General features: G+C 36.0%; 1 protein-coding gene and 2 long non-coding RNA genes across 3 annotated transcripts; 1 reads left to right on the forward strand and 2 right to left on the reverse strand.

The window, feature by feature from the left end:
• Positions 1-13250: 13250 nt before the first annotated feature.
• On the reverse strand, positions 13251-16271 carry LOC112416810 (uncharacterized). Its single transcript, XR_003007317.2, has 2 exons — positions 16124-16271; positions 13251-13522 (listed from the first exon to the last, which is right to left on the reverse strand). It is a non-coding gene; the product is annotated as an uncharacterized lncRNA (long non-coding RNA).
• Positions 16272-22074: 5803 nt separating this feature from the next.
• On the forward strand, positions 22075-28679 carry LOC25498021 (monodehydroascorbate reductase 4, peroxisomal). Its single transcript, NM_001422410.1, has 7 exons — positions 22075-22398; positions 24120-24171; positions 24699-24779; positions 25919-26037; positions 26407-26626; positions 26750-26868; positions 27747-28679. The coding sequence occupies exons 1-7, from the start codon at positions 22279-22281 to the stop codon at positions 28485-28487; spliced, it is 1452 nt and encodes a 483-aa protein (NP_001409339.1). The 5' UTR covers positions 22075-22278; the 3' UTR covers positions 28488-28679.
• On the reverse strand, positions 22424-22821 carry LOC120576917 (uncharacterized). The gene is made up of 2 exons (XR_005643015.1): positions 22747-22821; positions 22424-22552 (listed from the first exon to the last, which is right to left on the reverse strand). It is a non-coding gene; the product is annotated as an uncharacterized lncRNA (long non-coding RNA).
• Positions 28680-72089: the final 43410 nt, after the last annotated feature.

Below are 72089 nucleotides of genomic sequence, written 5' to 3' on the forward strand. Positions count from 1 at the left end.
AAATAGGCTTGGTTGTTAGAGGAACCAAAATCTAATAGTAATCAAGTCAGCGAAATAGGCTTGGTTGCTAGAGGAACATAAGAGAAACTGTCTTAAGAAATTAGGTCTAACATAACATTATAAGCTTATAGTTTTGGTTTGAGAAGGACTTGTTATTTAGATGAAACCAACGATCCCAAGGCTCTTTTTATTATATTAATTTTCAACCGTTTGAAAACCCCAACTTACAATTCTTTTCTCCTCTAATCATTTCCAAAGGTTAATTAAATTGAACTACTCCCTGTCGGAACGATACTCTTTTCATACTACTTCGGTAAGACCGTGCACTTGCGGTTTTATCCCATCAATTGGTCACCTTACAACGGCTATATGAGCCCAAAGACTCTATAAATAGAGATCAAAGGCTCAGCATTACTTGCACCATTGCAAAGCATACAAGAAAACAACTTGATTTTGTTTGAAGCTCTTGCAAACTGAAATTGATCAATCTCTAAGGCTTTCATTTACTTAGTGCAAATCAATACTCTCTGTTATCTTAAAGATAACTTTTTCTTCTTCCTCCTTTGTTTGATTAACAAACATTCAACCTCCATACAAATTGTAACAAAGTCTCATCTAGCTTTAGGGGTACTAAAGTGTTAGTTTGAGCAAAGGTTGTAAAAGTCTAAGTGGGTAACTTAGCAACAAGGTGCAAGCCTGCTGAGGCTTAGAGAATACAGAATTGTAATTGTTCAAGTGAACAAAGATTGTAAGGTGCAGGATTTGAGAGGTTATCTCAAGCATCATAGTGCAAACTCTCACAAGATTGTGAGGAGTGGACTAGCCCACGTTGGGTGAACCACTATAATTCTCTGTGTGTTCTTTCCTTCTTCTCTATACTCTTTAATTACAGTATACACAACACACACTTACACATTTACTTTATTAAACTGTTTTTGTGTATGAACTTCAGAACGTTCTGAAGTCAGAAAGTTAACTTAACTATTCCAAGTAAACTACTTGAGAATCACTTTTAAGTTTCAGGATAATTTTTAAAGGGTCACAATTCAAATCCCCCCTTCCTTGTGACTATTTTATCTACTTCATTCACAACATACACTTTCATCCTTTCTCTCTGTTCTCTGCGAAGCAAGTTCATTCTCTTCAATCAAAACCTAGAACCCGAAATCTGCATACTCATCAATGGCGTCCTCAAGTTCAGTTCAAGAAACGTCAACAAGCTTGCAATAAGTTCCAGCTTTTGAAATCAAAGGGAGAACTATGTCCCTAGAAGAATGAGATCTAAAGATTCAAACTAAGAATCTGGTGGACTTCACTTCTTTAACATTTCATGGTTGCGACCTCAGAAGATATTACGAAGCACAAGGTCTAATGGAATACTTCAAGATGTTGAATGGCCCAACATATCAAACACTTGTGAGACACTTCTGGGTAAGAGAACATGTGTATGACAAAAATACTACTAAGCTGGAGGAAACAGAGAAAATTCTGATTGATCCTACTTTGGAAGGAAAATCAAGAGAAGAAATGGGTTTAGAACCTTTTGTATGCACTGAAGTTCAGAAGACTCTATTGCCTGTGTTATCAAAAGAGCTTCTAAAGGAAGTTACAAAGGAGGACTAGGTAACAGCAAGACCAGCTATTGGAATGAAGTGGTCAATCAATCCATGTTCAACAGAAACAAGAAGGGGGTCTATGCTGACTTGAGCATGGAGAAGAAGATTCTCCTGAAGATTCAAAATGAGAATCTTCTACCAAAAGGTGGTGGTAGTGATCAACCATCTCAGGAGCACAGAATCTTCCTTCATTTCTTCATCACGAAGGAAAGAGCAAATGTGCCTAGAGACATTTTCAGGCACATGATTCAACAGCTTAGGAAAATCCAAGAGAAGAAGAGATGTTGGGTTCCCTATGGAAGGCTGATTTCAGAAATTCTTCATCAGGGAGGAATTCTGAAAAGCTCTTAGCAACATCAATTTCTTCACCGATGAACCGCTAGGCACAGAAACTGGCAAAGTCATCAATGGGAAGACTCCCAGGCATATGAATCTCATTCCAAAGGATGCTTATAAGAAGCTGATCACAGACTTGAAAGAGTCTTTTGCAGTGTCAAACTTGATGGAAGACTTTCTGTAACGCCTTATTTTATTATTTATTTATTTTAATTGAGTTTAGATGTCTTTTTATAATTTAGTCGATTTATTTTGAGGAGTGATATTTTGTTATGTTATATGTTGGTATATATTAGTATAATATATATTGTTATTTGATGTTGAAATATTATGTTATTTTGTGTGGAAATATATATGTTATGTGATGTAGAAATATATTTGTTATTTGGTGTAGAAATATATTTGTTATTTGGTGTAGAAATATATATTGTTATTTGGTGTAGAAATATATATGTTATCTGGTGTATAAGAGAAGAGAAGAGTCAGAGGAGAGAAAGCGGTAGAGTCCTTCGTCGATCAATCTAAGGTAAGGGTGGAACTAATTTTCTCTAATTCTGAAATTGAATTTAACAAGTTGTAGGTCGTAGTTTTGGGAATTTGGGAATTAGGTTTAGAAGTTGTAATCGGTTGATTTAAGAGTAGAAATCTGTTGAATTGATGTAGAAACAGTGTCCATACCGTAGATTATTCATTGAACAATGATTAGAATCAGTTTTAAGGTTAGAGTTGTAGAATTAGGTGAGTTTTTGTGAAAACTGCATTCTGCCCGTAGAGCTGACATTCGTCGCTCGCCATAGCGAGTAACTGTTCTCGCCTCGCGAGTAAACCCAGTTGTCGCTCGCCATTGCGAGTAAATCGCTCGCCATAGTGAGTTACCCACTGAGAAAATATTCTTTTGTGAATTAACGTTTTGGGTCAAGTTTTAGATGGTTTTGAGTGCCTTAACATGTTTTTTGGATTAAGATTGGGCATAGGGAAGTTAAAAATGGGATTTTTGAGTGAAAAATGTCAAACTTCCGAGAGCCATCAGTTTTACCTCGCCACGGCGAGTACCTTGCTCGCCATAGCGAATAGCCTTTTTGTTGTACTCACCATAGTGAGTAGAGTGGCTCGCCTCGCGAGTTACTCAGTGGCAGTCAACCTTTTTTAGTGTTCTTGCGATCTTTTTCGCACGTGACGTTCTGAGTTGATCCTTGGGGTAGGAATGGAAGTTGTTCATAATTATATTGTTGTGTAGTGAGTCTGAATTAATATGAATATCGTTGTTGAATAATTTGAGATACATATATTATGTGAATATTGTATGGTATATAAATATTGTTGTTCATATCATTCAAGTTGTTGTTGTTAATGTTGTTATGATGCAAGTTGTTATTGTTGCCGTCATTGCCGTTGTTGATTGTGTTTATAATTGTATTGTCTTTCAGTGAGTCTGAATTAATATGAATATTGTTGCTGAATAATTTGAGATACATATATTATGTGAATATTGTATGATATAGAAATATTGTTGTTCATATCATTCAAGTTGTTGCTGTTAATGTTGTTATGATGCAAGTTGTTATTGTTGTTGTCATTGCTGTTGTTGATTGTTAATATTGTTAAGTTGCAAGTTATTGTCAAAGTCGCTAAGTTGTAAGTTGTTGTTCTAAGTTGTTGAAGTTGTCTAAGTTGTTGGTTGCTGAGTCCATGCATACTCATTAAAGTTGAGGGCTTGATGCCCTGTGAGCCTATTTGCTCTATACGTTGGGGGCTTGATGCCCTGATTGGTACCACATGCATGATTAAGTTGTTGTAGTTGCATTGTCGAGATGATGTCGTTGTTGTTGCATTGTCGAGTGGATGTCGTTGTTGTCACATTGTCGTTGTTGTTAAGTTGTCATTTATCAATGAGTTGTTAATGAAGAAATATGTGAAGTATTAATATTATTAATCGTTGTTGTTTATGTTGTTATATGATGATGTTTATTATTGATGAATTATTGTATGAATGTATATGATGTGATGAATATGATGTTGTTCATTATTGATGGATTATTGTATGAATATATATGATGTGATGAATATGGTGTTATATGATGTTGTTTATGATTGATGAATATGATGATTATATGATGTTGTTCATTATTGATGAATTATTATATGAATGTATATGATGTGATGAATATGATATTATATGAATGTATATGTTGATGAATATGATGTTATATGAAGTTGAATTCTTATATGAATGTACATGTTGATAACTATGATGTTATGTGATGTTATTAATGATTAATGTATTACTATATGAATATATAAAGTTGATAAGAATGATATTATGATGCAAAGTCGTTGTTGTTGTCGTTGTCGGTGTTGTCATCGTGTTGTCAAGTTGTCGAAATAATTAATGAGATGTTATTGAGAAATAATGTGAACCATTGTTAATGATGATTTGAAGTTAATTGATGATGTATAGTTGGAATTATGTGAAGCATTAACATTGTTTTATTGATTGTTGTTTATGTTGATAAGTTCTCTTACTTAAATTACTGTTTATTAGTAATGCTAATGATGAACAGATGTTGCCATGTATTGTTAAATTCTTTTAAGAATTATATGCTTATTATTATTGAATGTGAAATTTCACCCCTTCTGTTTGAATGTTGCCTCTACGTGGGTAACGTGCAGATAACCAGGATTAGCTATTGAAGTGAGTTGACTCTCTCACGCGTCGTCTTAGGGTCGCTCTGATACATAACGGGATGAGAATATTTGTGTTGTTTTCCATTTGTTACGTATTATTATGAATTATGTTGATGAACCACGTAGAATGGAATTTTAATAAGTTGTTTATGTTGAGACTGTAGTGCCATTACGTTGAATAACTAATGTTTTCCGCTGCAATGTATTTTGAATTGTTGACATGAGATGTTTGGAATCAATAGTAATTCTACTCTATTTATCTTTTAAAGTAGTGTGACATCCTGTTTAAGTTGATTACTCTGATTATTATGTAAAAATTTTCAAGTTGGGAAAACGGGGTGTTACACTTTCCTCCAATATGCAAGCAAGACCCCCTGGAAGTTCAAATAAACTTTATCAAGCAACACTTTGTAATGACTGGTACAAGGATAAGACTGGAAGATGTTCCCGAGACCATGTATGGTGGAGCCTTGCCAGTAGCAAAGAGCAGGAAATCAAAGAGGAAAGCACTTACAAAAGACGACTATCTAGATGATGCTTCTGAACAACCCTCCAAGAAAGCTAAGAATGCTAAGAAGGAGAAGACTTCTTCTGAAGTGAATGAAGTTGGTCCTGATGTACCAACCATTCAAAAGGAAGTTCAGGACCTTGATGCTGATAAGGTTCTGAACAAAAGAACAAGAATTGGCAAAGCTGTCAGCACCTCTCAAGTTCAACCTCCTCAATCTTCTATTCCAAAAAAGAAAAGGAAGACTGCTATCAGGAAGCTGAAGATAGCACAACATGCTTCTAAAGATAAAGAGCAGATTGTAGCTGCTACTGAATTGGTCACAAGAGAGCTCAAAAAGAAGAAAGCATCAGAAGAATCTACATTTCAGAAGGATGTTGAAATTGCTGCTAATCATTAAATGGCATTGGAGATTGTAAGGAAAATTGAAGTTCCTGCATCCAGCATAGCAAGGGAAGATGTTGGTGCAGATACTCAGAAGGTTATCAGGGCTGCTGAAGGTGTACAAGAATTGGTGACTTCAGAAGCTGGAAGTTTGCTGATGATGACTGGTGAGAAGTCTATTGATGATGTTCAGAAGGATGATGCTGGTGGTTCAGAAGATGCTGCTCCTGAAGTTGCTAGAGGTAATCCTGATTCTCCACACAATGATAATGTTATTATAGTAGAATCTAGTTCAACCTCTATCTCTAATTCATCATCCTCAACCTCTTCAGATTTAGATGATGTACTCATAGGCAGAATATATTCAACCATTCATACAGGTCTTTCACCATCTACCAGAATCCACACAAAGCTTGCTACTGAGGAATTTGTCTATGTGTATCCTCGGATTCTAGAGAGCACATGTGAGATGTTTGAGATGAGGAACAAAGTCTGTGAAAGACTACCTGCAAACCATCCCTTTCAACCACCAATAATAGAACCTCTTAGGTATGTTCCTGCTGATGTAGAATTGGTAAATGAGAATGTAGGTCCTGAATCTTCAATTCCAAATGAACCCTTATCATCTCATCAAATTACAACCAATCAAACTGCAGAAACCTCAATATTAGATAATCTGGCTAGTCACTACTCAAGTGAACTACCAGGTGTTGAGCCATATCTAGAAAGAGCCTCTGAAGTAGCTTCTGATTAAGTTACTTTAGAAAGCCCCCAACAACAAGCACCAAACTTACAGATGGCCTCATCAACCTACCTAGATATCCCTGTTCCTAAACACTTTGTTCCTGAACAAACTGTTCCTGAACAAGTTTCGGAGACCAATACTATTTATGCTGAATTTAACATGTCTCCTGAAACCATTGTAATTGATCAACCCTCATCTTCCTGCCAAGCCATTCAAGCTTGTGTTCCTGCCAAAACAAATGTTCCTTCTCCACCCACATTGTTTCTAGATTCTACTATATTAGCAGATGTGTGTGAGAACATATTTCAGGAGCTCAACAAGCTGATTCAAGCCAGGAATGATCTTTTTCATAAAGACAGCTATGAGAAGCAATGGAAGAGATAAAATTAGAGAGTATACTATGTCTTGAATGAGCTTAAAAGAACATGTCTAGATGCTCGGGACTCTGCTCAAAGTAAGCTTCAAGACTAGCTAAAAGTGGTTGACAACAATTTGCAAGAAGTAAAAGTTCTGAGACCTTGGGTGTTAACACCTCTTTGCTTAAGAGAAAGGAATGCTTATGATTTTATTCCAACAGGTGTAAACCCAAGAGAGCTGAATTTTAACTGGTTATCAAAGATAAATGTCAGTCCCGTTTCTACAGAACTAGCCCTGCTGCAAAGGAATGCTGAGTTGGAAACTGAAAATAAGCAGCTAAGGAAAGAACTTCGTGATCAGAAGCTAAGCTAGAAGAAGTCAGAGAGGAGAATTTGCTCAAAAGCAATGAAGAATTCAAAAGAGATATGAAGCAACAAGCAGAAGAGACAAAGATGATGATGAAACAGATGATGGAGATGTTCCAAAGACAAGCCCAACCTTAGTTGCACACCTTTAGCTTGCTACATTTCTGTTATTTTGTATCTTTACATGTTTCCTACTTATATTGTTGTGCTTCTGAATTACTGCTTCTGACCAAAAAAATTTGTCCTTCTGACCAATGTTTATGCTTCTGAACTAATTTTGATGCTCTCACATATGACTTGTGTTTTATAGAATTTCTCACTATGTTTTTCTCATCTCTTTTGTTTTGTTTTTTTACTTTTTATTGATGACAAAAGGGGGAGTAGATGTATAGTATTTATAGGCTCTGAGCCCTATTAATTTAATTCTAAAGAAGTTAAATTAATAGGACATTCTTATCACTTAGTCTATTTAATGTGAGATTATTCTGAGTGTATTTCGTTTTTAAATGAAGAATTTAATTAACTTGGATAGAACTCATGGGAGCTTATAAACCTCACCTAAGAGTACTATCAGACTTAGGGGGAGCTGATAAACCGCATACCCTTAAAGTCAACTTGTTAATTGGATTAATAACAATTACACATTTTAAATACTAATGTTTGTCATCATCAAAAAGGGTGAGATTGTTGGAACAAAATGTGTTTAACATTACCCTTTGAGAGTTTTGATGATAACAAGGTATTAAAAATTGTCTATTGGATATACTAATATTTGTTCAAGTGTACATGACCATAGACAAAAATTTGATCTCTTTATTAGGTTCTGGAAGAACAAAAGAGAGGTAAGGAATCAACAAAAAGGAAGCTTGAAGCATCTGAAGAGAAGTGCTCCTGAAGTCAAAGTGCTCCTGAAGTGATGACGTCTTCAAAAGCTGAAGATCACCAGAAGCTCTAGTTCATAAGGAGATGCAAGACTTAAAGCTTCAAAGGTTAATCAATGGATTTAATCTCGTCTAAGCATTGCAGAAGACTGAAAGAGTGAAGCAACAACTATTTTGAAAAGATTTGAAGGCATTGGATGCTTGTTCTTTGAAGAGCGTTGACAAAGTACAATTGTACGAAGTGTACAACCACTATCTCCATTACTCAGTTTATGTCTCTGCTACAAGACAAGGATAACAGCTCTGCCTGCAACAATGTTCCTACATACTGGGAATGGATTTGAAATTGATCCTACATAGGACAATAACCATATCAGGCAAAAGATCATTGGTGATTGATCAAAGCTTCAAACGACTCTATTTTGATGTGCTGGCAATATGACAACATCTCTTTTCTACACCTATATATAAAGAAGTGAAGACTTAAAGAATAACAAGACTCAACAACAATTTGAAAGCGCCTAAACTCTGTCAAAATTGTTCTGCATCAAAAGTTCACTTAGAATTTCTTATCAAAGTTCATATCTTAGAAATTCTAGAGTCTTAAGAGTCTATATCTGATTTGTATTGTGAACACCACTGATTGTATATCATGTGTTCAACCTCAAACATTTTTCATTGTGATTTTGTTTGAATTTGGAAGCCTCTTGCAGTTGTGCTTGAGCATTAGAAGTCTCTTGATTGTGTTCAGGAGCATAGGAAGACTCTTGCAGTTGTGCTTGAGCATTTGAAGTCTCTTGCTAAGTTTTAGCAGTGAGCAATTGTAATAAGATATTACATAGTGAACTCTCGTTGGAAGTGCAAGGGGGACATGACTGACTTCCGATTTGTGGAAGGAACCTGTATAATTGCTTTGTGTCTTTCCTCTCTCTCTCTCTGTGTGTGTGTGTGTGTGTGTGTGTGTGTGTGTTTTTATCCGCTGCATCTAGTCCTGAACATCACTTCAGAAGTAGAACTCTATCTGCTTCTGATCAATGTTTTCAGCATAAGAGAAAAAGAAGAAAAAGCCAACACAATTCAACCCCCTCTTCTTGTGTTTTTCTCACCTTCACTATGTTAAAACTGTTTGGTCTTGGTTTACATCTATTTTGAACACAACACTGCACTTCTCCTCTATGGAAGACATTTGGAGACTTTATCACAGGTGTTGGTCAGCTCAGTGCAAGGTAAGTATCACTTATGCTTTGGTCAATATTTTCAGCACAATCTGGTATAGCAGGAATCAATATAGATTCAAAGACAAAATCATTTCTTGGAGAACGGTTGTCTCAATCATCATTTATAATGTTTCCTTATCAGGGAACAACTCCTATAAAATTGCAAATTATTATGTTTATGAATTTTCTATCTTGAAGGGTTTTAAAGTGATTATCAAACCTCCTAGAGCTCCAACCATCAAGAAACTTTTTTGGTCTCCTCCATTACCTCATTGGGTGAAATGTAATACTGATGGTGCAACTATTGGCAAACCAGGTATCTCCTATTGTGGAGGAACTTTCAAGGATTCTGATACTAATTTCCTTGGTTGTTTTGCTGAGAAATTACCTTTAGGCAATGCCTTCCAAGGAGAGATTTCTGAAGCTATTAGAGCTATTGATAAGAATTGGAATAGTTTGGGGGTTAGAAACGGATTCTCAGCTTCTTTTGTTAGCTTTTAAGAACAAAAATCTTATTCCTTGCAACCTAAGGAACAAATGGGATAATGTTATCTCCAAAACTAGAATTTTTCAGTTCCTAGTATCTCATGTTTATTGGGAAAGGTAATCATTGCGCTGATGATTTAGCTAAATTTGGTCTATCTCTAACTGGTTTTTCTTTTTGGGATGTTATTCCTTTAGAAGTTCAAGCTAGTTTTAGCAGGAACAAAATTGGTTTACCTTGTAATAGGTTTGTAAATTTCTGAGAGGGTTTTGGTCTAGTCCTCCTCTTTCTTTTTGTATCTATATATCAATACATTTTGATGGTGCAACATCTTAGCTGCCCCATCTTTTTGGTAAAAAAATAAAAAAAAAAATTATACGGTTAAGAGTAACGTTGATTGTTCAAAAAAAAAGAGTAACGTTGATCTCTTATTTTAAATCAGTTGATTTTTAAAAAAGAACGGCAGAAAGATCAAAGGTGATCATAAAATTGTCAGAGATGGGCATCCAATGGGACAGGGGCATGGTCCACGTCCCTGTTCTCAATATCTCATAAGTGGATTTTCTTCCACGCCCCGTTCTTATGGAAACAAATTTCCAACTTACGGAGACCAAATGAAGCAATATCTACATATATATATCCATTTGTAGGGACAAATAGAAATCTCGATTTAAGGTTTGTTTTTATATTCATTACAATAATTGGAAATTACTTTTAAAATTAATGTGTTTAGTTTACCAAAGAATTAATGTGATTAGATGCCATTTTTTGATGTTAGAAAAAAATGACATTTTTTCAATTTCTTTATGGATTGATTATAACTCATTGTTGTTCTTATTATTATTATTATTATTATTATTATTATTATTATTATTATTATTATTATTCTTGTATTATTATTATTATCATTATTATTATTATTATTGTATTATTATTATTGTTGTTGTTGTTGTTATTGTTAATTATTATTATTGCTACTACTTAAACTCAATTATTTGGTGAAGCTCATTAACCACTTAAACTCAATTGTTTTTTTTTTTTTTTAACTTGTGCTCTTTAGTATTTATATACTAAAAAGGAATTTAATAATGTTGGGAGTAATGAATGTGATTAATCTATAAAATTAATTTTAAATGGTATATATTTAATTATTTATTTAGATATTTTTAATTATATAATTATTTCTCTAAATATAATATTTAAAATTTTAATTATTTTTTAGTCATAAAATTAAATATTCTTAAAATTGGCGACTGTGTTACAATGTTAGCATCTAAATATGATTTGAGTTTTTTTATTACCATTTAAATAATTATTTAAGAGTTTAGTATATATATAACATCAAGGTAAAAAAGTTTACCGCGATCCCTTAAAAAAGTTTAACGGATGGGTATTGTTTCGGTTATTTGAAAGGAAAGAAACAACATGATTTTAACTAGAAGATTGACAATCTGGATCATTTAGCAGACAACGTCAAATTTATGTCTTTTTCTTGGCTAAAAGCAAATATGCCTACTTTCTCCTTCAATTACAACGAATGGTGGCGACACCCTTTACCTTGTATGAGTGTTATTATGTAACTTTATTTTCTGTCATTCTTCCAGTGTGTTATTTTTTGGTATCAGACTCATAACTTTGTTTTTTGGTGGGTGGTTCTCTTTTGCAAATCTTGTGCGAGATGACTCACCTTTTGTGATCTAATATATTCCATTTTGACTTGTTAAAATAAAAAGGTAAAAAAGTTGTACATATATCTAATAATGTGTTGTCACATCATTTTACGAGTTAACTAAAGAAATTCATAAATACAATAATAATAATAATAATAATAATAATAATAATAATAATACTCCCCCGTCCCTTTTTATAAGAATAGTTTAAAAAAAATTACAGGTATTAAGAAAAATGTTTAAAGTAATAAATTTTTCATAAATGTGTGTTACTATTACCAAATTACCCTTTATCTATAGAGATATTTAATGTTAACTTTTCATATTTCAAGGTATATTGATAATATTAAAGAGGTGTGTATTTGAAAAAAGAGTAATAAATGCATTTAAAAATTTATCGATAATTTATATTTAAGGACAAATATTTTTTTAAAAGTAGTCTTATAAGGGACGGGGGGAGTAGTACCAAGAAATGTTTTAATATAGTACCAAATCTAAATAATACGTTTTTATTCACCAATATTATAGATACTAACGTTTAGACAGACACTCCGTGTTCGTTTACCTACTCTTTTTATTGAACATTAGTTATTATGAAATTATGATTTTGATGAAAATTATAAGTATATGTAAATATTTAGCACTTTCATATTGTAACAAAATATATTTATTATTTCAATGACACCAACAATATAACAAATATAATATGAATAATTTTTATAAACGACACTAAAATATATCATTCATTCTTAAGGCAAATTGGAAGTGAAAAAGTCATCTCAAAATCATGTATTCACTTTATAAATACTAGTGTATTTAATAATGCTCTTTTTATCGCACTATTATGTATAAATTACGAACAAACTATACTTATATTTTTTTAATGACACCAACAATATAACAAATATAACATAATTTCTTATAATATATATTCCCTTTATATATAATATATATTATAGATATAGATATTGAAGAAAATAAAATAATCAAATTTTTTTTTTCTGCAAAAATATTTTTGACACTAGTTGATAAAAAAAACATCATACTATAAATAAATCAAATTTAATAATAGATTTACATAATTGATTGATAGAGTTTTAATGCACCTTCACAATAAAGGCAATTTTTTTTTTAAATATTTTTTTTAACCATATATGCCGTAGTGTACCTTATTAAGATACTTTCTTATATGAGAGTATCATAACATAATGAAGTGTTTTTCCTAGCAAACTTATCTCTTCGGTTTTTGTTGACGATGATGAGGAATTTGTTGATAATGATGAGAAAATCTTTGGCACAACCAAGCCATGATGATGACTATGTATTCGATCCACAAAAGGAGTTTTATCTGGTACTAGTTTTATTTTCTTCCCAATTGTTAGTCCTCAACACATTTATTAGTATATGTTTAGATTCACGGAGAATTTGATATAATAAAACAATTTTTTGATAAATATTGCACTTTAGAGATTTACAAAGTAATACCGTGATTTTGTCATACACATCGTGAGTTTAAATGTTGTTAGTTCCATATTGAGTGATCGTAGTTCCATATTGATATTTTGTAGAACTTGAAGAAAGAATGGTGGTAACACCATATTTAAGTGGTCTCAGCACCATAACAAAGTGGTAACAATACCATATTAAAGTGGTTTCAATATTAAAGAGTGATCTTAGTACCATATTTAACGGTGTAAATCTCGAACAGTTTTCTATAGTGCAATAGTTAGCCTTACAGTTGTAGCTGAACTTGTTTTATCCTGGTGGCGGCGTTGTTGAAAGTCTGTCATGCACAACTTTGACTAGTGCCACGAAACGTCTTAACATGCTTTAAAAGTAATACTTTTCCTCAAGATTAAGCCATGTTAATCCACTCAAATAGGCCTAATTAAACTCTATTCAAGTAGGTTTAGGTGTTAGGTGTAACACCCCGTTTTTCCAATATACAAATTTCTTAAATCATTTATTAGAGTAAGCATCATAAACAACGGGATATCACATATAACATAATCCAAAACAGTTAAATAATAATTTAACCAAATATCTTAATCATTGCAGCAGAAATTATATCATAGTCATAAAACGTTTTGGCACGCAGGCCCCATCAGAATAATCTCAAAGGAGTTAGTTCAATATCACATTAGCATATTATTCACGTAATAGAACGAAGCATGAATAACATATAGCCCCATCCCGTTACGTATCATAGCGACCTAGACGACACAGTGAAGGCAAGGCCACTCACGACGGAAACTGCACACTAAGCACGATCACCTGCAAGTTACACATACGAAGGGCAACATTTTCAAGCAGAAGGGGTGAGATTTCATAACAAAATAATGTTAATCAAAGTAATTCGAATCATAATTAACATTAACATCATAATCAATCTTAAGTAACTTTGCATATTTGATAAACAAGTATCACGTATTCACATATTCAATCGTCATCAACAACATAGCATTATAGACATGACAATGTGACAATGCTCTTAGACTCCTTATATGCATGTGGTACCAATCATCATCATAAGTATTAAAATACTTTAAACGTGCGGAGAACAAAGCTCCTAATAAATCGTGCGGAGGACAAAGCTCCTAATAAATCGTGGTGAGGACTAAGCTCAATGAATGCTAATGCATGGACTCTTATGAACAAATCACCGTAATCAACATATCAACATGCATCCAATAATTTGGAGCTAGACGTCATCATTTCATCATATATATATAGACATTATGCACTTAGTTAAATAACAGCAGTAGCACAGTCGAGTCACACAACAACAGGGAGATATCAATATATCAATTGCATTTCAATAGCATCATAACATTTCATTATATCTTACATAATGTTTAATACATTAACTCATGCTCAATTAATATCAACATATCTTAAACAGCTTTACAGACTGCATTAAACGTCACCATTGGTCTCAATTACCATAAGGGGGTTCACTCTTGATCCAAACGTGCGACACAGATCGCACAAACACTCAAGACACTCCAACCTATAAGTGCTCACGAGGCGAGAATTCTTACTCGCCATGGCGAGTACAAGACAAGTTCCAAACTAATGCTGTTATGGGTTTGATCTTGTCCTACATTCCTCCCTATTCATTACTAGGTATGTTCAGGCACCCAAGGTCCAACTAAAAAGTCGAAATTACAAAATCCAACATGCTCTCTGCCTTAGCTCGCTATGGCGAGTAAGGTTGCTCGCTATGGCGAGCAATACCAAAAGAACTCGCGAGGCGAAGGGGAAGGCTCGCGTGGCGATGGATGAATGTCGCTACAGCCAAGCTTCCTATTTTCACAAAAATCCGACGATTCACAAGGTTCTAAGCCTAGTATTGATTCCAAAGTTTGTCCTAAACATTATCTAAGGTCCAGGAACACTTTCTACACCAATTTAATCAATTCTACCGTTTAATAATCAATTTTAGGGATTTGACCTAGTTTTCGTTTTCTCCAATTCAACCCTAATTCTTGCTAACTAATCATCAGAATTACATTCAATTAACAATACAGAGTTATTAGTCTCACCCTTACCTTAATTTGCAGAAAATCGCAGCTCTCCCTCTTGGTTTCTCTTCTTTTGGCTTTTTCTCCCTTTTTCTCCAAAAACGTACGTACAACAATGTCTTTCTAAAACTAGGTCTAACTCTTTTATATCTCCTCTTATTTACTTATCTTATCTCACTTTCTCCCCCAAAACTATCTAAAATATCAAAACAGCCCTCAACTAAATATTTTATATTATTTTCAAATCTTTATTTTATTTAACAATAAAATAAATTCCTTAATCTTATCAAATCTTCCAAAACTCATAACTTATCACAATATCAATCAAACCATCAATATAGTCGTAAATCATTCAAATGATGCCAAAATCATGCATATATTATATAAATATAATATAATCGCCTAAACTCGATTAAATAAACAATTAACAAAAGTGGGCGTTACATTAGGAACTCACAAGGATGCACACAGAACCAAAAAATTACGAAAAAACGATGTTTTCTGACCTTCCAAAAAGTGCACGACCGTGCACTTTTGCATATGGCAAAACGCACGGTCTAGGAACTTAGGCATGAGTCGTGCTATACCTGAAGCAGACCATGCTCTTTGCTCTGATAGCAAAGTTGTACGTTATCGTGTTTTCGCACACGGGAAAAAGTCTAATTTTTTATCCATTTTCGATCCCGTTTCCACCGATTCGTCCATAAATCTTAAACCATTAATACACACTCCAAAAACATTGTTTTCCAACCCAAAATAACTTAATTCAAACCAACAAAAATGACTTATTTTTAAAAGTGCTTAAAAACGGCTTTTAGCTTAAAAACCAATTTCTCCCAAACGATTTCACATCCAAACATAACAATCAAAAGTAGATTTTCGAATCCATCTAACTCATCAAAACCATTCATTGAATTCACTTAAAATCAACTTCAAATCATCAACATCAAAATTCATTCATTTTATGCATTTTTACAAAAACCACACAACCACAACAACTTAACCACAAAAACACATTTATCAACACTCAAGGCATGAATTAGCATCAACAACACAACCCAACGACAATCTTAGCATAAATTCATGAGTTCATCATCAACAACAACATCACTTTTCATCATTTTAAGCTAAAAGTTCAACATAATCACTTTAACACATAATCACCATGAAGTTTAAGCATAACCAACAAGTTTATGACCAAATTCACATACCCAAATTTATCACACAAACATGAACACGAAAATCAACATTTAAAATCACAAAAATCATAAGTTCTACAAAAGTACTTATGACCCAAAAGTGAAAATTGAAAATTCTAGCTTAATTGATGGAAATGATCTATCCCCCTTACCTATAACTTCAATTTCTTATAACTTGGGCTTCAATCTCCCTCTAGCTCAAGCTTTTCTCCTTGTTCAAGCTCTACCCTCTTCTTTCTCTATTCTTCTCTTCTTTCCTCTTGTGATATACTTTCTCTCTCTACCTCTTATGTTTGTGAAATGAAAAATGAATGGGAAAATCTAATTTTCTCTTAAAACTTATGCTTATATAGTCACCTCTTAATTGGGTTTGATTTCTAATTATCATAACGAGCTTAACATTCTTAGTAACTAATTCTCAAAAGTTACTACTCACTTAAACCGTTAAAACACTGAATAATTACCATCTCTAAATAATTACTCAAAATCACTAGTAACTTAGTAAAAATAATCACTCACTAAAATGAAAAAAATAACCTTCTTAATAAAAAATGACTAATTTACCCTTACTCGTCAAATGACCAAAATACCTCTTAGTCTAAAAATGACTAAAATACCCTTCTAGGCAAAAACAAGATTCACTAATCCCAATAAAATACACACAAGAACAATTTAATCACACATAAACACATATAATAAATAATTAAAATAATTCTATCAAAAAACGGACTGTTACAAGTAACCCTCAGGTTGCTGAGGAGCTCTCGGTCTGTACTGGCGTGAGTAACTCCCGAACTAATGTGAGGAACTCTCTACCCATGTCGTAACCCAGTAGGTTTTAAGACGCATCCATCATATGATGGCGCCTGTGTAACGCCCTATTTTAATATTTATTTATTTTATTGAGTTTAGAGTCTATTTTTATAACTTATGTGATTTATATGATTTTTGTGATGTGTTGTTGATTTATTAAGTGGTTTATTTTATTATTTAATAGAATAAGATTTGAAAATAAAATAAGATTAAGTTGTGGGGGCTGTTTTGGAAATTAGAAGAGTTTAGTGGAATAAGTGGAAATATTATGTTATTTGGTGTGGAAATATTATGTTATCTGGTGTAGAAATATATATGTTATTTGATGTAGAAATATATATGTTATCTGATGTAGAAATATATTTCTTATTTGGTGTAGAAATATATATGTTATAGAAATATATTTGTTATAGAGATATATTTGTTATAGAAATATTTTATATATATATTAGAATTGAATATTGAGACTTGGAGGGCAGATTTGGAAATAGGAGAAAATAAGTAAGTTAAGGATTTATATAAAAGGGGAGAGTTAGAATTAGAAAACAAGGATTACGTGAAACATGTTTTTGGAGAAAAAGGGAGAAAACCAAGAGAAGAGAGAAGTCAGAGAAGAGGAGCAATCTTGTAGAGTCCGATCATCTAAATTAAGGTAAGGGTGGGACTAACTTTCTCTAATTCTAAGTTATATAATTCTGAAATTGAGTTTAGCATGTTGTAGGTTGTAGTTATGGGAATTTGGGAATTAGGTTTTGAAGTTGTAATTGGTTGTTAATACAGTAGAAAATCCGTTGAATTTGTGTAGAAGTGATGTTCAGATCATGGGTTATTTTTAGTGCAATGTTTTATATGGTTTTGAGTGCCTTAACATGTATAGAAATGGTTAGACAAGTTTTTGGATCAAATTTGGGCATAGGGAAGTTAAAATTGGGATTTTGGAGTGAAAAGTGGGTTTTTCCCGAGTTGCTCTGTGATAGCACGTCCTGTTTCATGTTCTTGCGTCTTTTTCACACGTTTCTATTTTGAATTGGCCTTTGGTGTAAACATGAAAGTTGTAGATAATTGAGTTAGCTTTCCATTGGATTTGGTTTGACGTGAAAATCATTTTTTGTTCTTGAGATATGATGAAAATACTCCAAGGAGGTCTTAGTGAAATCTTATGAAAATTCAGCATAACCGTTTCTAAGTTAATCCAAAACTTAAGGAATAATTCCAAACCTCAAAACTACAAGTATTATGAGATCAACTAGGGTGTTTAAGAGTATTTAACCTATGTTGTGATGGATCTAATTTGGTTTGACGTGAATATCTTTGTTGGATAATTTGAAATACATATATTATGTGAATGTTGTTGTTGAATAATTTGAGTTACATATATTTATGCGGAAAAGGTATGATATAGAAAATAATATTTTTATACCATTCAAGTTGTTATTATTAATGATGCTATGTTGTGAAAGATGTTGATATGAAGTTGTAATGGTTATATTAGATGATTATTGTTGATGTTGACTTGCTGCATATTATTTAATGGTGCTGCCTTGCTGTCGTGATTAGGATGCTAATTGTAACACCCCGTAATATGAAAATTTCTAAACATTTATTAGAGAAAACAGCATAAACGGGATATCACATACAAACTTAATACAAAATCAGTTAAATAACAATTTAACTTTCAACGAATTACTTAAACAATGCAGCGGAAATTATTTCATAATCCATAAATCATTTTGACACGTAGGCCCCATCAAAATATTTCAATAGTTAATCAACATTATAAAAATAACATAAATGTTCACGTAAGAGAATGAAGCATGCATAACAAACACCCTATCCCGTTACGTATCAGAGCGACCTAGACGACTCAGGGAGGAAGGGCCACTCACGACAGCAACTGCAAACTTAAGCACGATCACCTGCAAGTTACTCATACGAAGAGCAACATTTTCAAGCAGAAGGGGTGAGATTTCATAACACAATAACATTAATCAATGTAATTCGAAATCATAATTAACATCATAATCAGTCTTAAACAACATAGCATCTTTGATAAACAATTATCAAGTAAACACAGCTTCAATCATAATCAATAACATATACATCCTTAAACTCGACAAATGCGACAATGCAACTTAGACACTTATATGCATGTGGTACCAATCGTCATCATAAGTATTAATATACTTTCATCGTGCGGAGGAAAAAGCTCCTAAACGTGCGGAGGACAAAGCTCCTATCATGGTGAGGACAAAGCTCAATGAATGCTAATGCATGGACTCTAACAACAAAAACATCTTAATCAACTTATCACTTATACATCCAATAATTTGGAGTTCATCATCAGCTTATTCATACACATGCAACTTAGTTAAATAACATTTGCAGCATAATCAAATCACATCAGGTTTAATAACAAATCATTCTCAACAATTTCTTGATCATTCAACAATAATTCAAGTAAAGGCAATCAATCTATAATTCATTTTCATAATCTCTTAACAATTCATAAAAACTTCACAGTTCACAGTCATTATCTTTAATAGGTCACATTAGTACCTAAAGTTCCTTTCCTAACCAATCCAAACCACTCAGGTCTCACAATCCTCTAAAACACTCAATTCTGGAAGTGCTCGCGAGGCGAGAGCATCTGCTCGCCATGGCGAGTACAAGCTAGATTCCCAACTAAGGTTGTTCCAGGTTCAATCTCATTCTAAATTATTCTCTAATCAATAGTAGGCACCTAAAGGTACTCAAAGGCATCTAAGGTTCAACTCAAAAGTCAAAAACTCAGAATTCGACATGCTCTCTGGTCAAGCTCGCTATGGCGAGTAGGGTTGTTCGCCGTGGCGAGCTACACCAAGTAACTCGCGAGGCGAAGGGTTATGGCTCGCATGGCGAGCGATGAAATTCATCACTCGTGAGGCGAGGATCATCGTTCGCCAGGGCGAGCGATGAACTTTGGCTCGGGCAGAAAACGGTTTTTCTCAAAAATCCATCAACTAACATGGTTCTAAATCCAATATCAATTCTAGAATTCATCCTAAACATATTCTAAGGTTATAGGACGGTTTCTACATCAATCTAACCAAGTTTTACCGTTTGATCATCAATTTTAGGGATTTGACCTAATTTCAAACTTTTTCTAAATCAATCCTAACTTTGTCAATTAATCATCAGAATTACAACAATCAATATTACCGAATTATTAGTCTCACCCTTACCTTGTATGAAGAAAATTGCAGCACTCCTAGGTGATTCTCTCTTCTCTTGGCTTTTTCTTCCTTTTCTCCAAAAACAGTCGTACGTACAATGTTTTCTAAAACTAGGTCTATCTCTTTTATATCTCTTCTTAATATCTTATCTTATCTCATTTTCTCCCCTAAAACTCTCTAAAATCTCAAAACAGCCCTCAACTAAATATTTTTTATATTTTTATTTTCTTATCAAATCTTATTTTATTGAACAATAAAATAAGTCTCATAATCTTATCAAATCATCAAAACACATCAAATCATTCAAATCGACTTAATCATCTTAAATCAACAAAACTCAACAAAACTCACGCATATATTATATAAATATAATATAATTGACTAAACTCGATTAAATAAATAATTAAACAAAAGTGGGCGTTACACTAATGTTGGTCTAAGTTGTTTAAGTTGTAAGATGTTGATCTAAATTATTTGAGTCATATGAGATTTCTAAGTTGTAAGACGTTGAGTCCATGCATACTCATTTAAGTTGAGGGCTTGATGCCCTGTAATGTATATTTATACATATTATGTTGAGGGCTTGATGCCATGTAAGTTGAGGGCTTGATGCCATGTGAGCCTATTTACGCTCAATACGTTGAGGGCTTGATGCCCTGTGAGCCTATTTACGCTCAATACGTTGGAGGCTTGATGCTCTGGTTGGTACCACATGCATGATTAAGAAGTTGAAGTTGCATTTGTCGAGTTTAAGTTGTTGAAGTCGCATTGTCATTGTCGTTAAGTTGTAATTTATCAATGAGTTGTTAATGAAGAACTATGTGAAGTATTAATATTTATTAATCACTGTTGTTTATGTTGTTATATGATGATGTTTATGATGTGAAGTATATGATGTTATAAGATGATGTTTATGATGTGATGTTTATGATGTGATGATTATGCTGTTACATGATGATGTTATGATGTGATGATTACGTTGTTATATGATGAATGTATATGAGGTAATGAATATGATATTAATGATGACTAGAAGTTGATCGATGATTTAATGAAGTATCATATGAAGAGTTAATGTTATTAATTGATGAAGCTTAAGTTGTTAAATGCATTTGATGAATTATGTGCTTATTATTATTGAATGTGAAATATCACCCCTTCTGCTTGGAAATATTGCCTTTACAATTGGGTAACTTGCAGGAAATCAAGAATAACTGTTGAAGTGAGATGACTCTCTCACGTGTCGTCGTCTTAGGGTCGCTCTAATACGTAACGGGATGGGGATTTGCTTGTTTTCCATGTGTTACGTATTTATCATGATTTTATGTTGAAGTTTTGTTTAAACTGGATTTTAATTAAGTTGTTTAAGTTGAGGCCGTTGTGCCAACATGATGTTGAACTTAGTTGTTTTCCGCTGCAATGAGATTTAATTTGATGACATATGATGATTGAAATAAATAGTAATTTTACTATATTCATATTTGAAATAAGTGTAGCATCCTGTTTAGTTGTTTTACTCTGATTTATGCAAAAAATTTTAAGTTGGGAAAACGGGGTGTTACAGCCTGCTTAGTAGATTCATGGTCGGACTCAAGTGTAGTCGGATTGGACATCCGGCCAATCCAAAAAGTATAAAATGTTATTTAAATACAAATTTTACCTGTTTTTGTTCATTTAAAAAATTCATAAAATTTACTTTTGATATAGGGACCTGAACAAAATACATTTTATTTTAGACCATTACCAAAATAAAATAATTAAACATCTAAAAATCACATTTTATATACTTTTTATTTTAAATCTCGTATCCTTTACCAACTACAAATGACAAAACTCTCCACAAATTCTTTAAATCTGGTATCCTCATTGAATCCAAATTTAAGAGTTTATTTATCATCTTATTCAAGTAGTTTTGAATGATTTTTACGACAAGTAAATCTTAATAAAATGCTACCATGGGACCCATGCATAACAGATTAGTCTCACCACGTGGTACACATCCAATGGGATAAACTAAACCCAGACACAGATAATCTCATCCGAAGGGTATAAAAGTAAATACATCTATTATTACCGCCGTCTTCGTCATTCACATCACAGCAATGGGCCCATTCCGTGATCTTCAAATTTTTTGGATTTTCCTTCCTTATACGAAACCACTCGCTCCCAAAAAATTCAGCACCCTTAATTTCGAATTCACGATAATAGATAGATAAATAAATAAGATAAGGCTTTTTGTTTTGTTTTGTTATGTGTATGTGAAGGAATAACGAACGAAGAAAATGGGAAGAGCGTTCGTTTACGTGATTCTTGGTGGTGGTGTATCAGCTGGTTATGCTGCTCTTGAATTTGTTAAACGTGGTGTTTCCAATGGTGAACTTTGTATCATTTCTGATGAATCAGTAAGTTTTTTTTTTTCTTTTTTTTATGTTGTGTATTGGGAACTGTTAATTTCTGTTTTAGTTTGATTGATGCTCTTAAGTCAGAGCTGGTATAAGCTGTGGATAACATACACAGACATCGGATACTACACTGATACGTGGATACCGATAATACCTTAGAGAAATGATATTTGAACAACCATTTTTGACAACTTTTGTGACAACTTTCTCTCTCATACTCACATTATCCTTTTACTTTCTCTCTCTATTGCTTTTGATTTTTGTGCCACTACCTAAATTTCTTTGTATAATTTAGTTGTCCAAAAGGTTGTCATAAGAAATGGTTGTTCAAATATCATTGCTCAATACTTTAAGAGGATAAATTAATTGTGTGCAGTCATATGTGTTGTCAGACACCGGATATGCCTTCGATGAGAAGTGACCGCGTTTTAGAGACTAGGGAGAATAAGGCATCAATCACAAACTTAGACTCTAGACAAAACACTGATACCAACACCGAAAGACGTAATTAGCTATGAAGCACAAACTAAGACATGGACATAGACAAGTACACTTGACACGATACAAACACGACAACACCGATAATTTGAGATGTTGGACACAATACGTATTGACACTTGTACATGCCTAGTCCGAGGACTATCCGTGTTTCATAGGTAGTTAGATATCGATAGTAATTGATGAAAATAAGAATCCAATACACTTCCTCACGCCAACACTATTGGGTCTGGTGCGTGTATGTATTGGCGGGTGGCTTGATCAATAGCCTCTGATTCCATAATAGGTTTGTATATTGGGTCTGCCGCATCTTTACAAAACCGACTTGTAAGGTTAGAGCCAGAGGTGTCATTCTTTACAAAAACTTTTATCAAAAGTCCTATATTTTCTATGTAACACTTGGTTTTTTTCCCAATAATCACATGTCTCAACAGACACAAGTCGGACATTGGACACACATTTGATATGAAATATCAAGGCTATATATAGACATTTTATTTCCTTTGTTTTTTAATCATAAATATATAAAGATTCACCAATGTTTATCCCAGGTAGCTCCTTTCTGTTTTAGTGTTATTGTCGCTTTTACTCTTAAGCCCAAACATAACTCTGAACACAACACTGATATTGACACATAAATATTGATATTAAAATTTAAGAAAATAAAAGTGATTGAATACAGGGTCTGAGGGACATGAGGGGCAGGCAGGTGTTATGGTTCCCCTGAAGTTTTATAACTTATTTTTAGAGATATATAGTCAATTACTTTATGGCCCTGTGATTGGTTAATTACTAATCAATTTTTGTATAAAAAAGTATTTAGGGAAGGTCTGATGCGCAATTGTGATGTGTGAAAGAAGCTGTGGATTCGTGTTGACGACTAGCTAGTTAGGCTAATGAGAGATGAAATTTGAGATTTGGAGTGGTAGAATATGACTTTTGAGTCTTTTTTGTACTGAACATAGAAAGGGCCTGTAAAAACCACCAAACTACTATGGAAAATTGTTGTGTTATTCTGCAGGATACAAAATATATGATATAGATATTAGATTTTTGTTTATGGTCCCCTTGAATTTTGATTCCTGACTACAACACTGATTGGATGTACCCACTTGTCAGACACCGGATACACCTTTGATCTGAAGTGTTGATGCTGTATAGACATTTTATCTCCTTTGTTTCGTAATGGTAAATATATAAATGTTGATAAATGTTTATCTCAGGTAGCTCCTTATGAAAGACCTGCATTAAGCAAAGGATATTTGCTTCCAGAAGGTATGAACTATTTCACAACTGGTTATTTTGAGTGGTTGGTTGATAAAACTACTCTCTTTGACCAAACCAATTATTTTATGTTATTTATTCTGTACAATGAACAGTCCAATCCTTTAATTTGGATTTGGGTCAATTGAATTTTGCTCTCTCGTTATCATATGGCCATCTTAACTTCATTGACTTATAACATTTGAATATAATGACAAGCTATATTACTTAGTTGCGGGGGTAATTTTGTATGTTACTGGGGAGACTAATATATAAACTTCAATGTGGTGCTCTTGATATTTTGTAATTTTGGCTCTTTGCGCGGAGTGTTATTTATTGATGAAGAAGTAAACCAGGGTGATTAATTGATTATAGATTTAACTGGGAGCTTAGGATTGTAGTTGAATTAGGACGATTTATTGCTTTATTTCCTTGTTGTTTAAATAGACTTTTCACCTTTCCATTCATTCCTCCTTATTGTCTCTAAAATATAAAGTTTATAGAATTTCTGGTTGCTGAAATATACCTGTAACCTACAGCTGCTGCTCGGCTTCCATCCTTTCATACATGTGTTGGCGCAAATGAGGAAAGGCTAACTCCCAAATGGTATAGAGAACATGGTAATTATACTATTTTGCGTCACAAGTTAATATTTCCATGAATTAATTTAGTTAGCCTACTCTATTTTCCCCCTTTGGTTAAAACATTTTAATTGCTTTTGTTGGCTGTTTTATTTGTTGTCTGCCTTAGATCTGGTTCAATACTTGATACATGATCCTATTTAGATTCTGTGGTCCACCTAAATTAATTATTTCTGATTGAAAAATCATTGGAAAATTGTTTTACTGATTTTCAGGTTAAACTGTTGTACTAAGTACCTAAAAATGTGTTTAACTAATTTTTTTTGATGCTTAATCCCCTAGATAACTATGGTCGTTGGTGAAAATTAATGAATAAAGGCATACGATTTAGCCGCCAACACGTTTAAAATTTATTATCTTGTTTGATCATCTCTAGTTGCATTCAGTGAGGTGGTTTAGCCTAGGAGTAATTCAGTGTTAGACAGTATATATATCCGACATTTAATGGCAGAAGCTGTAGTTTACTTCTGAACATCATATACAGCCATGTTTTATAAGTTATTTTCTGTTATCTTTTTCTTGCATAGTTTGTTTCAGGTGGCAGCTTTATCTATGTAAAACTGCGTTGATGACTTTCTACAATAAATCTTTGTATTTTTCTTTCTTCAATAATTAGGCGAAGCTTGAAAGTCAAATGTAAAGAGATAAATTAAATGCATTGGCTGATGATTTTTGTTCATTCCAATTGTTAATAATATTATTGTAGGCTCCCATGAAGTAATTTTGCTTTAATTACGTAAATGTTTTTGATAGGTAAATAGGTAAATATAGGCAATCCTCTTGGTTAGTTAGTAGTTAGTTGGGGGTTGGGATAATTGGAGAAATGTAGATAAGAAGAGGTGTTGAGAGGGAGGATAGCAAGTTATTGAGAAGAGTTTGGGGCCTGGTCACATGGAGGTTGCAGACCCTCAAAATTCTCCGAGTTTAAGCTGTATTCTAGGGAGATTTTCCTTATTATTTTTTATGAAATACCGGGTTTGTAGTAATTTTCATCAGTCAACGATACTCATTTATATAAAAAAATTATCATTCGTCTTTGTTAAATGTTTTTATATTGTTATTCAAAGGAGGGTCATATGCTGAATATCTAATTCTTGCAATTGTTATTTCCTTTTCAGGAGTTGAGTTAGTTCTGGGAACTGGAGTTAAGTCTGCCGATGTGAAACGTAAAACACTATTAACAACAACCGGGGAAACCATAAGTTACAAAGTTCTCATTGTTGCCACTGGTGCTCGGGTATTAAAACTAATATTTCAGTTTGAGTTTTCCTGCTTTCAAGAATCAGTTTATCTTGTTATATTTATTGCATGCATGTCATGATTTAAAAATAATAAAAAAATGAAAGAACCTTTGGTAGTTTCCATGATATATCATGTAACGTTCTTTTTTATTGGTTTTTAATTTTTGTAATTTAATATCATTTCCCCTAAAATACATGAAACTATTGGGCCCTAGGAACATCATATTGACACTGAAAAATCTATCCGTCTTTATTAACATAATATGTGGGAATGATTGAAGACGAATTCACCAATGCACCTACTTAGTAGACTCTTAACTTTCTTTACAGAAGTATATTAAACTTGTGTGCAATGTCAAGTGTAGGCTTTGAAGCTTGAAGAATTTGGGGTGAATGGATCAGATGCAGAAAATGTATGTTACTTACGGGATATAGCAGATGCAAATAGACTTGTGAGTGCTATTCAATCTTCTCCTGGAGGGAATGCCGTTGTCATTGGTGGTGGATACATAGGCATGGAGTGTGCGGCATCGTTAGTGATCAATAAAATCAGTGTAACAATGGTCTTCCCAGAAGAACATTGCAGTAAGTATTCAATTTTAATTTTATTCGTGTGTTGATATAAATAAAAAACAGCTTGAAGCTCTTATGGATAACAAACGACCTCAAAGACTGATGGGTATTTTCGATATTGGATTTATTTTACAGTGGCTCGATTGCTTACCCCAAAGATTGCAAGCTACTATGAAGAATATTATAAATCAAGAGGAGTAAATTTCGTTAAGGGAACTGTTTTATCATCATTTGATTTTGACGACAACGGAAAGGTACATTAATTTTTTTTGTTGGAAATTTATCCTCTAGGAATATTTGGTCGTATAAGGAGAAGACCAGTAGAGGCTGTACCATAATAATAAGCATTGGTAACTTTGAGTATAGCTTGATAACTAGACAAAGGAAAACTCTAAGACTTTGTTAAAGGAGTTTGGAGGGGAACGGAGAAGAGGGTTTTGAGGATAAAGGAAGGAGGAAAGGGAAGGGAATAAATAAGAGAGTAATCTCCCACCTTGTATGGAGGTTTTTTTTTCTTTCTCTTCATTGGATGAAAACCCTGGTAGAACTTAAATATGCATTGAAGGAGGACTTTGTAATGTTTTGAATAAATATTCAAATCATTCCCGTATCGCTTTAATACTCTTAAATCAAATACAGTATTAGATATTTTTCTCTCAGCTTCTCCAAAAAAACTCTTCTAAATAAGGTCAAGAATTTTCTCCAGTTTTCTTCCTTCCCTCTCCGTCCTTTCCAGCCTAACTCCTAAACAAAGTCTAGGAGAAACAATTGAAAAGTCCTTCACCTTAATGGCATTTCAAAAAAATTTGGTCTGTCATAGAACGTAGTAGTAGTATTACATGATAGGTATTGGTGACCCCACCTAGAATAAAAGCCTTTTTTTTTTTGTGATCAGAACTTTTCAGTGGTATTGGAGGTTGAAATTTCAAAACCTTTTTATATTCAAAATGAGATAATTAGAGGAATCTCCTGTAATGATTTTGTAATTTCTAAACCAGTGGATAATGGTTTCTTACATATCCCTTGGAAGTGAAAATTTCCTGGTTCATTATAATCAATCTTATGGATATCCTCAGCATCATTCCTTTGATCAAATCAACCTATAACTTTAGTTAACTGATCTGTTTTGCAGGTTACAGCTGTTAATCTTAAAACCGGAACGAAGATATCTGTCGACATGGTTGTAGTGGGAATTGGAATACGACCAAATACAGGTCTGTTTGAAGGTCAACTTACTTTGGAGAAAGGTGGAATCAAAGTAAATGGAATGTTTCAATCAAGCAACAGCTCAGTCTATGCTATTGGAGATGTTGCAGCATTTCCAGTCAAAGCATTTGGTGAAATGCGCAGGCTCGAGCATGTTGATTCAGCAAGGAAATCTGCAAAACATGCTGTTTCTGCCATAATGGAACCGGGAAAAACAGGCGAATTTGATTACATTCCTTTTTTCTACTCCAGAGTCTTCACTTTGTCATGGCAGTTTTTTGGTGATAATGTTGGGGAAGTTGTTTATTATGGAGAGATCTCAGCCGCAGGTAGCACATTTGGAGCATATTGGGTAAACAAGGGTCATGTTGTTGGAGCTTTCCTTGAAGGTGGAACTAAAGAAGAGTACGAAGCCATAGCCAAGGTCACTAGGTTAAGGCCAGCAATTGAAGACTTGGCTGAGTTGGAGAGGCAAGGTTTGGCATTTGCAGTTACAGTCAGTCAGAAACCAGTGGCATCACCACCACCAATTGAGGTTAGCAGCAGCACTTCCGTTTTACTTTTGGAAAGACCATTATATGCTTGGCATGCTACAGCTGGGGTCGTTCTTGCTGCATCAATAGCCGCATTTGCATATTATTATGGAAAAAGGCGCCGCAGATGGTGAAACTTCTGAGAAGGTTACCGATTTGTGGTTAAGGGCTTTAACAGACTTTAGACAGATTTACATGCTGCAATATTGTATCCTATCCAATTCACTGGATTACAATTCTTCAGTTGCATTGTTCATATACAAGATTGTTGTACTAAAATCAAAAGAAAAATACAAATTACCATCATTCAGAAGCTATTCCCACAAGAGTTCATAGCAAAACAAGTCATGTTTTCAGTCCATATTATAATCTCTTTTACATCTCATATGATGTTTCATTCTAACATGACTTGTCTCATGCGAGAAGATGTCAGCTGTTTTTATCTTTAATTTTTAAAATTAATTAATGGTCTTGAACCAAAATGACAAATAACTAGATTTAGTTTCATTTTAACATGACCGTTTCATATGAAATCATCTTAACTCGTTTTTAAAGATAAATGATGGTGTTGAATAATGACTTTATTTTCATTCATATATAGAGTACCCTTTGTTCTTCTTGCTTTATTTTAGGATATCACGTTCTCCCTGCAAGAAGTCGTCCTTCACCAATGATATCTCCACCAGTAACAACATTTACTATTACATATTAAGAAACTTTGGGATATACTTTCAGGCTGGATTGTACGTACAAAGCAAGCACACTACCAGAGTCAATCAAAATGATTTCAATGTTTGATTTCTACTCCTTGCAGTCAAGGAATCAAGTAGTTGGCACGTTAGGAGTTGTTTGGATCAAGATCAAACGGCCTAGATTATAAGTTTGGTAACTTATTTGTCCGATGAGGATGGATGAGAGGCAACGGTGGGAGAAGATGCTCCAGTACGGCGGCGTTGAGTCTTTGCGGCGGGACAAAATGTGCCTGCAGGCACGTTAACACTCCAATGCTCAAATCAGTATTGGAACTAAGAGAAGAGTGTGTAAAAAGTGAATCACCTTGAGGGTGAAGCTAAATCACCCTTATATAGGCGCATGTGAGGTAAATGCCTTCGGGTTTTGCCGCGTGTGATTAGGGAGCGGTTAAAAACACGTGTATGGTGATTGTCACGCGGAGGCATGTTTTAATGTGACGGGGTGCACTGATGTTGGCGTGTTCCTTCAGGCGTCGAGCCTTAAGGCGGTGTATGTTTAGTCCACGTGTCATCGTTGGATTGACCTTCTGGCCGGTCCAGAACAGTTGCCCCCAAGTTATTGATGCCTTTATGGCGCAATGGCTTAACAATGTGAGGCGTTTTCATTAAGGCGCTCTCGGATAGCTAGATGTCCTTTGGAGTCTGGGGAATATTTCTTGGACCCGTGCGTGAAACGACGGCGCCCTGGGTCAGCGAGTGGGAGTAGTTGCATTTAATGCTTTGAACTGAAACGTTTTGGATGCGATGGTTGTTCAGTTTTGCTTTCCACGTGTTAGGTTAGTGGATCATACGCGCATTGTGGGAACTGTTCCACGTGCGCTCTACTTGAGTGCAATTTGCTGTTCGAGGTTACTTCCTGACCGTTAGATCGTGACTTTTGGATTTCCTTCCATCTGGATCGTTGATTCGAATGGTTCTGAGTCTATTTAAAGAGGGAAACTTCTCCCTTTCTTCTACCATGTCTCATAATCTCGATGTCTTTAATGGATTCTTTTCCTCCATTTTTTGAGCTTTCACCACCTGTTTTTTCGTTGTCCTCTTTTCTTTTTCGTGTCTTTCTCTTAACCTTTCTTGATTTGAGGGGAAAAATGGGTGTTTGTTCTGTGAATTCTAAGAATCAAGAGGTTTTCCACTTCTTAGTGGTTGTCAGAGCGCTGATTCAGCTTGGTCTTATGCTTACGACGGGGAGATATGATATAGAGCAAGACATTAATATGGCATAGACTTTGCAGCCACCACCCTACCATGCTAGCTTTCCAATTCCACCACCCTACTATTGAAAATAAGGCCAACAAGCCTCCATGTTTGACATTTACTAGATTGTGTTTCCATTGATGTATTAATTATTAGTACTATTTCAGCTACCATATGGCCTCTAGGATTGCTATAAATAAGGCTACTTCCTTCATGTATTATCACCAATTTGAAATATATAAAAACTTGAGTTTCTCATATGAGAGTTAGAGAGTGGATTCTCTCTTCGTTTCTGAGCCATATTGGCATCAAAGCAAGGTTCCAAATTCGGAGTTGAGTTTGAGTGGAAAAATCAATGGAAAGTTTCAGTTTTCTAAAGGTGTTCTTAAAGAAAAAGAGTTGTCACCTTCGAAACTCTACATTGCGGCCATTTTTACGCCAAACTAACGCCACCATTGCGTTTAGAAGGCCGAAAAACCTTGGCTTGGAGGTTTTTGTCACCAACGGAGGAGCCTCCACGAGCCGCCAAACGACTCGCCAGAGTTCTGGCCGGACCACCAACATGCTGCCACAAACCACCGCTGGATGTTTAGAGGTTGAAGACGACAAGTCAACAGCCACATCAGCTGCCAGATGTCACTTCCAACCAATGACTTGTTGCCACGTGTCATCCTGACACATCACCCATGACCAGTCCAGTCATCGACAAGTCAGCCACCACAGCCGCGCCACATGTCACCCAAGTGCCTCATCATCAACCAGTCACTTAAACTCTCAAAAATTACAAATCTGCCCCAAAACTTTTCGAAATTACATATTTGCCCAAAACTTTTTGAAATTACAAAGTTGCCCCTCAGCTTTCAAAATTTGCAGATTTACCCCTATATTTTTTGAAATTGCAAATTTTCCCATGTTCTTTCTAAAATTACATTTTATACCCCGGTTGAAAATTGTGATTTTTCAAGAAATCATTTCTTTTAGTGCTATTATCATAGAAAATTCCTATTATAGTACTTATACTCATTTCACCCTTTAAAAAAAATAAAATAAAATAATGCCTCCAAGAAAAAACGACCAAACACTTAGGGATATTCAAATGGAAGAAATGAGAAGACAAATCCAACAGTTACAAGAAACTATAAATGCACAACAAGAACAATTGGAAGCCCAACACATGCAATCGGACGTTGATGAATCAAGTAGCAAATCATCATCATTAAGAAGTCGTCGTCCACAAAGACAATCATTCAGAGACAACGACATCAAGGTAGATATTCCTGATTTTGAAGGAAAGCTACATCCAGATGAGTTCGTTGATTGGCTCCAAACTGTTGAATGAGTCTTCGAGTATAAAGAGATACTTGAAGAAAAGAAAGTCAAGATCATTGCTGTCAAATTAAAAAAGCATGCTTCCATTTGGTGGGAAAATCTAAAAACGAAGCAAGCACCACGTGAAGGAAAAAGCTAGATCAAGACTTGGAAGAAGATGCGTCGAGAACTAAGCAAAAATTTCTTGCCTTCTCACTATTATAACGATAGTTTTATTCAACTACAAAACCTTCGTCAAAAAAACTTGTCTGTAGAAAAATACACAAGAGAATTTGAGAAGTTAATGATGAAGTGCGACATTCATGAAAGGGAGGAGCAAACAATAGCTCGTTACCTTGGTGGATTAAACACTGACGTTGCTCATCCAGTTCAACTCCAACAATACTGGTCATTAGACGATGTTGTTCGTTTGGCCATGCGAGTGGAGAAACATTTACCCAAGAAGCATTCTTATAGGAATTTTTCCTCCACTAAGAATTCTTCTTATCCCCGCAAAACAGACAATGATCAGCCCAATACTTCTACAAAACCTTCTTCTAAACCCACCACAGAAAATAAACCCAAAGCTACAAAGTGTTTCAAATGTCAAAGGTTTTGGACATATAGCTTCAAATTGTCCAACCCGAAGAACCATCACCATCATCAAAGGAGAAGCTTATGAAGAAGATGAAGAGAAAACAAATCGGGATGAACATGAAAAAGATGTAGAGTTAGAGCCAATTTATGATGAAGAGCTCATTGTTGCTGATCATGGCGAGTCTCTGGTGTTCAGACGAAGCCTACACGCGATGTCAGCCCAAGAAGAGCATTGGTTGACGAAAAACATCATCCATACTCGTTGCACCACTGCTGGAAAAGTTTGTGATATTATAATAGATAGTGGTAGTTGTGAAAATGTGGTGTCAAACTACATGGTAGAGAAGTTAGAGATGCCAACACAAAGTCATCTTCATCCTTACAAACTACAATGGCTCAACAAAGTTAGTGAAGTGAAGGTTACAAATCATTGCCTTGTGAATTTTTCCATTGGTCAGAAGTATCAAGATCAAGTTTGGTGTGATGTCGTTCCAATGGATGCATGTCATCTTCTCATTGGAAGACCCTAGAAATACGATCGTCGTGCCCATCATGATTGTTATGTCAACACCTACTCCTTTGTCAAAGATGGAGTAAAAATTAAGTTAACTCCATAAGAGTCACCCTTTTTTTTTATAAGAAAAAAAAACTAGCTACTAAAGTCAATCATTTTGGGAAGAGAAATGATATTTGAACATCTATTTAGTGACAACTTTTGCAACAACTTTCTCTCTCATACTCATATTACTTTTTACTTTATCTCTCTATTGCTATGGTTTCCGTGCCAATACCACTTTTTTCTTTGTAAAATATGGTTGTCAAATAAGTTGTCACCAAATTGATTGTTCAAATAACACTCATCTTTTAAGAACACGATACATGTATGTACATTCACAGACATCTTATGTATCTATTTACAAATGTATTCTCACATACATGGAAATGCAAAACCATAAGCACCGTGTTTATCACAAAACCAATATCAAATCATAAATTAAAGAATAGCAACAAAGAAAACAAACCACAAATAAAACATATTATATAAAGCAAAGATAACCAAGCCAACAAAAAAGAAAATCAACAATTATACATCATCCAAACAACATGCGTCGTCCCAACCCAAAAATATTTGTCCGATTGCTCTGATATCATGATGTAACGCTCCGGATTTTGATCCAAGACATTACGTCTAAATTATTTTTTTTTTTCCTGAAAAAAACACTACTATTTATTTATTTCATCAATAATAAATTCTTAGCAAAACCTATACAAAATTCTTGACATAATTTAATTAAAACTCTTAAACTAATATCCTTCAAAAATTTCTATTAAAGTTACAATTCAATCAAAAACCCAATTTTGTCCCTCGTACGCACTTCAAACAAAAACTTCAAAGCATAGACCATCTATTCTTTGGTATCTAAAATATTAGTGTAAGGGTCAATTTCCTTAACCAAATTGGTTCATACTCAAAGCACCAGAAACAATGTCATAAATTAGATAATATCAAAACTTATCAATAAAAAAGAATTAAGAAAATTACTTTCAAGTCACATGCTTCAAAGTAAGGTTCACACACACATCTTGTTTGCAATAAAATAGTTTTAAGTCAATCATCAATCACATGTATACAACAGATTCAAAGCAATTATGCATAAGATGCATGCTCTTATAACAAAGGAAGAGGAGCACAAGCTTCAAAGAAAATAATGCTAGACTTAGAAATTGGAATATGAAAACAATTAAGCAAAAGAATGGGACAATGGAGTACCTTAGAACTTGCACAAAGGAAAGGGTGATGATCATGACGTCTGGTGTGGGTGTGGCAACTCATTTTCATTATCTTTTAATAGGTTTTTGTATAAAGAAATTTGAGGATTTAGGGGGTGTTTCATGAGAGATTAGAGTAAGAGGGGAAACTTGATTTCCTACTACTGGGATCATTAATACAAATAAATTGTCATTGATGGTTTTTATGGTAAAAGGGAAGGAAGAATGAATGAGAATAATTTGGACCCAATATGAACCAAATGGAATATTATATGACATAAAGGCATGAATTGCTTGTACGTGAAACTATGAGGAAAATGTGAGGGCTGATTTTTGGATTGTGTACATGGAATGGAATTATTACTATTATTTTCTTTATTTTGAAAGTGAATATAGTAGGGAATTAAAATAGACAGAGAGAGATTAACGTGAGTGAGAGAGGAGGACTATGAAACTATGAGTGTCAAAGAATGAGGATAAAAAAAAGAGTAAGTTCTTCCACTTATGTTGGGTGCCGATTATATTGGAGAGTAAGGGAAGAAATGACTCATCAAGACTAAGTCCTTATGGAATGGTAACGTGCAGCAAAAATTAGGGGATAAACATAGATATTAAATTAAAAGGACAATAGAAAAACACATTTCACATACTGCCCATCCTATACACCTCCTTACGTAGTTCTATTTATTCTCTCAAATAAAGCCATTAAAGTCAAGTAATTAGGAGTAATATGCAACCTACTTGACTGAGCAATTGGGTACAAGAAAAAAACGTGTTGTTATTACTACTATATATGACCATTTCCAAGTAAACAACTAATTAATATAATACATAATTAATTTTAGAATAAATCACAAATAAAAATACCACAATGAAGGAGTAGACTAAAAATAAATCCTATAGGAAATAATTATCCCTTTTTTTTCTTCACACCAAGTTGATTTATAAAAAAAATGAAATGGTTTGAATAATAGATGGAATCAAATTCTAAGTAAATAGGCAAAGTAGAAAATGTCAAGGTTTTTCTTAAATTTTCCACATATAAAATAAATTGTTCAACAACCAAGTGACAAATTGAGAAAATTATTCAAAAAAAAAAAAAATTATAAAATATTGGATGTTACAACTAGCCCTTCCCAACCTTGACCAGGTGTTCGAAGTAAGTTGTGACGCTTCCCATTAAGGAATTGGTGCGGTTCTATGTCAAGAAGGTCATCCTATATCCTTCTTTAGTGAAAAGCTCAACAATGGTAAACTTAGATACTCAACATATGATAAAAAATTTTATGCCATTGTCCGAGGCTTGCAACATTGGAGTCATTACATGTTGAATAAAGAATTTATTCTTTATTCTGATCATGAAGCCCTCAAGCATTTGAATTCTCAACAAAAGATCAATCGCAGACATGCCGCTTGGAGTGAGCTTTTACAAGCTTATCCGTTCTTACTTAAACATAAGGCGGGAGTTCAAAATGTTGTTGCAGATGCTCTTAGCAGGCGTCATACCCTACTTACCACTATGCAAATGAAAGTAATTGGATTTGAGACAATCAAGAAGTTATACAAAGATGATCCAGATTTTCAAAAGTTTTGGAATGCTACTGATTCACAATCCTCTCTGGACTACTACAGACATGAGGGATTTTTGTTCAAAAAAAACCTTACTTATTCCTCAGTGCTCTCTACGTGAAGCCATTATTTGGGAAGCCTATGATGGAGGATTAACATGTCATTTTGGACGATATAAAACTGTTGCTTTAGTGAAAGAAAATTTCTATTTACCAAGACTTGAAAGAGATGTCTACAAACATATTCAAAGATGTCGAGTCTACCATTTGGCCAAGGCCAAAAGCCAAAACACTGGTTTTTATATGCCACTCCCTGTTCCAGACGCACCTTGGGAAGATGTTAGCATGGACTTTGTCCTTGGATTGCCTCGGACTCAATGCCAGAAGGATTCTGTGATGGTAGTGGTGGATAGATTTTCAAAGATGGCTCATTTCATCCTATGCCAAAAGACTAATGATGCCGTTCAAGTTGCTGACTTATACTTCAAGGAAATTGTTCGTCTTTATGGAATTCCAAAAACCATCACTTCTGATTGGGATGTTAAATTCTTAAATCATTTTTGGAGAACCTTATGGAGGAAGATGGGTACTAAACTTCAGTTCAATAGTGCTAGTCACCCCCAAACAGATGGACAAACTAAAGCTGTTAATAGGATTTTGGGAAACCTACTCCGGAGCTTTGTCGGTAAAAATCTAAAACAGCGGGATCTTATATTGGCACAAGTTGAATTTGCTTACAATAATTCAACTAATCAAGCTACCGGAAAATGTCCTTTTGAGGTAGCATACGGAACTCAGCCACACAGTCTATTAGACTTGACTCCATCATTAGATAAACATCAGTTTAGTGCAAATGCAGAAAGTAGAGCAAAAGAGATCAAGAAACTGCATGAACAGGTTCGACAACAGACAAATAAGCAAAATTCATGATACAAAACTAATCGTGACAAGCACAAAAGACAAAAAATCTTTAAAGTTGGAGATTTGGTATGGATACATTTGCGCAAAGAACGATTTCCCAAACAACCAAATGGCAAGTTGTCACCAAGAGCTGATGGTCCCTTCATAATAGTACAAAAAATCAATGACAATGCTTACAAGGTAGAATTTTCAAGAACCTATATGGTGTCTTAGCAACCTTCAATGTTTCCAATCTTTCACCATATCTGGATGACGAACCAGATATAAACTCGAGGGCAAGTTCTGTTCAACCCGGGAAGGATGATACAGAGCAAGACATTAATATGGCATAGAATTTGCAGCCACCACGCTACCATGCTACCTTTCCAATTCCACCACCCTACTATTGACAATAAGGCCAACATTGACATTTACTAGATTGTGTTTCCATTTATGTATTAATTATTAATACTATTTCAGCTACCTTATGGCCTCTAGGATTGCTATAAATAAGGTCACTTCCTTCATGTATTATCACCAATTTGAAATATATAAAAACTTGAGTTTCTCATTTGAGAGTTAGAGAGTGAATTCTCTCTTGATTTCTGAGCCAAGATACGTGTTGAGGTAAAAAAAATACAATGTAATTGTAGTTTGGGAAAATTAGAAACGTGTATGATGCATGCTATAGTTGTTATGTTATACTAGTTGATAGCTCCTAATATTTAGGAATAGTTAGTGGGACTTACAGTTTTCTCCACAACCCACGTCTAGAATTGATTGAGTGGGTATTATCTGAATTAGTTTATTTAGTCTAATTTACATTGCAAAATGACCTTAATCGTTTCTCTATCTCTCAAAATCGTGCTCCTTGTCAGTCTCCTACCATCAAAATATTAGACCCCTTGCACGTCTCTCTCCTTTGAAAATTGTATGTTCTCAAACTAAAACACTCACATGGTCAAATAGTTAACCATCATGGCAATTTCTATCACATGTTCTCATCCACCTTATGAGTAAATTGTTGTTCGCTCTCACTATTAATTGCCTACCTAATGTCTTGATATTCATGTCTACAAAACTTAGCTTGAAATCCATTGTTTCTATACTTTGGTTCCCCATCCTATTCTATTTTAATAAACGAGTAACTTGCTACTCTATTCCAGTTCTACAAAACTATCCATATCTATCATTTCTTATGGTTTGGCCTAGCTACACTCTTCGTGTAAGCTCTAAAGGTATAGTATTTTAAATAGTTCCTTCTCTATCAACCCCGTTTCCTTTTATTCTAGTTCTGATTCTGATTACTCATTCATTGAAGCTTCAAATATAAATCCTTCTGCAACCTGCAGTGCGAGCCTTTAGAGTTTCTTGCGAGAGTTTGGTCCAAAAACAAAATGTTTAAGGTAAGGGCTCTAGTCTTGACCATGATTTAAGTGAAAATGATAGATTATGATGTTGAATTTGATATGCTTCTTGATTTAATGGATGAGGGAAAAGATTTATTGTGTTTTATTATTTTGCTTGTATGTGATTTGTTAGAGTATGTGATTTGATGAATATGATTTCTTATTTGTGAAATGAGAAATGTTGTTGAATTAAAGTGATTTTTAATGTTTGTGTTAAAGTTTACTGATTATGAAGGTTTAGTGATAATGTGAAATTGAATTTTAAAAAATCGGCCAAATTCGTCCTTGAATTTTGCGAAATATCTATTTAGTCCCTCCTGAATTTTACAGACGTCCATCAAAATGGTCCATCCGTCCAAAAGCTCCGTTAGTGGTGATGACGTGTCATCTTGCATGCTGTGTTGTCATGTACACGTGTCAACAAGACAGACACGTGTACAAGGACTAATTTGATGGAAATGGTAAAAATTCGAGATTTGAATTTTCAATGTAATTTTTTCTGTGTTCCAATTATACCCCTCTATTACATAAGGATCGATTTGAGACTTACTGGCATAATTTGAGGACTAATTTGATGGATTTTGTTATAATTTAAGGGCTGATATGATTGATTTTATTTGCAGAAAATGAGTACAAGGAGATATGACATGCATAAACAAACATCACTGAGGGTCCTGCTCCACAAAATTCAACTGCTTCTAGAGTTATTAGATTTCCAAATCCAAATTACGGGCCATCCGCTTCTACTCAACCCCAATACATGAAGTTTATCCCAACTCCAGGATTTCCAAAGAATTTATGCTTGTTTAAATTATGCTTTTTGAACTTGTTTAGTTTATGCTTTTTTGGATATGTAATCACTTAAGAACATCAAATGATTTGATGACTTGATGGCTATGTAATGTTATTTTTTTGGCTATGTAATGACTTATGAACATCAAATATATGATTTATAATGATATGCAAATGTCTGTATTTTTATAATCAAAGTGTCTGTCTTTTAGTTTTTATTTTGTTCAGCGAATGTATGCACCAAGGATCACATTGATATCTGTTGTGAAAATTCAAGGACCTATTTGATGGTATGTTCACTAATTTGAGGATCGATATGATGGATATGCATATAATTCAAGGACCAATTTGATTGAAATTTTTTGACAGAATGGTTTGATTCATTCATTGACAACCTCTTTTCATTACAACATTACATGGACTTGGCACAATCAATAGCATTTACAAAATATTCCTATCAATATCTTAATCAACCTAAGCTCATCATTGTACATAGAGCTTGAAGATGAAGACCGACTGTTGTAGTTGTTTTTGCCCATACGCCCACCACTCATCATTTCTGAACACCGAATATTCAACAATGACCACTAGTTTTTGAATTTCGAATTGAATCAAAAAAAAAATTAGGGTTTTAAGTTTTTTGAATTGGGGAAGAACATTGACATCAATTCATGTAAGAAATTTGGGGGATTTTGAACTCTAGGTAACAAATTATAACATTAGGGTCCAAATTTATATATTTGGGGAAGAAAGAGCTGTTAATGAGGAAGAGGAGAAAGAGCCGTTGGCAATTTTCTGAAAATCCATCAATTTAGTCCTTGGCAACGTTGGCAATTTTCTGAAAATCCACCAATTTGGTCATTGGCAATTTTATGTAAATCAATCAATTTGGTCCCTGCTTGCGTGACATCTAACGTGGTAAGCCATGTAAGAGGTTAACGTTACACGTCACCTCCGTTAACAGACCAACTTAACGGAGGGACTGATTTGATTGACATTTTGTAAATTCAGGGACTAAATAGATATTTCGCAAAATTCAGGGACAAATTTGGCCGATTTTTGAAAATTCAAGGACGAATTTGAGGTATTAGTCATGTGAAATTCATTAATTATGTGGTTCAAGAGTCATAAAAGTTTGTAATTTATAGAAAAGTGCATAGCATGCATATCATTGCATTTGATGGATCTTTAAGTGCAAAATGGGGCTATTATTATTATTATTTCAATGGATTATAAGTGCCAAATGGGGCGATTATGATTATATGCCAAATGGGGTGATTCAATGGATTTTTAAGTGCCAAATGGGGCGATTATTATTATATGCCAAATGGGGCGATTCTTTATTATATGCCAAATGGGGCGATATCCGGATCACAGTCTATTAGCATTTCATGCATCTGCATCATCAACATTGAGTATTGAGTCTTGTGTTTGTTCTTGTAGTATATTTTAGAGTGATGAATTTTTTAAATTAAAAAGAAATGTTTTAGCACAATTCCTTGACGATGGTTGTATATTCTTATTTGATGTTGTAATTTATTATTGATTTTATTTCATGGGTGTTGAAGACTCACCCTTACAACCAACATTTTAGGTACCAAAGGAGATAACGACGTATGCTTGATATTTTGCTTGAAATGTGTACGCGGGGAAACAAATTTTGGTTTTTCTGAATTGTAATTTAAAATAGTTTTTGAAGTTTATTACTTTCGTAGTGAACTCGACTTGGAATGTTAGGGTTGTAATTAAATTAGTTTAACTACTTTTGTTAATTTCAAGTTAGAAATTTATTATGCTTGACTGTTGTTAAAAAGAAAAAAAAATGGTCTTATTTTTCAAAAAGAAAGAAATAAACGTAGTGTCTTGGATCAAAATCTGGGCGTTACAGCTAAGGCTGCTGATTTGATGCTTGTTGTGGTGGAAACTATGAATGTGGTGACAAAGACTCGGATTTTACGACGTCTTTACCCAGGATCCTGGATCCTTCAGTTTGATGACACTAGGCTTCCTCCTGGCGAGTTTTGTTTTGTTCAACGAGTTTCCTCCCAATTGTTTGAAGGACTTGAATTTTCTCCTGGCCGAGGGTGTGCTGCATGGCTTGCTCTTAATCTTAGAAATTATGCATGATTTACAGTCAGACATAGCTTTCGCTCACGTGGCAACTAGGATTGATTTGTTAGAGTAAGCGTGTTCGCTTGTATTATTGCTTTATTTGTTTATGTAACCTCTGTTGCGGCAACCCCTCTTGTAATGATTTGCATGTTTTAATGAAAAGAGGCCTCCATGTTCCCTTACTTGTTCTCTTGTTATCTTGTTGTTCATTTCCGTTTCGTTCGCCTTTTGTTTCATGCAGAGTTCGATTTTTGTTGGGCGTCGCGCTTGCATTTTGTTTCGTGCCGCGTGGCGTGGTTGCATGCCGTCACGTTTGCACTTTGTTTCATGCCGCATTACGTGGCTGCTTGTCGTTGCATTTGCATTTTGTTTCATGCCACGTCGTGCCTCTATTTTCCATGAGCTTTCTTTGGACGCCCGAAGAGACATGATCGGACAAGGTTTAGTTCCCCCCTTCCGGGTGTTTAGCGGCGAGACACTCTACCCTTGGGTGGCTAGCCGTTTAGGCGGTTCTGCAACTGATGTTTAGGCTTTCGTTCCACTTAAAAGAAGAGCCATGCCGACCGTTCTCTTTTGAAGGTGCTTTTCCATAGGCTTTGCAATTTATGTCCTGTTAAAAAAAACTTAACAAACATATTCCTTTTTAGAGAAAAGACACTCATTTTATTAATATCACGAAGGTGGATTTACAACAGATCCTATATATGTGACATTTTGAAATTGAAATTCAAACGTAAAGCCTAAACTGAAAACTATGGATACTTAGCTATTGTAGCACATGAGCTTGTCTGTGTTCTATGTCCTCGGGATTGGGGCATCTTCCAAAGTTTCCAGAGTGTAGGCGCATCCTTCCCAGTTTGCTACCAGCTTACCTTCTCGGGCCTTTTGCCACCCACGTCTGCGCGCCTTCGGATGAGATCTCATGTGTTGAAATCTCTTGGCCTCACTTTCCGATTGTACCTGATTGCCATGACTTGCTTGACGGTGGCCTCAATCTGGGCGGCGAAGTTCCTAGATTCGTCGATGAAATCCAATTCTTCCAGCATTACTTCGGTATTGGGAGTTTGGTTGAGTGAGTGTGCTTAACTTCATGTGAGATTATTCTGAGTGTTATTAATTGAACTTAGGGGGAGCTTACAAACCTCACCTTAAGAGCTATTGGACTTAGGGGGAGCTTACAAACCTCATACCCTAAAAGTCAACTTGTTAATTAGATTAACAACAATTGAACTTTTTAATACAAGTGTTTGTGATCATCAAAAAGGGGGAAATTGTTGGAACAAAATGTGTTTGACAATACCACTTTGAGTTTTGATGATAACAAGGTATTAAAAAATGTCAATTGGATATGCTAATATTTGTTCAAGTGTGGATTTAAATGTGTTTATATCAAGCTTAGGTTCTGGAAGAACAAATGAGAGCAATAGAGTTAACAAAAAGGAAGCTTGTGTTGCAAGAAAGAGCATTTGAAGAGAAGAGGTTATGAAGATCATCAAAAGCAGTTTCATTAGAAGATGAAGATCATCAGAAGCTGAAGACTGAAAGCTGAAGTTAGTTAAATGTTGTTATTTTTAATGCACATCATTGTAAAAGGAGTAGAAGCCTGGAGCAACGACTATTTCAGAGTAATTAGAAGGCATTGGATGCTTATCCACTTGAGATCGCATGAAATGGACATAGTACAATTGTACAACCACTACCTCCACTACTCCACTCCTCATATCTGCAATAGTACAAGACAACAATTGTGACTACACTGGTATTTCTCTATACAAGGAATGGATTTGAAATTGTTCCCTCCTAGGACAATAACCAAATCAAACAACATATCATTGGTGATTTGATCAAGCTTCAACAACGACTCTTTTGTGATGTGCTGGCAATTTCCAACGTATCTCTCACACCTCTATATAAAGGAGTGAAGACCTGAAGATTGGCAAGACTCTTACAACAATTTTACTTGTGCCAAACCTCTGCTGAAGTTATTTCACATCAAAAGTTCACTTAGAATTTCTTAACAACTTTCATATCTTAGAAATTCTAGAGTATTAAGAGTCCTATCTGATTTGTATTTTGAACACCACTGATTGTATATCAAGTGTTCAACCACAAACATTTTCTTTGTAATTCTGTTTGAATAGAAGTCTCTTGCTTTTGTGCTTGAGTATAGGAAGTCTCTTGCAGTTGTGCTTGAGCATCGGAAACCTCTTGCTTTTGTGCTTGAGTAGTTTTAAGTCTCTTGGTTTTGTGCTTGAGCAATTGTAATCAGATATTGATTTTAGTGAACTATCCTTGGAAGTGCAAGGGGGAGTGGACTTCTTCCAGATTGTGGAATGAACCACTATAAATTGCTTTGTGTCTGTATTCTTTCTTTCTCTCTCTCTCTCTCTCTCTCTCTCTCTCTCTCTGTCTCCCTCTCTCTCTCCCTCTCTCTCAATTGGTATATAGAGCTTTGGTCTGTTGTCATAACACTTAAAAGTGTAACAGAAAAAGATCCGAGAAAAACATGTCTGGTGTGGAACCTGAATCCAGTACTAGTACTGCTATTCCATATGATTATGGTACCAACAAGAAATCTGACTCTGGAAAAGTTCCAAAGTTTAATCGAGATCCTGAAGAATTTTCCTGGTGGAAGACCAACTTCTATAGTCATGTCATGGGTTTAGATGAAGAACTATATGACATACTAGAAGATGGTATTGGTGACTTGGTCGTTGATGAAGAAGGAGCTGTTGTTGATAGAAGAAAACATACTCCTGCTCAGAAGAAATTCTACAAGAAGAGTATATGAAGATGAGTGACAAATCTACTGTTAAGGCAATGTTTGCTTCTCTCTGTGTAAACTATGAAGGTAGTAAGAAAGTCATAGAAGCAGAAGCTCTTAAGCTTGTTCATCTGTATGAGTTTTTCAAAATGAAAGATGATGAAAGTATTGAGAAAATGTACTCAAGATTTCAGACTCTAGTTTCTGGACTTCAAATACTGAAGAAAAGCTATGTAGCTTCTGATCATGTGAGCAAGATACTAAGAAGCTTACCTGCAAGATGGAGACCTAAGGTTACTGTTATTGAGGAAGCTAAAGATTTAAACACTTTAAGTGTTGAAGATCTTGTCAGCTCTCTCAAAGTTCATGAGATAAGTCTTAATGAACATGAGCCTGCTAAGAAGAGTAACTCTATTGCTCTACAATCTAAAGGGAAGTCATCAAAAGCTCTTAAAGTTGTTGAATTTGAAGAAGAATCACCTGATGGAGATTCTGATGAAGATCCTACTGAGAAGATGGCTATGCTTTCTGTAACACTCCTATTTCTATTAAAGCAATTAAACATGCGAATAATACATTTATTCAAGAAATAGAGGCTACGCCACATTCAAAATCCAAAAACCAATAAATATGTGTATATAAACCTCAACAGTGTTGGAACAAAATGTGTTTTACAATAAACCTTAATGAGTTTTGATGATAACAAGGTATTAAAAATTGTCAATTGGATATTGCTAATATTTGTTCAAAGTGTACAGGACCATAGACAAAGTTAATCAATTTAATAGGTCTTGGAAGAACAAAAGAGAGCTAAGGAATCATCAAGAAGAGAAACCTACAAGCATCTGAAGAAATCTGCCTCTGAAGTTGAAAGTGCTTCTGAAGCCAAAATGCATCTAATGACGTCATCAGAAGCAAATCTATCAGAAGCAAGACCTTCAGAAGCTAATTGTTCAGAAGCTGTATATCATCAGAAACTGAAGTTGATCAGAAGATTCAACCTGAAGTCTCAAATAGCTGTCTATTGGATTCAACCTCGTCTAAGAAAGAGAAAGACTAAAGGGAAGGTGCCAACGTTCGTTTGAAAAGCATTGGGTGCTTCTCCTTCATTGAGAGTTGACAAAGTACAAAGTGTACAACCACTACCTCCACGACTCTGATTGTCTCTACACTACAAGACAAGAAAAACAGCTTTGCATGCAGAAATGTTACTTCAAGATAGGAATGGATTTGAACGTGATCCTTCATAGGACAACTTCCAAATCAGGCAAAAGATCATTGGTATTTGATCAAGGTTTCTCAACGACTCTATTGACGTGCTTAAAGATCTCAACGACTCTCTCACACCTCTATATAAAGGAGAGAAGACTTGAAGATCAGTAGAGACAAGAAAATAAGTTAAAAGCGCCCAAACTCTGCCAAATTTGTTTCACACAAAGCATTTTGAATTTTTGTGTTCATTTGATATATCTTAGAAATTGTTAAGTCTAGAGAGTCTTTCAATTGCATTGTATTGTGAACACCACTGATTGTATATCAAGTGTTCAAACTCAAACAATTTTCTGTGTAATTCTGTTTGAATAGCAGTCTCTTACTTTAGTGCTTGAGCATAGGAAGTCTCTTGCTTTAGTGCTTGAGCAAAGGAAGTCTATGGCCTGCGTGCTTGAGCATTTGTGAAGTCTCAGACTAGGTGTAGTACTGAGCAGTTGTAATCTGTGTGATTAAACTTAGTGGAAATCTCCTTGGAAGTGCAAGGGGGACTGGACTACTTCCGGTTTGTGGAAGGAACCAGTATAATTGCTTGTGTTTCTCTTTCTTCTCCCTAATCTGTTGTTAATCTGCTGCGTATCCGATTCTGAACTTGACGTCAGAAGCAATTTAATTGCATCTAAGTATTATCACATCAGAAGCACTCTTAAACAGCTTCTGAAGTGATATCAGAAGAAGATTTTTTTTTGGGAAAAAGAAAAGACAATTCAACCCCCCCTTCTTGTGTTTTTCTCACCTTCACCGAGAAAAACATGTCTGCTGAACCTGAATCCAGTACATCTACAAGATACACTAATGTTGGACATGATTATGGTACTGCTGACAAGAAAACAGATTCTGGAAAAGCTCCAAAGTTTAATGGAGATCCAGAAGAGTTTTCTTGGTGGAAAACCAACATGTATAACTACATCATGGGATTAGATGAGGAGCTGTGGGATATTCTTGAAGATGGAGTTGATGATCTGGACTTGGATGAAGAAGGAGCTGCTATTGACAGAAAGATACACACTCCAGCTCAGAAGAAGCCATACAAAAAGCATCACAAGATCAGAGGGATCATTGTTGCTTCTATACCACGCACTGAATATATGAAAATGAGTGATAAATCCACTGCTAAGGCAATGTTTGCTTCACTCTGTGCTAACTACGAAGGTAGCAAGAAGGTTAAAGAAGCAAAGACACTTATGCTAGTTCATCAGTATGAGCTGTTCAAGATGAAGGATGATGAGAAGCTTTCCTTCTAGATGAAGACCTAAAGTGACTGCCATTGAGGAAGCTAAGGATCTAAACACTTAAGTGTTGAAGATCTTGTCAGTTCCCTCAAAGTTCATGAAATGAGTTTGAATGAGCATGAATCCTCAAAGAAGAGTAGATCTATTGCTCTACAATCTAAAGGAAAGTCATCCAAAGCTTACAAGGCCAGTGAATCTGAAGAAGAGTCACCAGATGGAGATTCTGATGAAGATCAATCTGTGAAGATGGCCATGCTGTCTAACAAGCTTGAATATCTGACAAAGAAGCAGAAGAAGTTTTTGAGTAGGAAAGGTAGCTATAAGAACTTCAAGAAGGAAGATCAAAAGGGATGCTTCAATTGCAAGAATTTCATTGCTGAATGCCCTGATCTTCAGAAGGAAAAGTCAAAGAGCAGAACAAAGAAACCAAGTTTCAGCTCAAGCAAAGTCAGAAAGCAGATCAAGAAGAGTTTGATGGCAACCTGGGAAGATCTGGATAGTGAGTCTGGTTCTGAGAAAGAAGAAGCAGATGATGATGCAAAAGCAGCCATGGGGTTAGTGGCAACTGTGTCATCAGAAGCTGTATCAGAATCTGAATCAGATTCAGAAGATGAAAATGAGGTATATTCCAAAATTCCCAGACAAGAACTTGTTGAGTCTCTCAAATAACTTTATTGGAAACTGAAAGCTTCTGAAGAAGAACTCAGAGGGTTTAACTTTATATATACTACATATGAAGACAGACTCAAGATTCTTTGTCAGAAGCTGCAGGAAAAGTGTGATAAAGGTTCTGATAACAAACATGAAATTGGTTTAGAAGATTTCATAATGACTGGTATTGATAGAAGCAAGGTAGCCTCTATGATTTACAGCATCTACAAGAATAATGGTAAAGGGATTGGATACTCTGAAGAGAAATCTAAAGAGTATAGTCTCAAAAACTATTGTGATTGTATCAAGGATGGATTGAAATCAACCTTTGTGCCTGAAGGTGCTGAAGCTAAAACTGTTGTTCAGTCGGAACCTGAAGCTTTTGTTTCTAAGGCTAACATTACATCAAAGCCAGAAAACCTGAAGACTAAGGTTATGGCAAAATTTGATCCTAAGACTACAAAGATCAAAATTCTGAAAAGGTCAGAACTTGTTCCTCAGAGTCTGATCAAACCAGAACCTAGTATCCTAAAGTCAAAGGGTCAGAAGAACAAAACAGTTGTTGCTTATGAGAAAACAATACCTAAAGGTGTTAAACCTAAAGTATTGAATGATCAGAAGCTACTCAGCATTCAGCCCAAGGTACAAGGGAGGAAAAATAAAACCTCCAGAACTAACCCTAAAGGACCCATGAAGATATGGGTACCTAAGTCTGAATTAATCAATACTGCAGGTGTGCCTAAGGGCAAAAGAGAAACAAAGGTCCTGGTACCTGGACAGCGGGTGTTCAAGGCATATGACAGGAGAGAAAGCTTTGTTTTGAGAATGTCTATAAGATTAATTTCTCTGATCTAGCTGATCAGAAGGTAGTTTGCCTTCTGTCAATGAATGATAAAAAATGGGTATGACATAGAAGGTTGGGACATGCTAACTGGAGATTAATCTCTAAACTTAGCAAGTTACAACTTGTCAAAGGCTTGCCTAACATTGATTATCATTCAGATGCACTATGTGGTGCATGTCAGAAAGGGAAAATTGTTAAAACTTCTTTCAAATCCAAAGACATTGTATCAACCTCCAGACCCTTAGAGTTACTTCATATTGATCTGTTTGGACCAGTTAACACTGCATCCTTATATGGAAGTAAATATGGATTAGTCATTGTTGATGATTACAACAGATAGACTTGGGTAAAATTCCTAAGAAGTAAAGATTATGCATGTGAAGTGTTTAGCAGCTTCTGCACTCAAATATAGTCTGAAAAAGAACTGAAAATTTTGAAAGTCAGAAGTGATCATGGTGGAGAATTTGAAAACGAGCCATTTGAATCTTTTTGTGAAAAACATGGAATTGTCCATGAATTCTCTTCTCCTAGAACTCCACAACAAAATGGGGTTGTAGAGAGAAAGAACAGAACTTTACAAGAAATGGCCAGAACTATGATCCATGAAAATAATTTAGCTAAACATTTCTGGGCAGAAGCAGTTAATACTTCATGTTATGTCCAAAATAGGATCTACATCAGACCTATGCTGGAGAAAACTGCATATGAACTCTTCAAAGGAAGAAGACCTAATATCTCTTACTTTCATCAATTTGGATGTACATGTTACATTCTAAATACCAAAGACTATCTGAAGAAATTTGATGCCAAGGCTCAAAGAGGAATCTTTTTAGGTTACTATGAAAGGTCAAAGGCATACAGAGTGTATAATTCAGATACACATTGTGTTGAAGAATCTATGCACGTAAAATTTGATGATAGGGAGCCTGGAAGTAAAACTCCAGAGAAAGTTGAAAGTACTGCAGGAACACATGGTTCTGAAGATGCATCAGAATCTGATCAAACTTCTGATAATGAAAAGAATCCAGAAGCTGAGTCAAGTCCAGAAGCTGAATCAAATCCAGAAGCTGAATCAAGTTCAGAAGCTGAGCTAATTCCAGAATCACAAGATGAAAATGCTTCTGAAGATATTCAAGATAACACTCAGCATGTAGTTCAATCCAAATTCAAGCACAAATCTTCACATCCTGAAGAGCTAATCATTGGAAACAAAGACAGTCTTAGAAGAACAAAATCTCATTTCAGACAAGAAGAATCTATGATAGGATTACTGTCAATAATTGAACCTAAGACAGTTGATGAAGCTCTCTCAGATGATGGATGGATACTAGCTATGCAAGAAGAGCTAAATCAGTTTCAAAGAAATGATGTGTGGGATCTGGTACCCAAACCTAATTAGAAGAACATTATTGGAACAAAATGGGTATTCAGAAACAAGTTGAATGAACAAGGTGAAGTAACTAGAAACAAAGCCAGACTTGTTGCACAAGGTTACAGTCAACAAGAAGGCATTGATTACACTGTAACATTTGCTCCAGTTGCAAGATTGGAAGCAATCAGGTTACTTCTTTCTTATGCAGTTAATCATGGCATAATATTATATGAAATGGATGTCAAGAGTGCATTTCTTAATGGTGTCATTGAAGAAGAAGTGTATGTCAAACAACCTCCTGGTTTTGAGGATCTTAAGCATCCTGACCATGTTTACAAACTTAAGAAATCACTATATGGCTTGAAACAAGCTCCCAGAGCTTGGTATGATAGACTAAGTAATTTCTTAATCAAAAATGATTTTAAGAGAGGCCAAGTTGACACAACACTCTTCAAGAGGACTCTTAAGAAAGACATTATGATTGTGCAGATATATGTTGATGATATAATATTTGGTTCTACTAATGCATCTCTTTGCAAGGAATTCTCAAAGTTAATGCAGGATGAATTTGAAATGAGCATGATGGGAGAATTAAAGTTCGTTCTTGGAATTCAAATCAATCTAAGCAAAGAAGGAGTATATGTTCATCAAACAAAATATACAAAGGAGCTTCTGAAGAAGTTCAAGCTAGAAGATTGTAAAGTGATGAACACTCTAATGCATCCAACCTGCACCTTATGCAAAGAAGATACTAGAACAAAAGTAGACCAGAAGCTGTACAGAGGTATGATTGGTTCTCTGTTATACCTCACTGCATCTAGACCAGATATTTTATTCAGTGTATGATTGTGTGCAAGATTTCAGTTAGATCCTAGAGAATCTCATCTAACTGCTGTTAAGAGAATCTTCAGGTATCTGAAGGGAACAACTAATCTTGGACTCCTTTATAGGAAATCCCTAGATTATCAGTTGGTTGGATTCTGTGATGCTGATTATGCTGGTGACAGGATTGAAAGAAAATAAACAAGTGGAAATTGTCAGTTCTTGGGAGAGAATCTGATATCCTGGGCAAGCAAAAGACAAGCAACAATTGCTATGTCTACAGCAGAAGCAGAATACATTTCAGCTGCAAGTTGTTGTACACAACTACTTTGGATGAAACATCAGTTGGAAGACTATCAGATTAATGCTAACAGTATTCCCATCTTTTGTGATAATACTGCTGCTATTTGTTTATCAAAGAATCCAATTCTACATTCAAGAGCCAAGCATATTGAAATCAAAGACCATTTTATCAGAGATTATGTTCAAAAAGGAGTTTTAGATATACAATTCATTGATACAGAGCATCAATGGACTAATATATTTACAAAGCCTTTAACTGTTGAAAGATTTGATTTTATTAAGAAAAATTTGAACATGGACTTTGTGTCTGATTAAGATTTGCTTGCCTCTGAATAAGAAGTTTGGTTCTGAAGTCTGTTCAGAAGCTTTGGTCCATCAGAAGCTCTTAACTGAGGTTTTAAGGAAAATGTGCTTCTGAAGATGACGTCAGCACTAAAACTTAGAAGCTGTATTCTTTGCTTCTGAATAGCAGAGTTAGTGGGAACGTTGACAGTTACTTTTTAGTAACACCTGTCCCACTAACCAATGCATTGTGTCTGAAAAACCTCTGACATGGTCTATTTGTATTGGTGTATAACTTAAAAGGGCAATGATGACTTTATAAGCTTTTAAATGTACTTTCACGCGCCCCCAATTTGTCATTAATGCTGTGTTTGTTTGTCTCCTCTGAATTGCAATCTTTTTTGTTTTAATCAAAACACTATATAAACCAAACACACATAACTCACTCACTTTTCCTACACTTTCAAGTTTTTAAGACCATTCGCTGAAAAACTAAGTTCATCAAAACCTAGAATCCCAATATTCCTTCAAAATCAAATGGCTTCTTCAAGTTCTCTTTCATCCATCAAGATCAACACCAACAAATCATACGTTCTCAAGGAAAGAACGATGACCGTTCCACTGGACAGACTGGATGTTCAAGTCGAAGCAGCAGTAGATTTTGGTTCCTTGGAAAGGAATGGAATGGACATCAAGGGTTACTTTGCTGCTCAACACATGATGGACTATTTTAATATGTTGAACAGACCTTCGTATGAGAATCTTGTCAAAGATTTCTGGGTTAGGGCAGAAGTGTTCGATAGGAAAGACGCTGAAGAGGAAGAGGCTAGGTTAGTAAAGGAAAATCCTAGACTCAAAGGGAAATCAAGAACGGAAATGGGTTTAAAACCATTCAAAGGAACAGAAATCAGGTCTGCTGTGATGGGTATGGAGATTACCATCACAGTAGAAATAATTGCTAAAGCATGCAGATGCTCAAATGATGGCTTGTTTCAAGTGGATGCTATTAAAAGCTAGTGGGAGAAAAAGATTAATGGAGTCCTATTCAAAGGAAATGTCAAAGCAAAATCTTCAGACTTGTCTCCAATTCACAGGATGCTCAAGAAGATTTTATCAGAATGCATCTTTCAGAAGGGAGGAGGTACTGATTCTCCTTCTTTGGATCACAAGTTGGTTTTGTACTTCCTTGCTACCTTTGATAGGATAAATCTACCAAAGTACATATTGCATCATATGCGCTGGGCATTACGGGAAAGCTAGAATAATGGAAGAAGATAGATCCCTTTTGGAAGGCTTTTGTCTAAAATTTTCGTTCAAGGACAATTGCTAAAGCATCTGAAGAACTGTGGAGTCTCCTCAGATGAAGAGCTGGGAACTGTTGTGGGCAAGATCATCAATGGAAAAACTCTTAAGTCTATGTGTTATCACGATTTTGGGGTATCAAGTCATTAATTAGGTTTGAACCTTTCAATCTTTGATATTCTCTATTTTTTCTTGGGAAGGGTAAAATTGAGAAAACCCTTAGAAACTCTAAGTTCGGGGGTCGTTTTCGTTACGGGAAGGTGTTAGGCACCCGTAACGACTATAGTATTCTATAGGAACCGCTTTCCTAGCTTTATGTCTACGCTTTATTTTTATGCTTATTTATTGAAAAGAAAGTTTATTTAGTTTAAGAATGGAGGGAGGAAATGTTTGAGATTTTATTTTATTGGACTTGGAGAGGTTTTGACCTCTTGCCTACATACCCTTTTAAGGGATCAAAATTCCATGTAGTTCTCTTTCAAAAATGGTTTTTGTGTGTTTCAATTGATTTTAGTTTTTGAAAATGGTTTTGAAGAAGAGAAAGAGGCCGTAAAGGCATGAGAGGAAAAGATAGTGAATGGTTGGTTCGATTATTAAAGAAAGAGTGGCTAAGTAGAAATTAAGATTCATTGAAGTTTTGATTAAGAAGGTAAATGGAAAATACAATGGAGTGTTGACTCCAAGGTTTATTAGAGAAAAAATTTGAGTTATGGAGTTATTTTTTGGAAAAAATGATATTTTTCTAAGTATTGCGTTTCCTAAGCATGCATCTAAGCGGTAAACATACAACGTGTGCTTGTGTCGGTGTACATCATTATAGAGAGTCCATTGTCCTTTACACTTTGCCCTAATTTACATGCTATGGTCTTGCAAGAAATTAAAAGGAAATTAAACTACCTAGAATTATTACATGTCCACTTAACATAAAAAAAATGAATAGGAATGAAATGATGAAATGCTATAAAATGGATGAGACATAGAACAAAAAAAAGGTTAGTAAAATAAGGCATGAAAATATGGCGAAGAGGGCAAACAAAGGAATATATGGTAAACGGTAAAGAATGACGACAATAACCACAATACAAAGAGGAAAGTAATACTTGCAAGGCAAGAAATTAACAAATCATGTTGAGAACAGCAAAACACACACACAAACAGTGGCATTTATCATGAAATTGCACATTGAACGTTCATATCATAGATCAAGATATCACGAACGGAAAAAAACGAGAAATTGCATGAAATTCAACTAAAGAAAAGAAAATAATCAAGAAAGCAATACATATATTTTTATCAATTTTATAACATGTAAAAAAAAATCACAAAAAAGTAAAAAATGTATCAAGAAACACATAGAAATTTTTTAGGAATTTTTACGAGAAAATTAGAACGAACAGGGGTTCAAATAGCAGGAAAGCATGGTGTGAATAGCAAGAAAATAGCAAAAACGCAGCAAAACCAAAAGGAAAAAGCCCAAGCCCAAGCCTAAGATGTCCGGACGAACAGGAACCACAGGATTGATCCAAGGGATCAAACCCTAGATCAAACGGCCAGGAATGAAGGGAATTGGACCGGTCTTGGACCGGTCCGGTTCACTGGCCTATAAAAGGAGGGGAGCGCCGGTTTTTTTCATTTGCTTATGTTCTTTCTCTCTCTAACTTCTCACTTCTCTCATCTCTCTCTAACTTCCTCCGCCGGATTCATGGATGAACGGCCGGGGAAGATGAAGATCTGGCCGGAACCTTCATAGGTCCGCCGGAATCTTCATCTTCTCCGGTGAGATCTCCAGTTTCCGGCGACCTCTAATCTCACCAGAAAACCATGAATCCTACATCAATCTACTCGTTTCTTCACCCTAAACATGAATCTAATGCCAGAAATCACATGCAAGGCTTGAATCTTTGTAGATCTACATTTTTGTTACGGTTTTGAAAATATTTTTTAGGTTTTCAAATTCTTTGAAAGAAACTGTTTGAAACCTTGAGGATCTACATGGATTCGTCCTTATTAATGCTTTTTAAGAAAGAACGGTGGAGTTATATGTTTACCTGTGATTTAATCGGAGATTTCGAACAAGATTTTTTTAGAAATCTTCGATTTGATTCTGTTTGTTGATTTTTGACTTGAAACCGAAAATAAATCGGTGTTTCTGGCTGGTTTGATTCCTTCTTCTTCTTCACCGGTTCATATTCTTCATCTTCTTTCTTTCTTCTTCTTCTTCAAAAAAAACTCTGTGATCGTGCTTGAGTTTGTCACCACTTGGTTATGAATTCGCACTTGAATTGCAGAGAAAAACGATTCAATGATGAAGATTCACCATGAATCACTGAGAATCAACGAGAATTTGATGAATTTGTTTATGAATTTTGGTTCTGGAGAATTAGGGTTCTTGCTTGTTCTTGATGGTTTCTGAATTTTGATCTAACTGAATGGAGAGAGAAAAGTGGAGTTCTGTTTGTGATGTGGCATGAATTGAATGGGTCTCCCTGGATTTCTCTGACACTGTGCACTATTTATAAGCTGCCACTTGTACTTGAGATCCAATGGAATGGTGACACCTGGACTTGTATGGCTCGGCCTTGGACTTGTTGTGACCTAGGGACCTTTCTGCAAAAAAGTAAAATTGAGGACTAAACTGCAATTAATAATAATGGACTAAAATGCAATTTAAAAAAGTTTTGGACTAAAGTGCAATTCTAGAAACTTGTTTGAGGGACCAGAATGCAATTAAAAATAAAATTGAATTAAAATTGGTAAGTTGGAAAAAAAAGTAAAGTGAAACCTAAAATAAAATCAACAAAAGGACTAAAATGAACCAATTACAAAAATGAGGTATTTTAAAATACCTCTCTGTCGAAATTTTGATGGGAAAAGACCAAAATGCCCCTAGGGACTAAACTGACTCAAACTGACTCAGATGCAATTTTTGAAATGATTTTTTTGACAAAGACTCAACAATGATTTGTAAAACAAATTGAAAATACTCAGAGACAAACACAGGGACTAAAATGGGTTCCACTGCAGGAAATGACCAAAATACCCTTCTTGTACGATTTTTGCAAATATTTGAATTAAAATGCAAGAAAAGCAATGCAATGATTCAGAGAGTTTTCAAATGACTTGCAATGTAAGAAAGACACTTTGGATGATCTTATGCAAGAAAAACACAGGCAAAATCATGATTTGCAAATACCTTGAGACAGAGACAGTAAAATATACAGATGAAAATAAAGTGAAGATTCAAAGTAAAACAATAGTAAATTGACAATTATCAATGGTAGAAAAGAAATTTGAACAAGTATTTTTAGGTCCAAAATCAGGGTATAACAGCTGCCCCTATTTAAGTTTCTTTGTCCGGAGGGTCAAGAGACGGAGTCCTTGGCTTGACGGGACGAAGATACTTAAATATTAACATTTGCACTGTGTTTGGACGTAAAAATACGCTTGTACGTTTTCAAATATCATGAATGCCATGCAACATTTGGATTATGAATGCAAGACAAACGAGAATCAGATTTAACAAAGTATGTCGTATCCATTGCGGGATTGGTAGACATTGGCAGAATAGCAGACGACAGGGTAGACGGGTCACAAAAACAAATTGACAGGTACAAGCTGCTCTTGGATTGAGCTGGGCACTTGACCGGGAATAAAGGCAAACAGACAGGTGCGAGTCGTTCTTTGATGCGAGCTGGTTACTCGACTGGGGACATGGAAAAGTAGACAGGTACGAGTTGTCCTTAGATTCGAACTGGTCACTCGACCGAAAACAAAGGCAAATAGACAGGTGTGAGCTTATTCTTGGATGCGAACTGGTTACTCCACCAGAGACATAAACAAACAGACAGGTGCAAGCTGCTCTTGGATTTGAACTAGCCACTTGACCGAACAGAAACAAATAGACAGGTACAAGCTATTCTTGGACTTGAACTAGCCACTTGATCAAACAGAAACACATTCACTAGGGATTAATTTTTTTGACAAAATATAGATTGAAATTGACTTGACATTGACATGTCCTAGAGATGGGCCAATGGCACTGGCTCCCCAGGTCTTGACAGAGAATTTGACATAAGTATTGAATTGAGACTGATGTTGACATTGGAAATGCAATATGCATGGATGATATAACAGTTTTATCAGATGTATGGGCACGTAGTATGCATGATTATGCATGTATGAATGCTTGTAACGCATGACTGTTGGCAGTTTGTAGACACAGTTTCGCAGAGACAGACAAGACATTGGAGTATTGGGCACGTAGTGGCTCGCGCTACATCACACACTCTTGGAAATCCTCTTTGGAGATAACGTCGTTGGGAGACGTATCAGAACCATGGCTGAGGGCAGGTAGCTACGCGACTTGCTGGGGACAGAATCTCGGAAGACTTTGCTGGAGATAATGCCGTCATCGCTGGACATTTCAGTGTTGGGTGTACTGTGGATGTCGCATCTGTGGTCAATGCTTTTTGCATGTCATTTTCTCAATTTTTTTCATTTTTTTTTTGTTGCATCCCATTTTTGCCTGGATCGCCCTTTCGGATTTTCGATCCACCGGGGAAATAAATTATTTTCATTGCCCCATTTTTGCCTGAACCGCCCTTTCGGGTTGTCAATCCAGCGGGGTGCTCATTTTTGCCTAAGTCGCCCTTTCGGGTTTTCAACTTAGCGAGCTTATTCATTTTCATGCATTTTCATTCTGTTTTTTCATTCTTGCCATTGACCACAGACTATCCTGGGGAAGAGCCTGCTGGTAACACATATTGAAATAGACATCGACATACGCTCACTCATGCACGTTTCGTTTGAACGTACCTTGTTGCTCAGGTTTGCTTTAAAAATAGACAGGAAAACTTTTCAATTTTCAAGATGTTTGTTTCAAGCATTGTCATTATCAAGATAGAAAGAAAATGTTTTTTGTACATAGCTTTGAAAGTAGAGAGAAAATAGAATTTCAAACAAAAGCACAGGCTCGAATTGATGTATAAGAGTGGTGGTCAGCAGAAGGCGTGACTCCACGGATTTACAAAGCTTGGAAAATGGCAATTTTATTGGTTGGTGGTACATTGAACACGGTAACCACTACATTTCCTAGAAACTTTGAATTCGCAAGCACAGAAGCTTCTGATGAAGATGGTCATTAGCCAGATATAGTTACTTGCCTTTTGTTTCAATCTCATTTTTGCATGAACCGCCCTTTCGGGTTTTCGGCCCATCGAGACGCTCATTTTTGCCTGAGTTGCGTACAATCTCAGCGAGCTTTTTCATATTTGTTTTTGTCCCTTATTTTGCCTGGACCGCCCTTTCGGGTTTTCGACCTACCAGGCTGTTCTTTTCATATATCTAGGCAAAATATTTCTTGACTATATCAGCATTCACAGGACTTGGAAGTTCTATACCATCCATGTGTGTAAGAATTAAAGCACCACCGGAGAAGGCCTTCTTGACAACATAAGGACCTTCATAGTTAGGCGTCCACTTGCCTCTTCGGTCGGGTTGTTGGCTTATCCTCCTTTTCAATACAAGTTCACCTTCCTTGAATTCTCGAGGACGGACTTTCTTGTCAAAGGCAGTCTTCATTCTTGCTTGATATGACTGTCCACGAGCCATGGCATCCATACGTTTTTCCTCAAGCAGGTTCAACTGATCATACCGGCTTTGGCACCATTCAGCCTCAGATAACTTTGCTTCCATGATCACACGGAGAGATGGGATCTCCACTTCCAAAGGAAGAACTGCTTCCATAACATATACAAGAGAGAAAGGGGTTGCCCCGGTTGAACTACGCACTATAGTACGGTAGCCATGCAGAGCATAGGGCAACATCTCATGCCAATCCTTGTAGGTAGTTACCATTTTCTGGACAATCTTCTTGATGTTCTTATTGGCTGCCTCTACTGCACCATTCATCTGAGGCCTATAAGGAGAAGAATTATGATGTTCGATCTTGAATTCTTTACAAAGAGCTTGCACCACATTGTTGTTCAGGTTGGTACCATTGTCGGTAATGATCTTGCTGGGAACACCATATCGACAGATGATGTTGTTCCTGATGAACTTGGCTACCACTTGCTTGGTTACATTGGTATAAGATGCCGCTTCAACCCATTTGGTGAAGTAGTCAATTGCCACTAAAATGAAACGATGACCATTTGATGCTTGCGGTTCAATTCTTCCAATCATGTCGATGCCCCACATGAGAACGGCCATGGGGAGGAGATAACATTGAGGGCATGCGGAGGCACATGAATCTTATCAGCATAGATTTGACATTTATTGCACTTTCTGGCGTGTTGGTAGCAATCATGCTCCATGGTCATCCAGTAGTAACCTGCTCGTAACAACTTTCTTGACATAGTGTGCCCCGTAGCGTGGGTCCCAAAGGTACCGTCGTGTACATCATGCATTAACTGCTCTGCTTCGTGTTCATCAACACATCTTAACAATACCATGTCGTAGTTTCTCTTGTACAAAATGTCCCCATCTAATAAGAACCTACTAGCCAATCTTCTCAGGGTCTTCTTATCTTTGTTGGAAGCACCCGGCGGATACCCACGGCTTAGCAAGAACTGCTTGATGTCGTAATACTAGGGTTTATTGTCAACCACATTTTCACCAGTCTGATCGATCACATCCCTAATAGCGAACACATGCGAAGGTCTTTCAAGGCGTTGCACTTTGATTATTGGCACATCATTCCAATGGTTTACTCGAAACATGGAGGATAGAGTAGCAAGAGCATCAGCCATTTGGTTCTCATCCCGAGGGATATGGTGCAATTCGACCTTTGTAAAATATGTCAGCAAACGTCTCGCGTAATCACGGTAAGGAATCAACTTGGCATGGTGGGTCACCCATTCACCCTTTATCTGATTAATAACAAGTGTAGAATCTCCATAGATGTCGAGGTGTTTGATTCTCATGTCAATTGCTTCCTCGATCCCAAAGATACATGCTTCGTATTCAGCCATGTTGTTTGTACAGTCGAATAGAATCCGGGCGGTAAAAGGGATGTGATGCCCCTGCGGGGTAACAATGATTGCCCCGATTCCTTTACCATAAGCATTGACGGCACCATCGAAGACTAATCCCCACTTGCTATTGGGATCTGGACCTTCACCAATCAACGGTTCTTCGCAGCCTTTTGATTTCAAATACATGATCTCTTCATCGGGGAAATCGAACTTAATTGGTTGGTAATGATCAAGAGGTTGGTAGGCAAGATGATCGGCAAGAATGCTACCTTTGATAGCTTTTTGAGCCTTGAACACAATGTCATATTCAGACAAGAGCATTTGCCAGCGTGCAATCTTCCTAGTAACAGCAGGTTTCTCGAAGATATACTTTACCGGATCCATTCTGGATATCAACCAGGTTGTATGATTCACCAAATAATGACCCAGGCGTTTGGCGGCCCAGGCCAGAGCACAACAAGTCTTTTCAAGCATCGTATACCGAGTTTCACAGTCGGTGAACTTCTTGCTCAGATAGTAGATAGCATGTTCTTTCTTTCCAGTCTCATCTTGTTGACCAAGTACGCATCCCACGGATTCATCAAACACTGACAAATACATAATCAAAGGCCTTCCTTCCACGGGTGGGACAAGGATAGGTGGTTCCAGCAGGTAATTCTTGATGCTATCAAAAGCTCCTTGGCATTCATCGTTCCATACAATAGGCTGATTCTTCCTGAGTAGCTTGAAGATCGGCCCGCAGGTTGCGGTCATGTGAGATATGAATCGGGAGATGTAATTCAATCGCCCGAGGAAACCTCTGACTTGTTTCTCGGTCTGCGGGGCTGGCATTTCTCGGATGGCACGGACTTTATCAGGGTCGACTTCAATGCCCTTTTGGCTGACAATGAAGCCTAGTAACTTTCCAGATCTGACGCCGAACGTACATTTGTTAGGGTTCAATCGAAGCTTGTACTTTCTCAACCTTTTGAACATTTTTGTCAAGTATTCGACATGTTGCTCCTCATCTTTTGACTTCACAATCATATCGTCCACATATATTTCGACTTCTTTGTGAATCATGTCATGAAACAGAGTAGTCATTCCTCTTTGGTAGGTAGCACCAGCATTTATTAGGCCGAACGGCATCACTTTGTAGTAGAAAGTACCCCATGGGGTGATAAAAGACGTCTTTTCTCTATCTTCAGGGGACATTTTGATCTGATTGTAACCGGAGAAACCATCCATGAAGGAGAACACCTTGGACTAAGCAGTATTGTCAACAAGCACATCAAGATGGGGTAATGGGAAATTGTCTTTTGGACTGGCTTTGTTCAGGTCTCTGAAGTCAACACACATCCGGACTTTTCCATCCTTCTTTGGCACAGGTACAATATTGGAAACCCATTCAGGATACTCGACTGTCATGAGAAAACCTGCATCAATCTGCTTTTGAACCTCACTCTTAATCTTGAGAGCCATATCTGGATGAGTCCTTCTCAATTTCTGCCTGACGGGAGGACATTCAGGCTTTGTTGGGATCCGATGTTCCACAATCTTAGGATCTAGACCTGGCATATCTTCATACGACCATGCAAAAATATCCGGGTATTCTCGGAGGAGCTGGAAGATCTTCCTTTTAACCCCTTCCTCTAGAGTAGCACCGACCTTGATCTCTCGCTTGTTCTCCTCGGTACCTAGGTTGATAAGCTCAATCTCTTCCTGGTGAGGCTGAATGGCTTTCCTTTCTTGCTCGAGCAGTCGAGTGATCTCATATGGTATATCATCACCTTCCTCATCTTCGGCTTCAAACACCGGGAATTCAAAATTCAGAGGAAACGTAGGGTTACTGTGCCCAACGGGTTTACTATGGCTCAATCTGCGTAAAATGGTTGGATGATTTTAGAAAGAGGTTTTTATGCAGATTTTTTGAAATTAATAAGAAAATACAGATGTTTTGGTTTTTTCTGGCATTACCATTATTTCCAAGGAAAAAAGCGCTAAAAAATAAAAGCCGTGAAAGAAACGACAATTTTTTATTAATAACGGCGATGCCGAAACAAACATGCCCTTATAGAAAATATCACTTTCGCTTCGGGCAGAGCGAGAGGATTGTTATGAAGGTGAAAAACACAAGAAGGGGGGGGGTTGAATTGTGTTTTCTTTTTCTCTTAAAAAATACTTCTTCTGATAAAACTTCAGAAGCAGTTTGAGAGTGCTTCTGATGAAATGATCAGAATCAGATATGCAGCGGAAAGAACAGAGCAGAGAAAAGAAAGACAAAGACACAAGCAGTTATCCTGGTTCCTTCCACAACACGGAAGTAGTCCAGTCCCCCTTGCACTTCCAAGGAGATTTCACTATAATCACAAGATTACAACTGCTCAATACTTTCTAAGTATGAGACTTCACAAAACTATGCTCAAGCACACACGCAAGAGTCTTCCAATGCTCAAGCACTAAGCAAGAGACTTCTAATGCTCAAGCACGCAGGCAAGAGACTTCTAATCAAACAAAAATACAGAGAATTGAGTTTGAATTGAACACTTGATATACAATCAGTGGTGTTCACAATACAATACAGAAAAGACTCTAGACTTTGAATTTCTAAGATGTATCAAATCAGTGCAGAAATTCAGTGTGCTTTGTAGTATCAAATTGACAGAGTTTTGGCGCTTTTGAACTTATGTATATCTCTATCTTATCTTCAAGTCTTCACTCCTTTATATAGAGGCGTGAAAGAGACGTTGAGATAATCAGCACGTCTAAAGAGTCGTTTGAAATCCTTTGATTATCCACCAGTGATCCTTTGCCTGATTTGGGTGTAGTCCTTTGAAGAATAAACTTCAAATTCATTCCCATCTTGAGTTGTACAAATTCTGCAGGCATGGCTGTTGTTTTGTCTTGTAGCGTAGACAGAAAACAGAGTAGTGGAGGTAGTGGTTGTACACTTGTACTTTGTCAACTCTATTAACGAGAGACAAGAGCTCAGTGCTATCCATATATCCGTTGATACCTCCCTTTCAATTCTTCGTTCTTCTTTGATAAGACTGAATTGAGAATCAGCTACTTTGAATCTTCAGTTTGATTAAAGGATCAAATGTAGCTTCTGGTGAAGATATTGCTTCTGATGAAAACTTTTGCTTCTGATGACTTTCTGCTTCTGATGACGTCATCTCTTCAGGAGCAGTTTAGCTTCAGGAGCAGTTTTCTTCAGATGCTCAGAATTTCTTTTTCTTTCCATTGTTCTTCCAAGACCTATTGAAATAACTTGAGTAGCCTTTGGTCCTGTACACTTGAACAATTATTAGTAATAACCAATTGACAATTTTTAATACCTTGTTATCATCAAAACTTAATAAGGTTCTTTGTGAAACACATTTTGTTCCAACAATCTCCCCCTTTTTGATGATGACAAACAATAGTATTTAAAATGTTCAATTGTTGTTGATCTAATTAATAAGTTGACTACTGGGACAGAGGTTTGTAAGCTCCCCCTGAGTCTAATAGATCTTTAAGGTGAGGTTTGTAAGCTCCCCCTAAGTTCTATTCTTATTAATTAAATTTCAATAAAATACTTATAAAATCAAATCAGAAGTATTTAAAAGAAATGTAGAAGTTGTTATAGTAGGGCTCAGTGCCTTAAAAATACTATACATTTACTCCCCCTTTTGTCATCAACAAAAAGAATAGAAACAAAAGACAGAGTAGCAGAGCATATAACCAAATAAAAACATAATAAGTATCAGAGCAAGAAGTATCAGAGCATATGACATTAAAAACAATAAATATCATTAGAGTTAAAAAAATAGAACATAATATTTCAGAAACAATGATAATATTTATAAATGAAGGTTAAGGTACAAAGATAAGACTACACAGAACAAAAGTAAAAACAAGCTAGAGTTGGGTGTGCAACTAAGGTTGGGCTTGCTTATACAGCTGTTCTAAGAGATACTTGATCTGTTCATCTTTCTTTTTAAGTAGCTCATCCTTTTCCCTCATTCTTCTTACATGCCCAGCATGAATCCTTGCAGCTCTTGTGATATACTCTTCTTCAGGATAGAAAGGAGTGATGTCCAGAAGAGGTACATAATTCAGCTCTTTGTCCTTAGCTGCTTCATGCATATCATCCAAAAGCTTCTTCAGCATTGCAGAGTGAGATGACACACATTTGGTTCTGAGTTGATCCAGCAACTCATCAAAGCTCTTCTGAAGATCTATCCACTGATCATAATAGTGAATAGGAGGTGCAGGAACTGTTCTGCGAAGAATCAGTGCCTGAATCTCATCACTAAGTCTGATCAGCTGTTCCTCTATATACTCAGACTCTAGGATATGGTCAGGGATGGGTGAAGGTTCAGTTTGAGTTGTATTTGATGTGGTTGGTTGGTCAGAGGTTAAGTCTATTATAGTGGGTGAGTCTGGTTGTTGTTGTTCTGTTGTTTGATGGTCAGGAGCTGTTTGGTCAGAAGCAACTTGTTCAGAGGCAGTTTGCTCCTGAACAGTTTGCTCAGGGATGGTTTGGGTTTCTGTTTGGGTTTCCAAAACAGTCTTTTCAGGAACTGTCTTAGAGGCCTTAGTGGGTGTTGGTTGCATTTCACCACCTAGATGTTTTTCTAAGTTGTGAAGGGTTGAGGATTCTTGGTGTTGGGGGGTTTCTGAAGTAGTTGCATCTGAAACTACTTCAGAGGCTTTTTGTGTGGTTGAGTTATGTGGTGAGTTTGTTGTAGGTTCTGGGTTGGGTTGAGGTTGTTGTACACTAACAGGTTCAGGATTATCTGGAAAGAGTGGATGAGTAGGAGGCAAATTGAATTTCTCACAAAGTTTAATTCTATTCTTAGAAAATTCTATTTGAGTTTGCTCCCAGTCAAGTGTTCCTAAATCTGTTAGTTTGGTAGGTTTGGTTTTTAGAAGCTTGTCTATATGTTGGCTAAGGGGTTGGTCATCTGATTCTGTGGATGATGAAGAGGGTGAAGAGGGTAGAGATGGAATCTGAGTATTAGTTGGAGCATTAGATGGATTACCTGAAGACTGAGCTTCTGGATGAACTGCTTCTGGAGCATCTGAAGCTGGTTCTGATGAAGTTGCTCCTGAAGCTTGCTTATTCTTCAAGGCTTGAGAAAGCAGAGTTGCTCCATACTTAACAGTTTCTAACTCCGATGCTAAAGCAGCAATGTCAGGAGTAGGCACATACCCTGCAGCCTTGAGACGTTCATCCCTTTCTTCTTCATACAAAATCTTCATCCTTTTCTTCTCTGCTATCTTGGATGCAGCAACCTCCCTAGTATACTGCTTCATTTCTTCAGTCATTTCGAAGCTGGGCATGACTATGGGCTCAGAAGTTGCAGTCCTTTTTGCTTTCTTAGGGCTTGAGTCTTCATCCCAGTTCTCTTCCAGTTCTTCCAACATTTGTGCCCTTCTTCCTTCAGCTGTCTTCAGATTTCTTGTTAAATTAGACCTTTTCCTTTTGATGGTCTGAAGAGCAGCTTCTCTTTTATTTTTGGGACTTGGAGGCTTTTCAGAAGCAGCTTGATCAGAAGCAGCTTGTTCAGAACCAGTTTGTTCAGAAGCAGGCTGTTCTGCTGTTTCTTGAGTACTCCTTGTCCTTTTTCTGATAAGAGGGACATCATCCAAATCCTCCACTTCCTCAAGAATGGTGGACATAGCAGATTTTTCCTTCTTAGCTTTCTTATGCTTCTGAGCACCCACCTCAGTAGCATCTTCAGCAAGGTATTCTTCCTTGGTGATCTGCTTCTTTTTAGATTTTCTGCCTTTGGCCACAGGCAGATCACCACCATACATTTCTTCTGGAATATCTTTCAGGCTGATTTTCTTGTTGTAGCTCTTGTAGTAGTCCAAGATGTAGGCCCTCTGCACATCCAGGGGATCTTTCTTGCAGATAGGGATGTGATGAGTGACTAGATCAGATATGACATCAGATTCATGCATATCTGTATCTAGTTTGCTGCATGTTGAAATCAGCCTCATCTTGACTAAGGTTGCCCCATTGATTATTTTCCCTGTGACTGCTCCCAGCTTCTGATTATCATAAATACCCACATCTTTCAGGGCACTTAGGAGTCCTCCTTCTTGAAAGATGATGGAGAGCAGCCTTCCATAGGGAACAAACTTCCTGTTCTCCATCTGGCTCTTCTTGAGTTCCTTGATCATGTATTTAAACATATACTTGGGAACGTTCATTGTTGTTTCCTGAGAGATGGTGTGATGCAGAAAGACTTTGTGACCAAGTGAAGGTTGATCATTTCCTCCACCTTTGGGAAAAATGTTTTCATTTTGGATCTTCAGCAGCATTTTCTTTTCCATGCTTAAGGTGCTGTAAGGCTTAGCATCCTTTGATCCATAGATAGTGTTGTTTACTATCTCCTTCCATGGGCTGGTTCTGGGGTTAGGAATTTCTTCTCCATCGTATGTCCCAGAAGCATCCCTTCTCATGGCTTGAGCAATCACATGCTCATTGATTGTTACAGGAATCCCCATGACGTTTGATCTAATCTCAGTCCCAGTGAAGGCGAGTAGACCCATTTCTTCTCTGGTTTTTCCCTCCAAAGTAGGATCAACCAGAATCATCTGAGCTTCTTCCTGTTTAGCAGCAACTTTGTCAAACACTGAAGCTCTTACCCAGAATTGTCTGACAAGCACTTCATAAGTAGGACCGTTGAGAAGACTGAAGTAACTCATCAGCTTCTGCTTTTTGTAGAATCTTACCAAGTCGCATCCATGATGAGTTAGAGAAGTGAAATCCACTGGATTTTCCGCTTGAATGATTAGATCTCATTCCTCAATCGACATAGTTCTTCCTTTGATTTCATAAGCAGGAGTATCTATATCCATATTTGATGAAGAACCACCGGCAGAACTTGAAGATGCCATTGATATGAAGTGGTTTTAGGGTTCTAAAGTGTTTTGAGAGGATGAGAGAATGCGCTTACGTTCGCAGAGGGTTGAGAAGAAAATAGAAAGTGTTTGTTGTGAAGTGAGAAGTGTGTGAAATGACTTAGTGTTTTTATTAAAACGTTTGTAATTCAGAGGGGACAAACAAACACAGCATTAATGACAAATTGGGGGCGCGTGTAAGTACGTTAAAAAGCGAATAAAAACATCATTGCCCTTTTTGTTATACTCCAATACAAATAGACCACGTCAGAGACTCTTCAGAAAACTACCTTTTGGGTAATGGGACAGCTGTTACATAAAGTAACTGCCAACGTTCCCACTAGCCAAGCTATTCAGAAGCAAAGAATAACACTTCTGAAGTTTTAGTGCTGACGTCATCTTCAGAAGCACATTTTCCTCAGAACCTCAGTTAAGAGCTTCTGATGAACCAAAATGCTTCTGAATAAACTTCAGAACCAAACTTCTTATTCAGAGGCAAGCAATTTTTCAATCAGACACAAAATGCATGTTCAAATTTTTCTTAATAAAATCAAATCTTTCAACAGACAAAGGTTTTGTAAATATGTCAGCCCATTGATGTTCAGTATCAATGAATTGTATATCTAAAATTCCTTTTTGAACATAGTCTCTGATAAAATGGTGTTTGATTTCAATATGCTTGGCTCTTGAATGTAGAATTGGATTCTTTGACAAACAAATAGCAGCAGTATTATCACAATAAATGGGAATACTGTTAGCATTGATCTGATAGTCTTCCAACTGATGTTTCATCCAAAGTAGTTGTGTGCAACAACTTGCAGCTGAAATGTACTCTGCTTCTGCTGTAGACATAGCAATAGTTGCTTGTCTTTTGCTTGCCCAGGATATCAGATTCTCTCCCAGGAATTGACAATTTCCACTGGTTGATTTTCTTTCAATCCTATCACCAGCATAATCAGCATCACAGAATCCAATCAACTTATAATCTAGGGATTTCCTATACAGGAGTCCAAGATTAGTTGTTCCTTTCAGATACCTGAAGATTCTCTTAACTGCAGTTAAATGAGATTCTCTAGGATCTGATTGAAATCTTGCACACAAGCATACACTGAATAAAATATCAGGTCTAGATGCAGTGAGGTATAACAGAGAACCAATCATACCTCTGTAAAGCTTCTGGTCTACTACTGTTCCAGTATCTTCTTTGCTTAAGGTGCAGGTTGGATGCATTGGAGTGTTCATCATTTTACAGTCTTCTAGCTTGAACTTCTTCAGAAGCTCCTTTGTATATTTTGTTTGATGAACATATACTCCTTCTTTACTTTGGTTGATTTGAATTCCCAGAAAGAATTTCAATTCTCCCATCATACTCATTTCAAATTCATCCTGCATTAACTTAGAAAATTCTTTGCAAAGAGATGCATTAGTAGAACCAAATATTATATCATCAACATATATTTGCACAATCAAAATATCTTTCTTAAGAGTCTTTCTGAAGAGTGTTGTGTCAACTTGTCCTCTTTCAAAATCATTTTTAATTAAGAAATTACTTAGTCTATCATACCAAGCTCTGGGAGCTTGTTTCAAGCCATATAGTGATTTCTTAAGTTTATAAACATGGTCAGGATGCTTAAGATCCTCAAACCCAGGAGGTTGTTTAACATACACTTCTTCTTCAATGACTCCATTAAGAAAGGCACTTTTGACATCCATTTGATATAATATTATGCCATGATTAATTGCGTAGGATAGAAGTAACCTGATTGCTTCCAATCTTGCAACTGGAGCAAATGTTTCAGTGTAATCAATGCCTTCTTGTTGACTGTAGCCTTGAGCAACAAGTCTGGCTTTGTTTCTGGTTACTTCTCCTTGTTCATTCAGCTTGTTTCTGAATACCCATTTTGTTCCAATAATGTTCTTCTGAAAAGGTTTGGGTACCAGATCCCACACGTCATTCCTTTGGAATTGATTTAGCTCTTCTTGCATAGCTAATATCCATCCATCATCTGAGAGAGCTTCTTCAACAGTTTTAGGCTCAATTATTGAAAGCAGTCCTATCAATGACTCTTCTTGTCTAAAATGTGATCTTGTTCTTCTAGGACTTTCTTTGCTTCCAATGATTAGCTCCTCAGGATGTGAAGATTTGTGCTTGAATTTAGGTTGAATAACCTGCTGAGTGTTATCTTGAAAGTCCTCAGAAGCAATTTCATTCTGTGCTTTTGGGCTAGGTTCTGCTTCTGAATTAGACTCAGCTTCTGGAGTGATTTCAGCTTCTGGACTAGATTCAACTTCTGTATACTTTTCAGAATCAGAAGGTTGATCAGATTCTGATGCATCTTCAGAATCAGTTGTACCTGCATTACTTTCACTTTGCTCTGAAGTTTTACTTCCAGGCTCTCTATCATCAAATTTTACATGCATAGATTCTTCAACACATTGTGTTTCTGAATTATACACTCTGTATGCCTTTGACCTTTCAGAGTAACCTAAAAAGATTCCTCTTTGAGCCTTGGCATCAAATTTCTTCAGATAGTCTTTAGTGTTTAAGATGTAACAAGTACATCCAAACTGATGAAAGTAAGAGATATTGGGTCTTCTTCCTTTAAAGAGTTCATATGCTGTTTTCTCCAACATAGGTCTGATATAGATCCTATTTTGAATATAACATGAAGTATTGACTGCTTCTGCCCAAAAATGTTTAGCTAAGTTGTTTTCATGGATCATGGTTCTGGCCATTTCTTGTAAGGTTCTGTTCTTTCTCTCTACAACCCCATTTTGTTGTGGAGTTCTAGGAGAAGAAAACTCATGGAGAATCCCATGTTTTTCACAAAAAAGTTCAAATGGCTCATTTTCAAATTCTCCACCATGATCACTTCTGACTTTCAAAATTTTCAATTCTTTTTCAGATTGTATTTGAGTGCAGAAGCTGCTAAACACTTCACATGCATAGTCTTTACTTTTAATGAATTTTACCCAAGTCCATCTGCTGTAATCATCAACAATGACTAATCCATATTTACTTCCATATAAGGATGCAGTGTTAACTGGACCAAAAAGATCAATATGGAGTAATTCTAAGGGTCTGGAGGTTGATATAATGTCTTTAGATTTGAACGAACTTTTCACAATTTTCCCTTTCTGACATGCACCACAAAGTGCATCTGAATGATAATCAATGTTAGGCAATCCTTTGACCAGTTGTAACTTGCTAATTTTAGAAATTAATCTCCAATTAGCATGTCCCAACCTTTTATGCCATACCCATTTTTTATCATTCATTGACAGAAGGCAAACTACCTTCTGATCAGCCAGATCAGAGAAATTTATTTTATAGACATTCTCAACTCTCTTTCCCTTGAATGTAATGGATTTGTCATCCTTGTTAACTAGTGTGCAGTTGGTCTTACTGAATGTTACATCATACCCATTGTCACAAAATTGACTTATGCTCAATAGGTTATGCTTCAGACCATCTACTAGCCACACATTATTAATTGAGATGGAGGAATTACCAATAGTACCTGTACCAATGATCTTTCCAGTTTGGTTGCCACCAAACTTCACTTCTCCTCCATCTTTCATTGTAAGGGTAAGGAACAAAGCTTTCTCTCCAGTCATGTGCCTTGAACATCCGCTGTCTAGGTACCATGACCTTTGTTTCTCTCTTGCCCTTAAGCACACCTGCATTTTTGGCCAATTCAGATTTAGGTACCCATATCTTCATGGGTCCTTTTGGGTTAGCTTTGGAGGTTTTACTTTTCCTCCCTTGTACCTTAGGGTGAATGCTGAGTGGCTTCTGATCATTCAATACTTTAGGTTTGACACCTTTTGGTATTGTTTTCTCAGAAGCAGTAGCTGCTTTGTTCTTCTGATCCTTTTGTTTTGGAATTTTAGATTCTGGTTTAATCAGATTCTGATGAACAGGTTCTGATCTTTTCAGAATTTTAATCTTTTGACTCTTAGGATCAGATTTTGTCATTACCTTGATCTTAAGATTCTCTGGCTTTGATGTGATCTCAGCCTGTGAACCTGAAGCTTCAGGTTTTGACTGAACAGCAGTTTTAGCATTTGTACCTTCAGGCACAAAGGTGGATTTCAATCCATCCTTGATACAATCACAGTAGCTCTTGAGACTGTATTCTTTGGATTTCTCCTCAGAATATCCAATCCCTTTGCCTTTGTTCTTGTATGTGCTGTAGATCATAGAAGCAACTTTGCTTCTGTCTATTCCAGCCATAATAAAATCATCCAAGGCAATCTCATGTTTATTGCCTGAACCTTTATCACATTTTTCTTGTAGCTTCTGACAAAGACTCTTGAGTCTATCTTCATATGTTGCTGATATGAGGTTAAACCCTTTGAGTTCTTCTTCAGAAGCTTTCAGTTCCAATAGAGTTGACTTTTGTTGTTTCATCAAATCAACATATTTTTCTTTTAAATCTGTCAACTCATTGGTTCTGTGTTCAAACAGTGATAAAAGTTCTTTTAGAGAATCAACAAGTTCTTGTCTAGGGATTTTGGAATATACCTCATTTTCATCTTCTGAATCTGATTCAGCTTCTGATACTGCTTCTGATGATACTGTTGCTACCAACCCAACGGCTGCCTTAGCATCATCATCAGCTTCTTCTTTATCAGAACCAGATTCACTATCCAAATCTTCCCAGGTTGCCATCAAACTCTTTTTGATTTGCTTTCTGAATTTACTGGAGTTGAAGCTTGATTTCTTGGATTTGCCTTTAAACTTCTCCTTCTGAAGATCAGGGCAATCAGCAATGAAATGACCAGGCTTCTTACAATTGAAGCATCCCTTCTGATCTTCTTTCTTGAAGTTCTTGTAGCTACCTTTCTTGCTCAAAAATTTCTTATGCTTCCTTGCCAGATACTCAAGCTTGTTGGACAGCATAGCCATCTTTACAGATTGATCTTCATCAGAATCTCCATCAGGTGATTCTTCTTCAGATTCACTGGCTTTGTAGGCTTTGGAAGATTTTGAGGTCTTTCCTTTAGATGGTAAAGCAATGGATTTACTCTTCTTAGAGGTTTCATGCTCATTTAGACTCATTTCATGCACTTTGAGTGAGCTAACAAGATCTTCAACACTTAAAGTATTTAGATCCTTAGCTTCCTCAATAGCAGTTACTTTGGGTCTCCATCTTGAAGGTAGGCTTCTCAAAATCTTACTAACATGATCAGAAGAAACATAGCTTTTCTTCAGTATTTGCAATCCAGAAACTAAAGTTTGAAATCTTGAGTACATTTCTTCTATACTCTCATCATCCTTCATTCTGAAAAGTTCATACTGATGAACTAGCATCAAAGCTTTAGCCTCTTTTACTTTCTTGCTGCCTTCAAAGTTTGCACATAGAGAAGCAAACATAGCCTTCGCAGTAGATTTGTCACTCATTTTCATGTATTCGGTGCGAGGTATAGAAGCCACAATAATCCCTCTGATTTTGTGGTGCTTCTTGTAAAGCTTCTTCTGAGCAGGAGTATGTATTTTTCTATCTATAGCAGCTCCTTCTTCATCTAAATCCAGGTCATCAACTCCATCTTCCAGTATATCCCATAGCTCTTCATCCAATCCCATGATAAAGCTGTACATATTAGTTTTCCACCATGAAAACTCTTCTGGATCTCCATTAAACTTTGGAGCTTTTCCAGAGTCTGTTTTCTTGTCAGCAGTATCATAGTCATGCTTGACACTTGTGTATTTTGGAGTAACTGATTCCTCATCTCCAGACATGTTTTTCTAAAAGATCTTGAACTGTAACACGGTTAAGTGCTGTGATAACAGAGCATGCTCTGATACCAATTGAAGGTGAAAAACACAAGAAGGGGGGGGTTGAATTGTGTTTTCTTTTTCTCTTAAAAAATACTTCTTCTGATAAAACTTCAGAAGCAGTTTGAGAGTGCTTCTGATGAAATGATCAGAATCAGATATGCAGCGGAAAGAACAGAGCAGAGAAAAGAAAGACAAAGACACAAGCAGTTATCCTGGTTCCTTCCACAACACGGAAGTAGTCCAGTCCCCCTTGCACTTCCAAGGAGATTTCACTATAATCACAAGATTACAACTGCTCAATACTTTCTAAGTATGAGACTTCACAAAACTATGCTCAAGCACACACGCAAGAGTCTTCCAATGCTCAAGCACTAAGCAAGAGACTTCTAATGCTCAAGCACGCAGGCAAGAGACTTCTAATCAAACAAAAATACAGAGAATTGAGTTTGAATTGAACACTTGATATACAATCAGTGGTGTTCACAATACAATACAGAAAAGACTCTAGACTTTGAATTTCTAAGATGTATCAAATCAGTGCAGAAATTCAGTGTGCTTTGTAGTATCAAATTGACAGAGTTTTGGCGCTTTTGAACTTATGTATATCTCTATCTTATCTTCAAGTCTTCACTCCTTTATATAGAGGCGTGAAAGAGACGTTGAGATAATCAGCACGTCTAAAGAGTCGTTTGAAATCCTTTGATTATCCACCAGTGATCCTTTGCCTGATTTGGGTGTAGTCCTTTGAAGAATAAACTTCAAATTCATTCCCATCTTGAGTTGTACAAATTCTGCAGGCATGGCTGTTGTTTTGTCTTGTAGCGTAGACAGAAAACAGAGTAGTGGAGGTAGTGGTTG

The sequence above is a fragment of the Medicago truncatula genome, chromosome 7 (genome assembly GCF_003473485.1).
Source record: "Medicago truncatula cultivar Jemalong A17 chromosome 7, MtrunA17r5.0-ANR, whole genome shotgun sequence".
In the NCBI taxonomy this organism is placed as follows: domain Eukaryota; kingdom Viridiplantae; phylum Streptophyta; class Magnoliopsida; order Fabales; family Fabaceae; genus Medicago; species Medicago truncatula.

Bases quoted from the DNA above. Each gene is read 5' to 3' on its own strand.
- LOC25498021 (NM_001422410.1), top strand. From the start codon at position 22,279: ATGGGAAGAGCGTTCGTTTACGTGATTCTTGGTGGTGGTGTATCAGCT. The intron at 22,399-24,119 runs GTAAGTTTTTTT...TGTTTATCTCAG, and splicing joins GTATCATTTCTGATGAATCA to GTAGCTCCTTATGAAAGACC. The intron at 26,038-26,406 runs GTATTAAAACTA...TGTCAAGTGTAG, and splicing joins TTGTTGCCACTGGTGCTCGG to GCTTTGAAGCTTGAAGAATT.